The following is a 72,089-nucleotide window of genomic DNA, read 5'->3' on the forward strand; positions in this document are numbered from 1 at the left end:
AATTGAGTGATTTTAGAATGAGTTTTAGAGTGATCAGAACTGACTTAAGAGGTTACATTTTTCTCCCCTGCTGCATTTTATTTGGGGATAAGCATTATATGCTTATCTAACAGAATGACTCTCTTCTCCACAGGATCTAGAGAAACACAAATCTACCACATACATTTGCCTAAGACTTCTGAGAGCTCCTCTGCCAGCTCTCAAAACTCACAGACAAGCTAGCCGTTGCCTGGAAGCTATACATCCATTTTAACATGGCCCTGGGCATAAACTGAAACTTCTTGCCTCAGTAGAGCTGTGCTAATATCTAGATGGCTTCTGGACTGCAGTTAGTAAACATGGCCAGTTGCAGTATGGACAGCACAAGACCACTTGCCTGTGTGTTTTCTTGAGACCTACCTCTGTTTGCAAGCCCCTCAGCTACTTAGGCTAATAGAGTTCACCAGTTCTGCCAAGACTCCAACAGTGCTATGCACGCCTGGCATGGACAGGCATCCTTAGGAAGTATCTGCTGAAAAACTCTAGTACCTAGAGAAATTTAGTCTTCCACAGGCAAAGGAATGGGTTTGGGTGCCAGGTAAGTGCTTAGAACAATCTTTGCCTCCTTGGTGCACCTACTCCACAGTTTTGTTAAGCAGATGAATAACCTTAGATTAAAGGCACATTAATGCATTATAACGTTGAATAGCATTTAAACTAAATATTCTGTTTATAAACAGTGTATAAACTAGTGTAATCCGATCAGCATAATTAGGATATTAATGACACCAATTTAAAGAAAATACCAAATTTTTAGCATTATTGCTTTCTTTTTTCTTCATACATGGAAGTGCATGAATATTTTGTTGCCCTTAACTATCTGCATGAAAACACACTTTGATAAGGAAATTTTAGATCACTTTAACTTCAGCTTTGCCAGTGCTTGGGTTTGAGTCTCTGTCACAATCTCAAATAAAGCATTAATATTTATTTTCTTTTAATAATCCTTAACTATAGATGTTAAGGATTATTGTATTGTTTGTATTGCAAGTAATACAAGCACATTATTCTGTGACTTTATCTGCTACCAGCCTTCTAACTAACTGGTGTCCTTCTATCAACGTATACCCGTACATTTTAATAAACCTTAATTTCCACTGACATTTTACCACTGCTACTCTACTCATATTTCTCTCATACTAGTGGTCAAGTGTCTGGAGTACAGATTGTTTTATTCTAGCCAAATAAGCTTAATACAATATAAACACCCTTGGATACAAGTAGAGTTCCAACATTTTATCAAGCTGGCCAAAAGCGATTCATTTACTTGGTCCCAAGGGTTTGACTACTGGAGTTTAAAATACTCAAATGATTGAGTTGATCTGCATAAGGTAAAATATGACAATGTTTTTGCAGGAGATCAGTAGCAGTGAGATACAACTGAAAATAAACTGCTACTAAGATTCAGGAACATAACCCTCCATGAGGCATCTTAGAGAATGAAAAAGATTATTGAGCAATGAGCATCTTAACAGATTCCTACTGGATTACAGAAGGCATTGCTCCCCTACTGTTTCTTATGTTCCTATGCTATTATAAGCTTTAAAGCATACAGTTTGAAAGATAAAAACATAGACATATTTTAAGTGTTTGCTCTACTATTGAGCACTGTAGAGATGATGACTCTGAGCCTAGAACTAAAGCAGTAATTACAACACTGGACAAAGCACAGGCCAAATTACTGACCAGAAACCAAAGTGCTCTAGGGAGTGAAATAAGATCCTAGAGCAGCCAACAGCAGTTTCTCCTTCCTGCCATTACTCTCCCAATTGCTTCTGTGGGTTTGCATTCTGGACAGGGAAGAAAGATGGCCAGAAAATCTTGGGAGAGTCCTGTAATCCCTTCAGCCTGCTCTTAAGCAAGGGAATGCAAGTGCAATCACTCCTTAGGTCCATTTTCTGTTGCAGATTGGGAAAAGGGACCGGAGGGGATTGGGGAAAGAATTGGGAAGAGGTCTTAGGCCACGGAAGAGATCAGGGCATCTATCTCCAGGCCTCTGTGAAGACAGATGAAGAATGAGTCCAGTGTATGCAGAAGCTTAACTTTATCTGTCTTCTACGTTTCTTATGTAATCAAACTGAGCTTTGCAATAGCATGTGCAATCTTGAATGTCTTGTTAACCAAAATAGAGACATTACTTGCCAACTGTATTTTTCCAGTCTCCCTCGGCTCAACTCCGCACCATCTGTCTTTAAATCATAAATATACTAATAACACTTATCCTTTCAAGTTCTAGTCACCTAGGCTCATTGATGTGTTTGTTATCTTCGATTATTTTTTGACATTGCATGCCACCCACACATCAGCTGCTGTTGTTGGACTATCACACAGAAAATAAAGACATTTAAATGAAATTAATGCAAAATTCATTGGACCCCTTATAAACATACACATACAGAGCTTTTTGTATATAACACATTCTATTGATACTCCACTATTTTGAATAACACTTAAATCATAGACTCATACCCAGATCAAGTCCATTGCACAAAACAGGTGAAGCAAATAGAGATAGGTTCTGCAAGATTTTGTTGGTGATACGAGCTTCTGAGAGCAGAATCTAATTCAGAAGCAATGACTTTTCGATTATGGTACCCATTTTTTTGAAAACAGGAGTATGTCTTACAATATATTTTCCAGGGTGTTTATTCAATCAAGATTAAACTATTCAAGCAGTAAGTCTTTCACTATGTTTCTTGGAAAATTATTCAACAGAAATCTCTACAAAATGAAAAACTGAATTACCTCAGTTCATGATTTTCCTTTAGTTTTTATATTTTTCCTTATTCCCCAATTTAAAACAAAAGATGCTCATACAATTGCTAAAAAATTAGGGGGCAGTTGTATCACTGTCCTGGGTTCAGCAGCAGCAGTCAGTTTTTCTCCTTCTTAGTAGCTGGTGCAGCGCTGTGGTTTTGACTTTCGGCCTGGGAATAATACTGATAAAACCGATGTTTTCAGTTACTGGTCAGAATGTTTAGTCTAACCAAGGACTTTGTGAGTCTCATGGTCTGCCAGGGAGGAGGAGAAGCCGGGAGGAAGCAGGGGCAGGACACCTGACCCAAACTAGCCAAAGAGGTATTCCATACCACAGCACGTCATGCCCAGGATGTAGAACTGAGAGTCGCCCGGAAAGGCTGGATCACGGCGAGGTGGGGATGAGGTACTGGTCGGTGAGCAGTTGTATTCTCTTCCCTTGTTATTTCCTTTATTATTATTGGTGGTAGCAGTAGTGATTTGTGTTATACCTTAGTTACTGGACTGTTCTTATCTCAACCTGTGGGAGTTACATTCTTTCGATTCTCCTCCCCATCCCTCTGGGGGGGTGAGGGGGGAAGTAGACTGTGTGGTTCTAATTTACGGCCTGGGCTTAAACCATGACAATCACTCAATGGTTTTAATATTATGTTGTTTTTAAAACACTTCACTGTATCTCCAAGCCAGCTTCTGAAGAGAGAAGCAAAGGAGGAAAAATAAGAAGCTGAAGAATGCCAAACAGAGAAAAACCTCTTGGCCTCTTTATACCTTCCTGTCAATATTTCTAGGGCCAGATTTAGCACAGAACTCTTTCCTAGAAAGTCAAATTCTGACATAGTAATATTTCCTGTGCAGATACGTTATACAAATCTGCATAAGACAGGAGAAGCAAAGTATATATCCTGAAGTATAAAGGATACAGAACAAGCACAGAAGCTGGGAAGTAGTAAAAAGATTGAAATAAAAAGCCAGATTCAAAGGTTGACCTTAGCAGAATGTACCCAAATATTGGTATTCAATCCCAATAGAAAAGCACACGTTGCATCCTCCTGTGAATACAGTCAAACAAGCATCTTTTGCAGCATATGGACTCACTTACCATGTCCATGATAGTGTAAGCAAAAAGCTGAAAAAGAAGAGCAAACTCAGCGTAATTCTCTCCCTAATTTTCAAGCAATAATCTTTTCACTTAGTAAGGTTGCAACTTCAACTGTCTTCCCCAGTCCCTAAGCTTGTTTTTGGTGGCAAACATAGCTTATTTTGCAAAGAGCCCTACCAAAGTTGCTGGCATGTATCCAACTGTTCTTCATAGTTGGTATCTTCAAATTGTTTTATAAGTTTTCATAAGCAAAATCCCATATCAGCTGCATACAAAAAGCCTATTTATAAGATCCTGTTATACAAACTGGTGATACAAAATTAAAGAAAACAAATGAGGAAAATCACTGATGGGTAAACATCCATAGAAGAGATAGAAAACGAAAGATAGACCATTGCCCCATATGTGTGATGGTTTGTCCAGATTTACTGTATTTGTTTTGAATGCTATTTTATGCCTGTTGAATGTTCTAGAAAGAGTACTTTTTTCCCTGAAAGAAAATTTAAAAGCTTAGGTTTATTATATTAAAAAATATTACTGTTATCCTATTTTCATCTTATGAATTTATTCCATACTCAAGTGTTTATTGTGGTAGAATTACTTTCCTGAGAAAATACATAAAGCTACAGCACTTAGGCAGATTTCAAATTTATATCCTTGCCAAAGTAATTATAACAATATTAATTCAAACACTGGTTTTCACATCTGAATTTGAAGAGAAGACTAGTGACTTGTGGTTCAAATGAGTCTTAAGATATACACACTATATTTTGCATCAAAGTCTATATTGTTTTCCTCTGTACAAAATTTGAAATTGCGTTTCTATATATTATTTTCTTATGCTTCAGCTTCATTCTGAAAGTTATAGAATTAGGTTCAAAAACATTTATACGCAAAGTTAAAAAAAAAACACCAAGAACGAAACAAAAAAAAACCACCAACTTTCAAACATCTCTTCAGTACTGAAATTTTAATTGTCGTTTGACACGCCTAAACTTCTTTTCAGTTTCAGTTTTTCCTGTTCTCAACAGCTAATTAGGGCCTGGCTGACCCCTAACCTGGCCAGACCAGACCTTCAGATGGCTTTCAAGGAAAGTCTCATTTGACAAGTCCTGGGGAAGTGCCTACTCAACACAAAAATTTTTCCTTCACCAAAGACTATTCCAAATTTGATATCTGAGATTCAGGTCTAAACTTTTAGAAATTTGACAGAGATAATGATCCTTCCACCAAACAAATTATAATCCTTTTTAAAAACTTCACAGAAGACAAGAGGCTTTACCAACAAATCTGGCTTTATCAGTTCTGCAAATCACATAAAATGGTTAAGACAATACCACAAAAGTTTTTCTTTCTATCAAATCCATGTTGAATAGTCTGTACTGTCATGCATGTCAAAAAACCAAAGCAGAGATATGTTGTCAAGGGCAGTGTTTACCAATGACAGCTATGTTCTTTCTCCTTCCCTCTTCTCCCTTTTGCAGTGGGTCATGGAGGTTGGTTCAGGTGTATGAGAGGAGAAAATTCATCACTCTATGGCCACTCATCCATACAGCAGCACCCAGTTCAGCAGAAAATGGGGAGTTTCAGGCAGTCTCCAACCCGGGAGCTGCAATTCAAATGTTTCATTTCTCTATAAGAGCTGGGTTCAATCTTCATTTCCTGGAAAGCATCATGGTTTTCTTCCTCATTGACCTACAGAATTTCATCATAGAAAGTCATATGAGCAAAGTTTAAATAAATATGTTGAGTTTAGCCCTGAACTATTTAACTTACTTGTTTTAAAAGAGTGTTTTTACAATAGGGTTTCTAAACTATTTTTTCAAAATATGTTTTTCAAAATGTTAGCTGAGTAAAAATTCAAGTAGTATGAGTCAACTGTAGTGAACTTCCTGACGCCTCTCAAGTCATTGAGACACACAATTACTTCATAATTTTATTTCATAACTTTAAGCAGAGAATGTAATAAGCCAGTCTCCTCACACTTACTTTGTAGCAAATGGAGACAAACTGTGCTCTACAACAACACTCAGTGGAACTTACTTGCTCCCCTTATTACTAAGAGAATCTAAGTTACGTATCAAAGGTTAGGAAGTAGAAAACCTCCCCACAGACTTCCTACTAAGGGCACTATCTGCAACCGCGACTCAAACTCACAAGCCTTTTCCTGGAAGATTTTGCCACCAGCCTATTCCTTTCCATTACAAAGCACAAGGTGGTAAGAAAGAGATGCAATTTTATCAAGCTCCAGTAGACAAAAATGTTTTATCTTACATATATCCCTCCCCCCGAAAAAAAAATCTGAATTACTGCTTCACTTTTTCTTACTAGATTTGAATACATACCTATTACTCACAAGGATCTTTCAGCATGGGTAGGTTTCTCTCTCTGTTTGAAGTTATTTCGTTGCACAATAAACTGAGTATAGTGATGTACATATGAAAATGTAAAAATCACAGAAATCCTAGATGGAAGGAACTTCTGTAGGTCAATCCAATCTCTCAGAGCTGGGTTATTGACAGTACTAAATGAGGTCTGTAAATACAGAAGTCAGATCTAGACCATAAAGATGTGTATATGTATGCATATACATTTGTATGTATATGTGCAAAATTACTGATGCATAAGTATGCAGAAAACAAGTAGAGGAGGAGTAGGATATGAAGGGTGCTAAGGATACAAAGTGAACCTTGTGGGATGCATTCAGCCTTAAACACAAGCAAATCCCAGGAGTAAACTCAACAACCCCAGCAATGCTGATAATTAGAGAATGTATTTCAATCTACATAATTTGAAGTACTTCTTGTGAGGATAGACACAGACAAAAGAAGGAATGCTCAAATTATTTTTCCACCCTTGCTAATAGATTCTGGGTAAAGCAGCCAGTGACAAAAGTAACTAAGTGCTGTCTGACTTTACAGCTTTCTCAAGATGGGCAACAAGTTAGGTGACACTACTGAAAGTTTAACCTAAACAGTCCAGGGACTTTGGAAACGTAATTTTCCTGTCATATAAATCATCATGAATTATTCAACAAGTAACACATAAGAGAAAAAGAAAAAGCATTCAAATTGCATGAGCTTTTTATTTCTGTAGCTCAAAGCACAGAAAAAAATTGTGCTTTCAAAGATTGCTAAAAGAACTAGAGTAATATAAATACAAGAAACAAATGCTACTACTTCTTTTTCACAAAAGTACAAAAGGTTTTCCAAAAAATCAATGACAAAAGAATTCACTTCCTTTTGAGCACCCACAGCATGGACTACACTGGCAATAATTTCTAGGTACACTGGCAGGTTAAAGAAATTTTTGGACCATGTTCAGGTACCTTTCTGATACTGAACAATAGCTCTCCTACACAGATATAGGACTCAGCTCTCCTCTACTTCATTAAAGATATCTGGAGACAAAGTCTCAGTGTGTTAAATTCTGTCTACTGTGTAAGTTAATTTCCTAAACTTCCTTATCATTTTCAAAGTAGACACTAATCTTTCCACTTCTGCTATGATATAGCAGGAAAGTACTCTGAGCTGACCAGATAAATTCAGACAACTTTAAAATACAAGTGATGCCTGACAACAGACTTTTATTTGGAAATAGCAGCTAGAACATTTGGCATTGGTCACACAGAAGAAGAAAATCCCTCCTATAAAAATAGGGGGAAGTAGCTAAACAAAAACAGGACTTCAATTTATGTAGCATATATTCTTTCTAGCAGCTCACTAGCATTTAATTGATCTATTCTGAAGAAGTAAACTATTTACATCACATGAACTATCAGTAGCAAAAGGCCAGTTATACTCAAACAGTTCTGGCTGACAATAGCACACAACAAGACTCATCTACAACAGAAAAACACAAATTCTGTGCAAGTTACCAAAACAAGTTATGGAACTACTCATATATTACATGCATTGCTGTTGTTTAATGATATGCTCAAACCCACACTATGCTATAATTTTCAGATTATCTACCTGTTTTTGCAGTTTTCTGAAATATCAAAATATCCTTCATAAGGCAATGCAGTCAATCCTGATGATCTAGACCGCTGGATTAATCTGTTTTCAAATCACATCTGTGCTACAGAATAAAACATTTTCTGAAGTGATAATCTATATAATTATCCATAAGATCAAAGGGTAAAGATATATGTTACCATTGCAAAATAGGTCTAGCATAGCAAACATTGTGGACAAATGCTGCTGAGTGCCAGAAGGCATGAACATAACACTAATGTGATATTCTTCTGCACATAACCGTAGCTTCACATTCTTTGAAGGCACACACCACTGATGTGAATTAGTGCAAATCTGCCCCCTGCAGTCACAAGACTCCTGTGAACATGGCCTTTATATCTGTCCTCATGTTTTATATCGGCTGATCCTTGTCATGATTCAGCTATACAAAGGATAGATAGCACAGATCTCTGGCATGCAGGGACACAGATCTGGCCAAATGGGCAGCAGGCCATGAAGGACACAGAGAGGTTACTTTTATCACAAGCCAAGACTGTGGCAACTGTTCTAGACATTAGCAGACCTTTATGTAAAAGTTCAGCATGTAAGAAGATGCATAACCTATTCCATGACAGCCAAAGTAAATAGTGCTAGCAGGACTCCCTTTTTTCTCTATTTTTATATTAGACATCAGAAATATTTGCCCATGTGATGGCGACATATATAAATTCAGTGCATAAAATGCCACATTGCTATTCATTGGCAATACTTTGATATTTCCTCTCCTGTAGTGACTAGGTATGTAATATTAGAGAAGACGGGTAGAAAAAAAGAGGGAAGGAAAAAAAAAAAAAAAGGAAAACTGTCAAAATACCAGAAAATTTACAAAACTTTTGGGTTCATTTTTAATCATAGCCTGGTTTTCATCCTCAGGCAATTTAATGTCACAGTACAGCAAGAATTCCTTGGTGTTTTGTAGCTTGGGTCACTGCAGAGAGACATTGTCTTTTCCATTTCTCTCTCCATTGCAACTGTACAAGGCTCACGCAGCTGTTCATAGTTAGCCACAAAAGACACACAGCAAGTATAGCATTAGAATAATGGTGGGAAAGCATGAAAGTGTTTTAAATATTTTTAAATTAAAAAAAGAAACCTTCACTGTGTTCTGTCAACTTCAGAATAAGTTACACAGAACAGTTGTTTCTTCTACCTTATCTCCTGTCCCATACACAGACACAAAAAGGGAAAACCAAAACATTATGATGTGATATAACAGGGATATTTGGCTTGTTCAATTCTGTTCTGTAGCTAGAACAAATTTGTCAAGAAAGAACCTTAATTTTAATAGTTTAGTTAACAGGGGAGAAGTGTCACTCAAACTAGTTTATTTCTTATCCTGCAACAACAAAGTAGTTTTTGATAGAAGTGCATCTTAAATTTCAGATGCATCAAGGTTATTTGTATTCTATAAGTACAGCATCAATAAAACTGCATTTTCTTGTGGAAAAAGGCAGGCCTATCATGTTTTTCAAGACTACCTAATTATAGAGTATAGCTGTTGCCAGTCACCTCCTGAAGTTCTATTTAGAAAGAAACAGGCAGAATGAAAAGCATAGGGTTTAAGGCCAGAAAGGATCATTAGACTAACCAACTTATGGGTTGTAGGCCAAGATGTCTTAATATATTTAGCTACTTACTATGCCTAATAATTTATGAATTAGCCTAGTACATTTTTTAGAAAAGCTTCCATCTTTAATTCTTTCCTGATGTTTCCAGAGAATCCAACATATCTTTTGAAAAGATCATTAGTGATTTAGGGCCATTTCAAATCTCAATCTGCATAACACCAGCTTCCAGCTTTTCGGTCTTTATTGTGCCTCTCCATACAAATTTATGAAGTCTCTTTGTGCCCTTCCCTTGGGAAAGTAATTAAACATGGAAATCCATTCATTACTTGGTAGCCTTTAAAAATCAACTAGGCAGACTGAGCCCTTTAATTCTGCCATTCTAACATATACTTTCCAGCTCCCAGACATTTGTATTCCTTCCCTGCTTTCTCTTCACTTATGCAACAAATCTACATACCTTGGAGCTGTGCAGATAGGCTACAAATATGGGGCTATGAAGATAAGATAAACACTGCGATGCAGCAGGTTACAAAGGTAGAGCCTCTTTTGTCTCTCAGTATAAGGCTTCTTAACACATCTAATAAGAACCTAGAACTCTTCCCAGAGTGTGCAGGATAATACTTCACTCTGTATTTAGGGTCTGTATTCCATATTTCAAGTCTTACAGCTTTAGTTTTGCTATCATTAAAGCAGGCCAGTTTTATAAATCAGTCTGGTAATCAAATAATCCATATGATGATTACCACATTTTTATGATTAATTTATATGACTGTTACCAGCAATAACTTTATACTCCCAAATCATAAATCAAAAAGACTTATTAGGTTTTAAAAGCATTGATTGCTACATAGTCCTTTTTCAACAACTCTCACAATTAATAGCAAGTTGCCATTGACAGTTCCTTTAAGATCAGTCTGTTAGCCATTTGTAATCTGTCTAAATGTGCCTTCAGATTCTACACAGACAAAATACAGAATATAGAGAGCATAGAAGACAAAATATGTGAGATCATGGAAAAGATAAAGTTTATTAAAATTAGTAAGGAGCACATGCTGCCTTCAAGAACAGCTGCTTGAATTCACTCAGTCTAGCACATGAAACTTGTATGGGTAAATGTGTCTAGAATTTGAGAAAAAAAATCACAAAACATTAATAGTCCTTACTTCATATTGTGCCTCTAATATTGTCAGTTAGTATCTCATAGACTGTGAGCCAATGAAGTGAATAGACATGCTCTCCTCCCACTTCAAATCTTGTTTTTCCAGACAGGTAGCCTAATCAAACTGCACTTCTCTCTTTATTCACATGCCCCAGTTTGCATGGGGAGTTGGTAAAAAGGTGGAGAGCACATATTTTTTAGCAAAGACTACAGCCAGAGAAACACAGTGAATCCTGATACCAGAAGGCAGTATCCAAGGTGTGGTAGGATTGGAATAGCTTGGTTGAAAGCTGTGAAGTTACCGATTTTGTTGTGCCTAGGCAAGTCTCATAATTTTCTCCCCATCTTTGTGTCCCTTCTTTTGTAGGATTAGATGCCAGAAGGTAAAATAAATTTACATTTTTCAGTGAGGAAGAGTGCTAAATCTTGTTGAGAGTAAGTCAACTCTCAAGGTCACCTCCAACTCTGCTTGTTACCATTGCATTTTCTTTAGTTAACAAGTGACAGGAATTCTATTTAGGAATGACAGATTTAGCATACAGACAGCTTCTTCTAGTGGAAGTTTTGACTAGATCTCATCTTCCTTGAGATCTTTTGCAAATATCATGTTGCAAGTTATTATTAGACCTTATGTTGATTTAAAAATAAACATTTCTCCTGACAAAAATATTATCCTACATGTGCCTCCTCTGGCTCAAAGCTAGCAATCATCATGGTGGAGTAGACATAAGTTATGAGATTTCCATGGAGGAAAGAATACTGGACCAGTGAGAGAATGTTATAACCCAGCTGTAGCAATAATTCCAAGTAGCTTTCAAGCAGTGAAGTCTTAGTAAACTTAAACACTTGTATAAGCCAGATTTATTGAACCAGCTTCACATACTGTGGTTCTGGTTTAGGGTTTTCTATTCTGGGCAGAGCACCAACTGGAAAGATGCCTTGGAATATGTACTCCCTAGTTCACCAGAGAGTCTACTGAAAACGTCACATACCTTTTCCTCTGCTCTTCCCTGTACCTCTCCCCCATCCCCATGTCTGCCCTCCCTTTCCTCCCCCAGTTATCAATGTTAAATAATAACATAGTTCACTATTTTATCCTGGAAAAGTTAAAAATAACAAAAACAAAAAGGACTGTATTTTATTCACTAAAAAAGGATTAATGTTTCTGAGCTTACACCTGAAGCAGCAGGTTTTTGCCAGGTCCCAGGTGGGCTTGCCTTGAATATCTGGAAATAGTCCCATTTATTTCTCCTTTTTATTTTTATTTTTATTTTTTTAAATTGGGAAAGAAATTAATATGCTCTGAATTTTGTATCTGTATGCTTCATGGTACATTTTATCACTCATTCATACCATCTTGGACTCACCCATATTTTCTTTTTTAATTTAATTTAATTTGCCTTACATTTCTCCCTCCAGAACTCTAGGATAGCTTCTGTTTAGATTCTACATTTTAGTCATATCCAGGAGCTTTTGTCATTTCCATGATCACTAGTTCTGTTAAGAATATAGGTTTCTTTCCTCATCCCTGACTTACTCAGAGAAGTTTTTCCATTGGCATCTGCTTTTCATTCCTGTTTGCAAATTTAAAGGCATATAATCTAATTTTGGGAGTTCTAAGCATTGTTCCCTGCTTTCAAACATAAACCAGTCTGGTATTCATCTCTATTCTTTCCAATAATAATTTACACATATATGAAAACAAAGTTCACTTCTCTGTCAAAGCACATTAGTCTTCACCATACTGTGAGGTCTCCAGGACCTCTTGAGTACAGGGAGATTGTAGCTTAGTTCTAGCCTAATAAACTAGAAGCCATGCTTGAAATACACTGTTTGGTCTCATGATAATAAGACTCCGAGTTCTTTGCTTCTTCTCCAAAAGTCAGTAAAGTGGTGAAATCATAAACAGCGTGACTCAATCATTGACTCTTGTTATTATTCAAAGTGGATGATAATGAACATTGAAAAGAAAATGCTTTCAGATTATTACTATTAGTAATGCCTTCAAGTCTTAATGAAAAATGACTAGAAAAATATTTCAGTCCGAAACCTTCTTTGAGCAAAGCAGTGACATTGACTCTGCCACTCTCTAGAATTTGCATGGGGCTTAAGAAAGTGCTATCTATACTGGCCCAAGGTATCAGACAGTGAAGAATAAGCTATTTCCCTCAGAAGTCTGGCACTCAGTTTGGTGTCCCTTCAGCCACGAGCCTGCAGATTAATTGCAGAATTCAAGCAATGTCATGTTTACATGTATTTCATTTGGAAGAATATAATGTAATTCCAAAACCTGACAAAATCCAGTCTCACCAAGAACAGTTCAGCGCTATTTGAACTTAAAAACGTATTCCTATCATTCAGGTGGCAATTAAATATAAGCTGATGACTTATGTGCAGTGTCAGTCTGCTACGTAGCCTGGGTCTGTGTGTAATTTGGCATGTTCAAACCATCATCAAAAGGTTCAGATCTAACGTTCAGAACCAGTGTTTTTATTCTTTGTGCCTGGTCATCACCAAAAAATATACCATATGCCTGCTTAATGTTCTCTGGCAGCCGCACAATTCATGTAAGAGAAATACAAGTTAATCTCAGGATCTGAAAAGATGAAGGAACTCTTCAAGAGTAGATGGAATTTAAAGCACTTTTCACCCTATCTTGCAAACCTCAGTCTCTGATGTCAGTACTTTCATTTATTGCCTTTCTTTGTGGCATAGGGATGGAAGACAACTCCTGAGACACAGAATTTAGCTACTATAAAAGGCATCTTACGATCTTTTCATCCATACACGTATTAAGTCTCATTATAAAAACCTTAAAACCTGCCACTAGAAGGCTGTTTCAGACAAAAAAAGTATGCTCAAAGTGCTTTCATGACACCACTGTAACATAAACATATTGTGTCCAATGAAAGATAAGGGGATCATTAAATATAAAGCAGTATTGGCTGCTGGTTGGAAAGCAATATCTAACAAAACCTTAAAATGAACTTACAAAGTAAGGGACAATGATTACATCAGTCCACTAACAAAAAGATAAAGGTAAAAGCTATAGATTTAATAGATGAACAGAGTAAGATATAAGGTACACATACATAAACCAGTAGGTTGTTTGGTAAATGTTTATATATGTAGCAGATGGGAGGAAGGATGAAGACACTTTGATTTGAAAATATTCTTAAGTATACATTACCGTCAAGACTGAGTCAGCTTATACAACCTTATTTGCTCAGTGGGGATTTTACTTTGAAGTGCAGAGAAATTCTCCCCCCAGGAAAGCTCTCCTATATACTTCTGAAAGTATTTCCTGTTGGTATTTGGAAACAAGGTATTTAGCTGTACTTAGCTAAGCTATCAGGGAAAAGCAGATAATTAGCAGATTAAAGAAAAAAAAATCCCTGAAATAAACTCTCTTTTTTTAAATTAAAGTGCTATAAAAAAGATATTGTTAATTTTGCCACCAAAACACAGTTTAGATGGAAATGATAAAAATATAGAAATGGCAACAGCTTTTGCTTTACTATGTCAAGTAATGCTGATGGATGCAGACAGGGAGATGGATGTGTCTATCTCTGTATATTAGACATACAGAAGCTGTGAGAAAGGGTTAACTTCAAAAATTTTTTTGCAGCTTTGTGTTTGTGATGATTGTATAAAACTAACAATCACAAAATGGCAGTCAGCCTAGCCTTATGAGGTGCAGTAAAAGTTTTACCCCTACATTTGTCTGCTTGAATCTTTGTTTCTTTTAAATCATAAGTTTCAATAAAATGTTTCAATCCTCTGATTAAAAAAAAAAAACAACCCACAAAAACAAAAAACAGGAGTAAATTAAATTTCAGTATTTGCTATTAGGCACTAGCATGGTAGAAAGTTCCAATGGACACATGTATCAGCTTGTTTATGAGTCTCCAGGGCTAGCTCTTGAGAACTTGTAGCATTAAATATTTAAACGCATAGGAACACAAACTCTTAATTGTGCAAACAGCAGTTGATAATTTCAATGAAGAAAATTAGGCAGGAAACAGGATTGTAGTAGAAACGCAGTAAAATGTAATGAATATGTACATTCTTCTGCCGAAGCGATTATTCTCTTTACCGTATGCATTGCAATGGACAGATGTGAGAGCCTACTGTGATATGGCAGTGATATGGCAGAATTATTCCTGAGGGGTATTTCAGTTTTATCCTTACCCCAATATGTTATTTAAGTCAGTTCAGATATCCTTTATTTGGTAAGTGCCAAGCTCGCCTCTTTAGTGACTTAAATTACTGCATCTTTGTATAATAGAGTATGACAGATTGTTTCGAAATCATTCACTTATGGACTGAAATAAATTAAGCCAAGTGAAAATATATATTGTTCAGAAAAATGCAGCTATTCTATACTTTGTCTGGATTCCTGCATTGCAACCTTCAGCATAAAAATCCAGGCATCACAAAGCAATGATTCTCTATCTTCTTTTTTACCTTTTAAATAAGAATGGGGTACAAAGATTATTATTTTTTTTTTTTAATCCTCTATCATAGAATCATAGAATAGTTAGGGTTGGAAAGGACCTTAAGACCATCTAGTTCCAACCCCCCCGCCATGGGCAGGGACACCTCACACTGAACCATGTCACCCAAGAATCTGTCCAACTTGGCCTTGAACACCGCCAGGGATGGAGCATTCACAACCTCCCTGGGCAACCCATTCCAGTGCCTCACCACTCTAACAGTAAAGAATTTGTTCCTTATAGCCAATCTAAACTTCCCTTGTTTAGGTTTTAACCCGTTACCCCTTGTCCTCTCACTACAGTCCCTAATGAAGGGTACCTCCCCAGCATCATTATAGGCCCCCTTCAGATACTGGAAGGCTGCTATGAGGCCTCCATGCAGCCTTCTCTTCTCCAGGCTGAACAGCCCCAACTTTCTCAGCCTATTTTCATATGGGAGGTGCTCCAGTCCCCTGATCATCCTCGTGGCCCTCCTCTGGACTTGTTCCAACAGTTCCATGTCCTTTTTATGTTGAGGACACCAGAACTGCACACAATACTCCAAGTGAGGTCTCAGGAGAGCAGAGTAGAGGGGCAGGATCACCTCCTTCGACCTGCTGGTCACGCTCCTTTGGATGCAGCCCAGGATATGGTTGGCTTTCTGTCATTACCATCTGCTGAGATTCTCAGTCTGAGCCCTCCCATTTCTAGCCAAAAACTGGCAGAACACCTACAGCTTTATGGGTATCTTCATCTCCAAAAGGAAAGATAGAAGGAAAAAAGACTGAAGAAAACTGAATTGCATGCTGCTCCCTGCAGAGTATAAAGAGAGTCCTCTGCTTGGTTCCCAGCGTGGTCAGGGAAAGACCACCTGTGGCTCTACTTCTACCCAAACCAGTGCTTCTAAATGAGATGCAAATTTCCTGTCTCTTTACAGCTCAGAATAGTATGACTGCCTAAACTGGGATGCTGTAGCTCTCAGGAATCCAAATGCTCAGTGCCTGTGTCTCCTTTAGTACCTTATTTCTCATCCTGTGCTCTATCGCCATCCCGCTGTACATGCTATACATGAGAGTCATGCCATTTTCAGCAGCAGCTTTGATCTTCCCATAGGAACTTCCATGCAAGCTATTTTCTCCAAACTAGTACTCCCATTAAACCGCACCAGTTCCCTATTTCCATAGGTCCTAAAGGATCAGAGAGACAATTTCCATGATGATGCATTGCTAACTTTAGTCTAGCACCATCTCACCCCACATACTTCCAGGTATTAGACATATTACCAAAAAAGTGCAGAGTTCTACCAGTTCTACAACATTCCCAGGGAATTAAACCTACAGTAAGAAACACTGAGGTTCAAACCCCCTGACAGAGGGAATGACATAGCACTGACGCAGATGGCACAAAGGAGCTCTATCAGCAGTGTAGGCAGAGCTGGTATGTGTCTTGTTGAGTTCCCTGTGCAGTCAGCTGCAAGCAGTTGGCACAGCTTATCTTCACACTCCAGTTTTTAGACATTGGTACAAGCTTATCTGCATTAAAATTAAGGTGAATGGCAAATATGGCAGCTTGGGTGTCAGACCTATTAAGTTTTGAAAATTTGGATGGGCAAGCATCAGCTTGCTTTATGAAACCAAAATCGTGCTTTAGAAGAAATCAATATTTATGTCTCTATCCCTTCATTTGAGCAATCTGCAAAGGAACTGTGGAGTAGGTTCACCCATACTGTTGCCTAAGCATTCAAGGTGTCGTGCAGAATACGCATGAATTATATGGCTCTTCAGAGAGTACTCTAACTCTTGTAGTTAGAGCAGGGAGAACTCTGTGAGCCAGAGGCATGTTTTCTGAGAGAAGTAGGCTTGAAAAGGCAGTTCATCATTTCTCTATTCAATAGGAAGAGGATGTATTTACTTTTACAAAGGTGACTTTCTTGATATAGCACATTAGATTTGAGACCCAAAATTATATTAAATAACCCAAATTAGTTTTTCTAACTGGAATTCAGATATCATAAAAAGTCCTTGTCAGAAAAAAATACTTTTTCTGCTTCTCCTTTCATTGTTTTCAGCCCCTTGAGGAGGGAAAGGAGAGCGTTTTAAAAAATTGAGAAGAAAACAAACCAGAGCAAAGACACAAAAGCAGAACTAAAGACAGACACTTCTCTGAGTTTCCGAGCCATAGTCTGGGCCTCATCCTTTCTCCTCTGGCTGAAGTGTTTGGCTGATAATCCTTCTACGAAGTATGTCACTCACAGAGAAACAAGGTTATCTATCTCACCATTAAGTCACTGGGATTTCCCAAATGCTACTTTATCTTCAACATAAATACTGCCTCCAATGTGAATTAGAGTAAGGCTTGAAAACTTTGCTCTTACTGAAAGAAAATGGTGACAAAAAGTTTGGAAAACAACCATGTTAAGCATAACTAAAACTTTTTAGCCAGGACTACAGAAGAAGTAACTACTTTAACAGTTGTGTCTAAGGAGCTGGTTAGAAATAGCTGCTGTATTATACTACTGCCCAGACAGAACATGATAGTACCTGCAGTTGTTTTGGGTTCGACTGCCTGGTGCATCACAGGGACACAGAAGAACTTTGGTGCTGAAACACACTGAACCATGTAGAGAAAAAAAAGAAAATCCCTTTGGAAAATAACTCAGCTGTTTGCTATTTGACAAGGAATCCCAGGGCAGAGCTTCCCTGCTGTTCTTCAGAGGGAAATGTGCTGGCCATTGAAGTTAAAGGTGCTCATGAAGCCCATACTGAGAGAAAGGATGGAGACAATGTCTAATCTGAGGGGGCTGGTTTGAATGGTCAGTTAACTACAAGAACTGTGATTTGGGCATGGTAATGAACGTGTGTTGTCAGTTACTCTGGGCCTGACCATAAACCCCTCACTTAATACCAGGTTCTTTGTAAAGCAATCATATAAGCTTGCAATAAAAGACCTGAGAGAAATGGGTAGCAAATGTTAGCATCACAGCTTGATTTTAAGTAAGAAAGATGCAGCAATTGTGTTTTGGATTCTTCCCAAATAGTTAAGCTTGAAATGTCACCAGTCGAATTCATTCATTATACCTCTTGGTTTCATGATATTTAAGTATTTTCTCTTCTACTAAGCAATTTTATTACCCTCTTTTCATCCTCACAGTTTCTGTTATTCACAGTGGGTGCATGATGTGGGGTTTTTTTGCATCTTATTCAGTTGAAGAATAAGTATATGAAAAAAATTTATCACTTGAAAATAAAATGTTTTAAAAACCTAAACCCACAGGTTAGCAGTTCTTAATGGAAAATTATTTCAAGTTCTCTAGATAAATTCAATTTTTATATTAAATAATTAGCCTTTTAATAAATTTAAATAACCCCTCCTGGAAAAGAGTTTACTTTTATGTCCTTTATTCCATCAAACTGCATTGCAGTTTTCCAGTCTTTATATTTACATTATTTGCAACTCTTTCCATAAGTGCCAGTACAAATGTAACTGATGACAATCCAGAATAGTCATACAAATATTCCTGAAAGCAAGGTGCATTTCTGAGCAAATTTTTTTCTGATGTGCAATAATATATGTATATATTAACAAAGCTTCATAATATAAAATATCTTCCATGGCAAGTAAAACTTCTCCACTTACAGCTTATTCAGATTTCAGTTACATAGACTTCTGCATTTCAAGTTAGTGCAAATAATGAAAGTAAGAGCCTGAGCAGAATGATGTAAATACAATGGAACAAGAGAAACAGCAAAATTTTACCAACTCCCTGCATATGGTTGAAACATTTAATCAGTATATCATTAGTATTCTTTATATACAATGTATTTAAATAATTGCCTTGTCTGAACTATAGGCAACAAATTTACAAATTAAAATAAAATAATATTTCACACAAATATGGAATGTCCGACAAATATATGAAAATAAAAAGCATCTAGTAACAAAACGTTGTAAATCAAAAAGGTAAAAGATGTCTTCTCTGTCTTGGAAGATTTCAAGGCACTTTCTTGGCAAATCGGAATTCTTTCCTTGGTAGAAAGTCTGCAAAAGAAAAGGACATGCCATTTTAGAACTAGTTTCAAAATACAGAGGCAGACTGCTTAGTATAACTCTGTTTATAAATCAGTCTCCTGTGGATTTCATAAATCTTAACTCCAGAATGCCAGTGGGTCTTGCCCTTCTGCAAACACTAATGAGTTTTGCTGTGTCAAATCCTCAGCATTGATGCTAAGAGATTTAACACATAGCAGCGCACACTGCTGCATCTTACATGGAAGTTTCCCATAGTTGTGCCTATTTCTACATTCTGGCCTTCATCAAATGCTTTACTTCCATTTGCAAGGATCAGAATTGAAAAAATACAACCCAACAAAGGTCTGAAGGCCGTAAAAGAGTGAGCAACCGCTAGGAAGTACGTCTCCTGCACACCAGTCCCGGAGCCGCCGCGGCTCTGAGCAGCCCGCGCCCCGGCCTCGGCAGCCTTATCCATGGTCCTGAAACGTCCCGCGGACGCGCCCCCGCAGCTCCCGCTCCAGCTACTCCCGCGGGAAATCTGACTTTCCCAGGCAATTTAATTTCTAACAGGAAAAGACCACGTCTCCTTTTCTTACCCGAGCACTTCAAAGACAGGGAGGAAAATATTCGCATAATAGCACTGCAGTTCTTTTTTCTTTATGAGGGAAACACAGAATATTTTAGTACATGCAGGAGAAATACTTACAAATTGGTGTCAATTAGAGTGGGAGAGCCTCATTCTTCAAGGCAACTGAGAGTCTCCAAGACTCTCTCAAATGTTAAAGCAAGGACAAATTTACTTACAGTAAAGAGTAGCTATTACCCTATCCTCTCTAAACTAGTGTGAGTGTGGTGAGGAATATATCCTCTGTGCCAGAAGATGGAGTAGAAGCAATCACAGAATCCTGCTAGGAATGCAGTGGTTTTGAAGGATGAACATATATAACTCCTATGCTGCCCTGTCTGTTCAGAGGGAAGAGAGAGTGACTCCTGCCATGCATTCTTCTCAGGGAAAGTTGCCATTACAGAAAGATGCTGGATATAAGTAAACATGAAGACCTGTGCCTGTCTTATTTCTAGTGGAAACCAGACGCTCCATCCATTTGGTGAAGGAACAGGGTGAGTGAGCACAAAGGCAGCTCGGATGCAGCTAGTTGATCACAGCTCTACTTCTTCCTACAATGTTTCCTCTATTTTTAACGAAGTAGAGAGAAGTGAACAACTTTAACTGAACACAGTACACATGAACTGCGAACATTGCTTACCATCTAAGCCCTCCCTTCCCCACCTGTCATCTTTGAGTGTATTTTTGACAGGCAAATTAGAACACCTGGATTTGCAAATCATAGCAACTTTTGATCCTTTTGTATTTTAAAGATGGAAGAATGAGATAGATGCTTCTGTACTGTGGATATGGAGGCAGATCTTTGACTCACCTTCTTGAAAGAAAAGGAAAAAAAGTATTGGAACACCCAGAAATCTTTCTGGAAACTCTGAGCCATGAACCCAGAGGTGTGAAGGGATACAGATGAGGGACAAACGCAGACTAAATAGGTGAAAACGCAGAAAATGAGAAAGCTGAGATTTGAAAGAGAACACTGACAAACAAACAGGAATTTAGGAACCTCAAAAAAACATTTTAAAAAAGTGGACTGAGAAAAGGATTTCTTTCCTCAGCAAGGAAAGGTAAAGAAGATCCTGACAAATAATGGTAGCCCTATTCAGTCTCTGGTTCAGCATCCCTGATATATTCAAAACCATCTGCAAGACGTGGAAGTCAAGAGGCCGAACAGGCTGAAAATAGTTAAGAAAAGGAGAAAGAAATTGTGTCATTTCTTCTTAGCACTGAAATATTGCCATATTCTTCAAAGCATTTTCTAACAGCCACCAAAATGAATCCCACCTCCACTTGGAAATCAAATCAGCTAACACTGACTCATATCCTACTCTTCCTTTCTTATTCTTGATTAGTATGAATTGAAGTCTTGATGCAGGAAGAAATGACATACACAACTCCCCCAAACTCCAAGCTTGCAGTATTTGTCAGGAGGAGGTGGTGAAAGGAAACCATCTTTGAAGAAATTTAAATAAATTAAGTCACTGATTTTATATATTTCATTGGTCAATAATACCCAGTGAGGTTTTTCAAATCACTGTCGGGAGTGTAACTGTCCTATTGATATTTAAAAAACTCAAGAAAATAGCTCACTTGAAGATGTTCCTTCAGTGACAATGCTGTTTAATTAACATATTTAACATGCTATTCATAAACAAGAGTAGTCTGGTTCTTTCCACAGCCTGTTACTTGAAGCCTTTAGCTTTGTCACATCTTCAGGTTCAGTTTACTTTCATCACCATGAAGTGGTATTAACTTTAGAGAAGTTCTCAGGAGAATGATTTGGGAATGAAAAGTGATCTAAAAGATGACCAGGCTATCAAAGAAGACTGCATTGGCAGACCTGAGATCAAGACATTTTTCTTCCTCCATAGATAACAGAGCCCTCTTCTGAAAGGCCTGAAAGAAAAGTGTTGACAAAGTCCTCACACATTTTTCTTTCACCAACCAAACTCCTTCTTGAAATTCTAAACAGCAAGAAGCCACCCAGTACATAATTATGGACTACGGTGCCACAAGTGTGTAACTATAGGAAATTACAGTGGGGCCTACAGAGGTATCTGTGCTTCTTTGTAGTTCCACGAGGAACCAGTCAGTCCTTACAGCAATGCCAGAACTGCATGTTGATGCACTCTGTTAATACCACATTTATGTATGCAAGCCTGATAAAAAGTGTGGAGTGACTCACTAGACCATTCAACAAATAAGAAAATGAGTGGGAAAAATTATACTTACACAGCAAACATCCTAGGACTGTGTACACAAAGGGCTCATTGCTAATCTTGTTAGCAACCTTGCACACCTTTTGTAATCTATAAAACAAAATCACCCACAGCAATAATGAATCTCAGTTGCCAGATACCCTCAAAAACCTGCATAAAATTAACTGTAGATTTCGTACTAGAATTTCAGGCAGTCTACACAGTGAAACCATTCTCTGATGGATATTCATGAAACGATGTGCGTAAGATGGAAAATTATATTCTACCTTATCCTAGCCAGAGCTCTAGAGGAAGTGTGAGCGATGCAATTAATTTTCTACCAGGTAGTTTCCTCCTAAGATGTAGAAGACCAGATTCAACTTCCAACTTTAGTTGAAGGAATTTAACTCATTAACTGGGAGGCTATTCTAAGCAGCAGATTATAAGATAGTTTGAGGTCAGACTCTTTCAAACTTATTTGAATTTTATTTTCCAATTAGAATTAACATAGATGGAAATCCGTATTTACCATGTTTAACTATATCTTCTACTCATCAGACTAGATATAATAGTGTCCCACTTGCTGTCTCTCTGGTGTCCTTGGTTCAAATGACCACTTGGTTCAAATGGGCCTTGGAGCCATTACTGTGCTTTCTGATGGAAAGATCTATTTGGTAACAAAAAATACTTAGGTGCAATTTTCTTCTCTTGCTTGATAAGTATTTTAATAAAACTTAATAGAAATGGTGCCAACCAGCAAGAGATTGAATGATAACCTGTGTTCAGGTCTTCAGGGAATGTTTGTACAGAATATAACCATGTCAGCAGGAGAGGAAATAATTCATCCTCAGACATCCTATGGTGACTAAGATGTCCCTGCAAGGAAACGCCAAACCCCTCTAAAGAGAAAAGAAGAAAAGATCCTGGCTATGATAAGCCTTGATAGCTCTTCTAAGCCTGAGTGCTGGGTAAGGTGGAGACAGTTCTGAGGATTTAGCTCTCCTTTTTAGATAAGCAGAACATTTCATGTTGAATGAAACTCATATTATCTGCTTTGTGTTTGGTTAATATGAAGTATTAAATTATTACTTACAGGCTGGGGTTGAGCAGTCCCTTGTGTTGTGATACAGTCGATGAAAGTGCTTGCTACACTCTGATGAAAACGTGACTGGCCCTGTCCAAAAGTAAGCATGAGTTAATCATAAACCTTCCATGTCAGTGCTTTGCAGCTTCAATTAATGTTCAATCTCTTTTTGGCTAAAATTATATTTAGACTTTTGCTACACCTTAAATCATTATGCTGCAACTCAAGTATAACAATGCTACTGAAATAACAGAAAGAAATATTATTGCTATGCTATTATGCTTATGATCTGAACAACAGAAAAGTGGCCCTTGAAAATGATGGACTGACTGAGCCTTGAAATTCCAAACTTAACAGTAAAAGTCCTTACATCATTAAAAAATAGAACAGTAAAACTACAAAAGAGTTTAGTTTGCTCAGTAGACATCAGTGGTCTAATTCAGAAGGAATAATGTAGATGGAATGTGAGTATTATTTCTAAAGATAAATAAAGGCAACATTTTAAGCAAATAGGAGTTTCCATGACCTGGAAAGATGAAATAGTTTCATGTATTAATGCTTCTAATTTGCACATAGATGGTTTATGAAGTTCTTAATATACAATATGGGTGTTTAGAAAAAAAAAAAAAAGATAGCTGAGTAACATCTAGGAACCTGATCTCCTGTTAGAACAGTCCTAAAAAGAAAGGGTTCAGGCATGCAGAGGGCAGGATGTCAATGTCTGGGTCAAGCAAACTCCTGTGTGCCCAGGATGTGCTGTGTTCTGTGCTTCCTTCTCTGGACATACAGTCTGTGTTATTATTTGATAAGACTATATAGCTACTGGTCTCTAAAACATGGCTCAAAGGTAACAAACTGCCAAAGAGCCCTTCCTTAATTGCTGATGGTCCTGGGAAGGTATTATTGATGGCATCCAAGTTAAAAAGGGGAGGAAAAAAAAGTAGTAATTGCACCATGCAACCTGCTTAGCAATACTACCACTGTTACGATGAGTTTCCTGTGATCTGGACAGAAAACACTGACATAAATTGACAATAACGGAACAAGACTAAATTTATTTGCATCCTCTAAATTCAGCGCAAATAGAAACCCTGAATAAGAAGAGCTTGTTTAAAGCAAAGCTACCAAAGGATCCATACGAAACACTCTGTGTTAACTAACTTTGCTGTCAGAAGAAGACTCAAGCTTTTCTGGGCAAAAATTATTTATTTCACAACTTGTAAGGTGGGTTATCAGCCTGGTAAAACGTACCAAGCCACTTGTCTCTGGATAGTGGAGCCAAATGACCACAAGCTTGAGAGAAGATTCCTCTCTATGACAGTGAACACACTTGAACGTGAGACAGATTTTACAGTAGGATGTGGATTTCATGAGATTTTTCACCCACAAAATAAGCTTTTCAGCAAACTCACAAAGCAGCCTTTGCAACTTTGAACTAGAAGATTGTTGCCATTTTTTATCTGAGGGAGCAGTTAGTCTCAAGAAAAAGTATGCAACTTGAAATTTTCCAGGATATATGGAGATAACATCAGCTTTTGTCACTAAGTAAATTCTGTGTCCCTTCAGATAATATATGGTTTTCTACTCTCTTCCCTGCCATCAAAAATAGGCTGTTAATTTTATTTGTGCTTTATAGAGCACTCCGTGTCAGCTGGCTTTTCAAGCTGAATTGATAGATAGCTTTATGACTCACAAGATTATTTATGATTTTTCCTATAGTTGAGGCCTGTTACATATGGTTCTTATTTGGCTTTAAAATGTGCCTAATATTCTTGGCATACTGAAAGTGTACAATAATTTTCTTAACCCTGAAACTGTAAAGATAATGGACTGTAAAGATAATGTTGACTTCCCCTTCTCTGCTCTTTCACAACTTCATTAGTTTAGAATGTTCTAACTCTTGAACTAGTAAGGACTATAACTGAACAGTTTACTTAACTAAGGTTGATAGAAAAAGGATTACAGGATTACAGTTTGAACAGAATAAAGAAAACCAAAGTTAGGCTGTATTTTAAGAAAACGCCTACAGATTACAGGATCCAATAAAGCTGTGAAAAAGAGGCAGAAAACCCCATCACTGAAGATTTTAAGAGCATATTAAGAAAAAAAAAAAGGCAAAAAGATGTAGGCACAAATTCTGAGCCAACAAAGAAATAACTTGTAAGAATTTTGAAATTAATCTGCTTTACTTATTCATTTCAGCTAATGTTAGTCAAATAATTTCAGCAATTTTGAAGGCAACTATTCATGCAGAGAAGGAATATTAATTTAAAGAATGGCTCCAGGCCTTCAAGTATTTTTTGCTCTTTTTTTTTTTCTATGATTTAGTATTCTCAAATACCTTTTGTAAAACTCATGGTTGTTTTTCACTGCTGCTTTTGAGTAATGAAACTTGTTCTGTATTCATTATTTAGCTTCCCCAGATTCTTATGTTGAGCTTTTTATGGTAGCTAAGCAGTTTTGCAAAGTTACAGATGAAAAGGAAATGGATTAAGTACTAATATAAGCAAATCTTTCTGTCTGTCCTTCCCAGGAGAGGAATTTCCAGTATTTCTGTGCTACACAGGATAGCATAGTTGGAATCTCTACGTTTTTCTCATTTCTTTCTCATATGGACTGGAAATAGTAAACTTCATGAGTACTTTTGTTTACTGTAAGAGTGAACGGCCAGCTGAGTCTGGCATGTTTCCTGTAAATGCTGTTAGGCTGCGGCTGGCAGAAAGATCCTTTAAGTTGTGCTTATCCTACAGGTTTGAGGACACCTTCCCCATGCAAAAGAGACAAAAAGTTCATTTCTTTCTTGACAAGGATTGTCTGAAATTTCCAGCAAAGAGGAAATGCATAATTATTTCCAATTCTCTTTTTCATGCTCCTACTGCCACCCAGTTCTCTAGCTTATAGTTTCAGTAACTCCACTAACATTGAAAATCACCAACAGATTTGCAGTGTCATACACTGAAACCTTCACTTTTACAAATTACAGAATATTTTGAAGTGGAGAGTAAAGAATCAGTGCAGGCATCTTGTTTTTGATAACTCTCTTTACATGTATTCAAAGGGTACAATATTTTTCCCAGTAGTTACAGAGTCCCAAACATAAGTGCACTATACAACTCTAACTCAGTTTTTAAGTGCTTGACTGTAATTATAATAAACTTCCACATTTGAAAGAGCAAATTATTTTTCTGTTAATTTAGTTGACACTGATTTAATCCTTCCCTTAGTAAAATAAGTGTCCACGTGTTTAAATCATAAGAAAGAAGACAAAAAGTGTTTCCTTGATATAGTGAAAATTTAAATGGCCACATAGGTCTGTTTCTAAAAGATACATGCGGTCCAATGAGAAGTTTTAAAATTAATGAACATGAAAATAAATACGTGAAGCAACAATAAGACGATAAAAATGAAACAGCAAGTTTTACCTTACCATGTTTTGAAAGTTATTTTAACCTAGATTATTCAAAGAGACACTCAAACCTCAATGTAATTAGGGTTGTTTAAAGAATTCTAGTCCTAAAATATACAATTTAACTTCACAAATGTTAAACCTGGTGCAGAACCTCAGAAAAGTTAATGTGACTCTTGTGGCTACTTGGAACATGCATATATACGAAAATGAAGAGCAAGCAGCTGCCTTACCTGTAAAATGTTTTATGAACTTGTCTTTTAGAGTGGAATCTCTTGGAAAACTTTCTGAGGAGAGAAGAAAAAAAATGTAACTGTGTAGTACAGAAATTACAGTAAAAGCCATGAAAGCATAATATGCTGACATGCCTGCTGAAAAGAGGCCAAAGAGCTTCCCAAATTAACAATGAAATTAACCGGGGGAGGGAGAGGGCTGGTAGTGTTAACCAGTGAAATGTTTCAGGCAGCTCACAGATCAATACCAAATGGTCAACCTACAACACACTACCTGATATCATTTCTGCACATCTTAGGTTCTGAGTTGGACTATGATTTTAGAAAGACCACAAACAATATAAATACATCATCATGTTATGACAAGTATTTGAGTACCTGAACAAATTATGTCAAATACCTTGATAAATGCAAACCAAATACTGTATTTTGGGTTTTGAAATAACAAGTACTTATCGAATCATAGAATAGTTAGGGTTGGAAAGGACCTTAAGATGAACAGAAATGTCTCCTACAGAGCAGCTTAGACAAAGGCCATGCATATTTTTCATTGCACTAATAGTCAAAAAGCAGTACTCCTCTTCTGTGAAAACTGCTGTGAATTTTAAACTATTCCTTTTCCATATAGTTTTTTTTTTTCCAAAAAGTACAAGAGAAAGTACAAGTCTTGTAACAGCTGAAGGAATCCGGTGGAACAGAACTGGAGCTAACAAAAAAAAAAAACCCTATACTTTTTTTTTTTTTTTTTGCAATGAGATGCTGCCTTTGGCTTACAGCAGAAACTTTTGATGCAAGTAGATATTCCCAGAAGTAGTTCAGTTCCCCTCAATATCATAAATTTTCCACTGGAAAAGTGGAAATATTTAAAAAATTATTGGGTAACTGCAGTTATTACTTCAGACAGTAACTGTACATAACAGCTGCATGTTATGTTAAATTCAAAAGAAATACCTTTCTTAACACTAATACAAGGAACATGATTAACTTGTATTATTAGGAATTGCAGCTAAATACATTTATTCACTGAAAATATTTCCTTACCACTAAGGTAATTTTGAATAGTTTTATTCCCCTACTTTTTTTTTTTTCAGTTAATTCCCCATCTGAATTAACATTTAGATCAGAGGAAAGCAAGCTCCCATTCTTATTATAGGAAGATGTTGGTTATCTGCCAAAATAAATTCATACCACAGGCTTTAGGCAGTTTCTCAGAGGTCACATAAGTATGTTTTAAGGCTGGGATCTTAATCTAAAATGCTGTTAAGCTGAAAGTCTTACTGCAACTCAGCCAGGTTAGGCTGAGTTACTTAAGATTCCTTGAAAATCTGTTTTAACTAACTTGTTTCCTTACTGCAAATGAAATACCATCCCTTCTCCACCAAGCTTAGAATTTTACTGACATGAAATGTCAGGTAGTTTAAAATTATACAAAATGAAACATATGAAAAGCCAAAAATCATGAAACAATCTGAGTGAGTTTTGATGAGATGCCTCAAGTGGACCAGTACTGATGAATAACTGAAGTCTAGTGAAGGTTGGGCTAGGAATAGGCCATTGTTGCTCTGACAAAGAACATTTAGACCCTTTTAGAACATTTAGTCCTTTCAAAGTCTATAGAATTTGCTATGGGAACAGTAGCTGCCTTTTGCCCCATAAAATGATTTAGGAAAAGTCTGTAATAAAGTATACAGCCAAAACACCAGCCCTAAATGCACAGAAGGTAAAACAGGATAATGGATTTGATGCTCAGGCAAGGAACTAGGCATTGCAAGCATAAAATTGCAGCTGCAGCTGTATCAGTAAGCCTGAGAAGGAATGCTGGAGGGTCTGCTTCCCACGAGTAGTCTACATCAGCCCAAGGTTCACACCAGCCTGGCTACGCCTGTCCCAGTAGGGAAAACTAGGTCAGTCGTGTGTTAGAAAGTGGCTGAATGATATTGACTGCGTGCCTGCTCCTCCCCTGCTGTGGCTGCCATTCCGCCAGGCAGCAATCAGCTTTTCAACATGTGCCCACGTTTCAGCTTTCTTCAAGCATTCATTTTCTTCATAATACAGTGCATTTGCTTGGTCAAACACAATCAGTGAGCCTCTAGCCCTCCACAAAGACAACCTAAGCTCATTTGTATAAAAATCACGGGCAGAACAGGTTACTGGAACACTTCAGTCCACTGGCTCTAACAGCAGGGGCAACTCCAACTGAACTATGAATTGCCAACACAAGGCACAGTAATTTTCTTCCGTTTTCCGGCAGCATAGCCAAGCCCTCCTATCTGTATACTCCAACTGTGAGGCTGAGGTCTCAAAGGACTTAGTATTTCTATCAAACTAATGAACATCTTTTTTGCACAGAATATGTATCACTGACTTCTGACCAGATCACACTGCATCCAACAGCAGGATCTCAAATCCATATAGGATGCTTTTATAAACTGAAAGATCATTATGATAAAACCTCTATGCTAGCTTTCCCTGGCATCTAACAAGCTCATAGTTACTGCAGTCATGTTTCATGTGCTACCTATCACTTATTAAGACAGATATTAATTAATATCCATTCTCACAATGTACGCTCACATCCCCACAATGCAAGTTAAATACTTTTGACATATTAATTTCACAAAGGAAAAGCAGAAACAATATAATAAGACAGATAGGCAAAGCATTACTAAAATTAAAACACTTGAAAGTCACACTGGGCAAAACCACAAAAGAGTTTATTCAATCCATTCTTGCCTCAGGACTGTATTACAAAAACTAGTAAAATGCAGAAAGTATAGAACCCATGAGATACAGTAACTCACTGGTTTTAATCAGAGGGGAGAATATTTGGACGGTAACAGGCTTACAAAACCTGCATTGCTCCAGAGAAAGTATATCGGAGATTAAAGGCACTTGTGCTATCCATCCTGGGTTCAATCCTCAGTATATCTAAGTTTATAATAATAAATAATATTAGTTTCTTAATTTTCCTTCTTACGGTTTCTTTCTCATTTACATTAAGATCTTTATGTCTGTTCTTAGGTAACTACTCATCTGAGGTAAAATGTTGCTCATCTTACACCCCTTCCACAGACAGCAACAGCCATAGACGACCATTAAACGGTGCTAGGACCGATTTGCTACTGGATCTTCTATCTAAAATGCTAAGAATATTTATAGCAAAATCATAGAATCATAGAATCAGAGAATAGTTAGAGTTTGAAAGGACCTTAAAATCATCAAGTTCCAACCCCTGCCGTGTGCATGGACACTTCCCACTAGACCAATGTCACCCGAGGTTCTTGTCCAACCTAGGGACAAGACAAATTTAGAGAGTTTTCCAGCTCTGCTTGTCAGGCAGAATGGTTAAGTTTATACTGCAAAGTTAGTTCTAAACCACTCATACTGTTAATTTTCTCAGATGTGTCTGAGTTTTATCCCATGCTGAGATAAGTGAGATGATGAGGAGAGACAGCAAGGTCTGAGCTAAGAAGCAGTGAGCCACAGGTGCTCTGGTTCCCCACTCTTGCATTTTGTTGTGAGCATTCCAAAGTTGTTAAGCTAATTCCCTAAAAAATTATTCTTTACAGTTTTCAGTTATTCAGCACCTGCTAGCTGACATAAATGTTTAATTTTTCACTAATATGGACACAATTGTTGCAGAGAGGTAGAAGAATAAATAAAGCACAGCCTGGAGCTCAGGCATGGGCTCAACCTGCAATGTAAGACACAGTTGCTTCACCTTGGATGAGGCTTTTCACCTTTCATGCTTTCAGTTTTTCTGTGTTTTGTCTGTTCTGACTGTAAAGCTGTGACAGCAGGTGCTGATTTTTACCCTGTATTTGCACTGTCTCCAGCACCATGTCGTCATTATTGTGCCAGGAAAATTCATGTCCTGCTGGATTATAAATAACAAGAGCTGTATTCACAGCACTGAAATAAGCCAAATCCACACAACAGTTTGTTGGCTTAGCCATGAAAACTCCACATCCTCAGGTGATATCACCTTGGCATTAAAAATGAAGATCTCAATTTGTTTATGCTCCCAAAAGGCAGCCTTTGCTTATTTTTAGCTTATTCAGAGAAGCAGTGTACATCAGCCAGCAAAAATTCCTCCTGCTCTTGGTCTAGTGCACGTCTACACCAGGGGGATCTACAGCATTTCACTGCAGGCTGTACTGTAGGCAAGCACAGGAAATGCGAAGCAGCACTGTGTTGGCTGGGTCACAGAATGACAGAATCCCAAGGGTTGGAAGGGACCTCAAAAGATCATCTAGTCCAACCCCCCTGCAAGAGCAGGGTAACCTAGAGTACATCACACAGGAACTTGTCCAGCCGGGCCTTGAATATCTCCAACGTAGAAGACTCCACAACCCCCCTGGGCAACCTGTTCCAGTGCTCTGTTACTCTCACAGTAAAGAAGTTTTTCCTGATGTTCACATGGAACCTCTTATGCTCCAGTTTACACCCATTACCCCTTGTCCTGTCACTGGACATCACTGAGAAAAGCGTAGCTCCATCATCCTGACACTCACCCTTTACATATTTGTAAACATTGATGAGGTCACCCCTCAGTCTCCTCTTCTCCAAGCTAGAGACCCAGCTCCTTCAGCCTCTCCTCATAAGGGAGATATTCCACTCCCTTAATCATCTTTGTAGCTCTGCGCTGGACTCTTTCGAGCAATTCCCTGTCCTTCTTGAACTGAGGGGCACAGAACTGGACACAATATTCCTTTAATCTTTGTATGTAAGAAAAATACAAATCTTCATCAATAGTCTCTTTTAGTAAGAATATTCATGCACCTGAGAAAAAACTAACAATGACAAAATGCAAAGCAATTTTTAATCAATTACTTAAAACACAAACCCCAAACTTGTAAAGCATTTGTGGAAAACTCCTCCATGGCAGGTAAATGTTTCAGGGAAACATAAGTGTATCTGAAAAAGCCATAAAACCAGAAATTACACCAGTTACCACTATACACTGTCTGCCACCTAAATTGTATTTGCCGGATTTACTTGCAGGTGTTAATGTGCCTCCTGCAACACACTTCTACTGCAGTATTTAAAGCTTAGCATTTTTATACCGGTTTAATAATTATCCATTTTTCTGAATATCTAGTGTTATTTACAATATCCACTGTATATTGTACAACATTTCTTGAAATGAATGTCTCAGGATGGATTAACAGGCATTTCTTGGTTTCATCCAGTTCAAGAAGTTACCCAACAGAGTCAGGCAGTTCAAATTATTATAATTGGGCAGGAATTTGTTTACAATATAATGTTTAGTCCAAGATGTAGCCAATAGCAATGATAATATATCTTACTATATCTTACAATACGTATATGATCTGATTTGGTTTTTATTCACTTCTCCTAAAGCTATTTTGAATTAATGGAATTGTCTGTTCTTCAGAAGGAACAATGCTTTAGAAATAGTCTTCTTTCTTTGCTTTTTATTCTTCTTTCTTGGTCATATTTTCTCTTATTTTACAATCTTTTCCAAGTCAAATAGTTTTAATACAAAGCAATACATTTCAGCGAGTCTTGCATTACCAAACTTGTGATAAATTTTAACTAAGCTAATAGCCTAAATTTTGCACAACTGTGACACGTACATCATTAAGATGAAAATCTTAATTCCCATGTATTTTGTTTAAAGTTATTTTATAACTATGGCATTTAGAAAACAAATGTCTTGTGCAATTTCTTTCTATCTGTAAAAAGAAGAAAACTGTCAGCAGTAAGATGCAGCTGACTCTTCTATTACAAACACAGATGCAGGCTTCTAAAAATATTGGTTTAGCATGAAATTAGCATGTGATTTTTTTCTTTTTTTTTTCTTTAAGTCATTTCATGCCATGAAACCGTTTACAGCACAGTATGTGTTAATAAAGTTTTAAATAAAAGTGACATTTCAAACGACAAGATTCTCCAAAGCTTCAACTTAAACAAAGGCTACATTTGTTCATAGTAAAGGAATAAATCTTGCAGTGGTTGAAATACCATGCTTCTACAAATATTGGAACATTGTCAGCAAAACTATTTGAGTACTTATATAGACAAGTCCCATTTATTTGGACGGAGCTTTTCTTTGGTAGAAACTCTCCACAGTACCTGAAGATGGCAACCCTTTTCTAACTGTGACAATACCACAAGGTGAAGCAGCAGTATGTCTGCAATATCCAGATGGACTTAGTTTACACACACACACACACACAAAAATGCATGGTGATAAAAGTGACAGCAAAACCTTTCAAATCTAAATTCATAAAGAAATTGATAAGGTGTCAGAAGAATTTAAGCAACAAACTAGACCTGAACAAGAGAAAACTAGCCAAGTAAAGCAATGTAATATAAAGATGAGTGAATGGAAGGATACTGCAATGCCAAGATGAAAGTATCCTCAGCGTAACTGAATCAAAAATATATGAAATATTTACAAAAGCAGTGCTAAAAAAAAAAACCACCACAAACCATAACACAAAATATATTCAGAAATTTTAATGACCCAAACCATCCTTCTTCTGTATGACTTAATTTACATCTGTAATAATTCCTATAAATGTTGAGAAAGGGTGTACTGCCTCAGTTAAAAAACCCAAACAGGTTTTGCTAAAAATCAACAATTAAAATAGAAAACTGCAATGATAAGGCATCGTAGTGGAGAAAAATGTTAACATTCATTGATAAGAGTACATTATGGTGTTGAGCAAAACGTAGGTGTTTGACTACAGTGTCATACATGGGAACCCCATGGTAAAATACGCTGTGAATAAATGGAGCATCAAGCATGCAGCTAGAGATCTGACCCAGGCATTCCTGCTAAAGGTAGATAGAAATATGTGGTTACAACTGTGGGCAATTGTCACAGGAATTCAATCCCACTCCCTGGCTATGGCATTTGCCACACAGTGGTTTCACAGTGCTCAGGAGAAGAGCTCCTAACAGCACCCTCAGCAAGAAGAGTTGAATCAATTAACATATACTTCTTTCTTCAGTACTCTGACCAATTTAAAGGGCTTAATCTCCTATTTTCATTATTCTACTTTGACTGTGACCAGGTTGCACAAAACCGCTATTTCAGGGCATATGGCTTGTCAAAGTTCTTACATGCAAAACTGATGATTTCCAGCAGCTTTGGTCAGAATGGTATTACTTTCTGTTCTGCAAACAATAGCCATTTTAATAGAGATTGAAATGTTTCTCTAGATCCTCATGTAGTGTCTCATACAGCACAGAAAGAGCGTATACATTGTTGAAAATGTGTGACATTTGTATTCCCTACTCAGGCACCATCAATTGATGCTGGGGTCCATCCAAGAGTTCTTGAAATCCTTAGTACAATTTCTGGTTGTGCTAAAACAGTTCACAGACTTATATATTTAATGCATTTTCTATTGCAGTTTCCCATAGGGAGGCAAGAAAAAACATTGCTTTTGTATAACAGAGAGAAACTCCTTCCATCATTAACATCATAAATCATTAAACATTTTCTATTATTTGTGTTAGAAATAACTGCCATATGAGAAAATATGTACTTAAATGATGCCATTTAATTCTCTAAGCCTCCTCATCTGTGGTTTCTACCAGATAAACTGTATTTCTGCTTTTGATTTGGTCTTTTTCCTCCTGTTTTACATAATTAAAAGATTTATAATGATTTCTAATTGTCTTAGTAATTTGTTTGCTTATACACACACACACATGCACACACTGCTTTCCCCCAACAGATCTGCAATTCATTCCTTTAGACAAGGGAAAATATCTATTTCTGCCCGCAGCATTCCGAGACGTCAGTGTGTTACTACTCCTGTTAAGTAACACACACAGTTCCCACTTACTGAATACTTTTATTTTGAGACTGTGATGTGTACATACTAAGTTCCACAGCGCATAGATGGAAAATGAGTCAATGCCTCAGACAGACACATTCCTTTCTGTATGCAATACCGCTGTTTGAAATTCAAACCTTACCGGATTCTTTCAAGTGCTTTCTATCCTGTCTGCTCTAGCAGGTGAAAAATTATCTGGTATCTTAGTATTTTCTGAAAAAAAAAAAAGACTTAAATAAACCCCCCCCAAAGCCTCAAATAAACCCCCAAATCCACACTGCTTAGCTTCAGAGATGAGAGCTTCTGCTCAACAGAAAATCCTGAATTAATCTACAACTGCATACCACTGCCATCTACTGAATGTAGAATATGCTGAATGTACTCATGCATACCTTTGTGCTCTGAGAGTAGAGTTTACTAGGCTTCCATTTACTCCATCTAACAGGACCCTTTCAGTTCTCACAACGCATTGTTCTCTAGAGCTTAAGGGTTACAAATAGGGTGCAATTAAGAAATCATAATAAATTACTTGGCCAATTTATCTTCTGCTTATCTAAGAGCAGACATAAACAGTATTCTGATTTCTTTGGATTTATTTGCCATCCCTAAAATCTTTGTTCAGTATTTCAACTTTATTTATAGAGACTATTTGGAATGCACATTGTGGTATATGCTTGTACCTTATTAGTCAAGTCCTAAAATGCTAGTTCTGCTACCACATCAAATAAATGCTTCCATGCTTATTTACTTGTCCAGGTTTGAAATGGTGCTTCTAAGGATACTTAAACTAGTGACTGAATGTTTACTTTCCCTGGTCTTCATTCCAGCAATATTTTTCTAATGTAAGCATGGCAAATACTACTCCTTTTAAATGCTGAGTAATTGATACATCCTCAAATTCTCCTAACTTTAGTTATGAATACAATAACTGGCATTATATATATAAAATTAAATGTCTTTATTCTTCAACATTCATCAGAAACTTGAGCAATAAAGTGGGCTATGACATCAGGTCAATTTAGAAGTACAACAGTATGACCCCAAAAAGAAAGCCTAAAAGGTCTGCTTTCGTTATGCCTGGTAAAGTTTACATTGTTAGTCACCACTGGTGAGATCACTACATTAAAGAAATCAGTGTAATTCTTAAATGTACTAAAAGATGGGCATAAAAGGAAGCATCAGCTTCAAAAATTGAAGTCTGCCATTTAGTCACAATTACTATTTTTACCTCTCTTTACTCTGCCAATTCATCACATATACTGCCAACCACTCAGTCTTATCCCAGAGTCTCTACTCACCTATGTCATATCTCCCTTACTCATCCTTGTAAGCCTTATCTACATCAGTTGCTCTCTTAAACCCGGGAGCGGAATCATATTCACAGGACATTCATAGGATAGTAATCACAATCTATTTAGTTCTACCAAAACTGCAGTATTGCAAATACTGAACATTTAAAAAAATGCACAAAATATTGTACAAAGGGATTCCTGACAGTAAAAAACAGAAGAGGACACCTTTTACAAACCATAGTAAATTGAGAAAATGAAGAAATTAAAAACATATAAAAAGCAAAGGCATACTGCTTTCCTAATTCATCATGCCTTGTTTTTGTGTGTAGCACTATATGTTTATATGTCCTCACAATATTTGTTTTCTGGATTGACATTTGTGCACCACAGTTTGGAGTATTTCAAATTTTTAGTTCTTCATCCTTTGTTTGGAATGGAATTTTGTTTTAATTTTTTTTTAGATTTCTATAAATAGTCTTGAAGTAGTCTGAAGTGTTGCCTTTTTATAGTGAAGAGGATCAAATTCCACTCTTACTGACTGCTGTGTAGTCCTCCTCACCCATCAATACTCATTGCAAGGAAAGGGGCTTTGGACCCACATATTTTGCTGTATTATTATTACAGAGACTTTCAGGTAGGTACCAAAAAACCAGATTGCTAACGTTAGACACTTGATTTCAGTTGGATTTATAGCCTTTATTTAAGTCATGGGGCAGTAAGCAACACTTTTATAAATAATATGGAAGATTCTGTGTATACTATAATATAAATAGTAACACAAAAAAGCAAGGCTAATGTGACTTGGACCTTTCTTCAAGAAGAAAAGACTATTTATTTATCTCTGCTATCTAATAAACAGGCAAGACAAGTCTTACATTAGCTAGGCACATTTCAGTTCTTTGAAAAGGTTATGAACAAGATTCTAGGATGTGTTGGCTGAAATAGCACATGGCTGGATTTAATAAATCAAGTAAGTTCAAGCTATATGATTCTAAGTATGAAATACTAGCTTTAATCAGAAAAACCTATTTTAGTTATGTTCTATGTGCTATTATGCCCACTGGGATATGGCCCATGAACACTTAGGAGGGAGGAATTTCTCTTGGAATCCCCACTACTCCTGTCTCCATGGAGTCCGTTTGATTAAATGTGAAGTCTTACCTAAAAAACTATGGAAGCTTGTAAATATATGATGATGAGCCACGTAAAATACACTCTTTTACCCCGAGAAGAAATACATTTGTACGCTGTAGTATTTCATTGCCAACTCCCTCATTCTTTGTTTACTGCAAATCATTAAATGCAGTTAGTTTCTGAATTAATTCAATTAAATCCATTCAAATTACAAAGAAGTACATGGGATTAAAAGTTTAATGTCTCAAGCTTCTTGCCACATTTCTAGCACAGGGTAAATCCATATGTAACAACCTCCTGATTCAGCTAGCTTTTATGAAAAGAATGTCCATTATCTGGCTGCTTTGTGGATGTGTCAGATTGTAAAACACTGCTGTTTTCAGGAAAAGTCATTAAACTCTGGTGTACATCGCAAGACAAGATAACTTTTAAAATAGTCCTCTTTTTTTCAAGTTTCTTTTTCAAAAAGACCAGAACCACAATTGTGATGCTGCCTCAAAAGGAGTTACATGCTCCTTCGTATTCTACATTTTTTCTTCACTGCTTCAGTTTTCTCTTCATTCACTTGTGGATGAATGAATGAAAGTGAAATTTGTTCTCTTTTTTTAAGAAAGTGAGACCATTAGTCCCATAAACCTTGTACCTCTCTACTGGATCTCACAGGACATAATGAAAGCAGAGTGCCCAGTCAGAAGCTCCTATTAAACATGCATTGCTATTAAAAAGGATTTTACTTCCCTTTTCTATTAAAGCTAGTATCACAGCACTCAGGCCAACACAGTCCCTTCCAGGCACAATCTACGGTAGACCTGTCTTCTTTCATGCAAGTGAATGCAGCTGAAGTGACACAAAGTCCTCTGAGACAAACTTTTGTCTCTAGGCTTTTTTATGCTTCAGATGAAATCAGTCCTTTAACAGAAACTTTCACAAAATCAAAACAGTAAGAGCAAACAAAGCAAATACACGCACTAATTTTACTTGAGTTTGATTTTTTTCATTATGCTGCTACTTGGGGAAGGATATAGAAGTTCTTTCCTTCATAACTCAGCTTTCCAATTTGAACTTATAGGACCCTATTTGAGACAGCACAACTGCTCACATTGCCTCAGTTTCCCACTCCCTGTGATCTGCATTACTGTATCACACAAAAGCGAAGGCACCTGTGGGAGGAGGCTGGAAAACACATCTAGAAGAGAACAAAAGTAGGAGAAACAGGCATGGAAGCATATGGTGTTCATTTTGTATCACCTGGAGCACCGACATATGGTACACGGCACAGGACACCTACTTATCATTCCTACTTTTCACCCAGGTCAATACTTCAGAAGCTATGGACGAAAACTAATTTTAGCTATTTTGAACTATGTCACTCCAGTAGCTTTAGCAGCACAAAACTTGACTTGTAGTCATGGGAGAGTGATAAAGACCTGTTCACATCCATGGGGACTCAGGCAGTCACTGCCCCTTCTCTTCCCAGACCAGGCCTTACTGTTGCCCAGCCACTGCATTTTGCTTTCTCCCCTCCCCTGAAACTCCACTGAGCCTCCTTGCCTTGGCTGGTGTCTGCTGAGCTGTGAGTGGGAACAGAGATTGACAGGAATAGTTAGCATTGATCGTTGCTATGAAGACAACATCATGAACAGCAATTACAGGGAGGCCTTCCTACTACCTCAGCAGAGCAATGATTATTTACGGCCTGAGAGGGGGTGCCATCCTCCATATAGTTTAACATCCTCCTCAAGGGCAACAGATTATCCCTAGCACTGGCTGCTCCAAGCCTGTGCACTGAACTATGGGAACGACATAACTTGATACTGGAGGGATCTAACTCATTTGAGCTACAGAAGAAGCATTTAATCATGTCTGAAGGATCAGGATAGGTGGACAGGAGATGGGGAAGATAGTTTTTCCCTGATGTGAACTACTCAGGTTTTTTAATACTGAGTATAATATATAATATTATACTCCTTCTCTCCCCCTCAATCTTTGATTTTTCTTTGCTTAATTCACCATTTGTCAAGAGAAAGCAATTGCTTGAAAAGTGCTCAGACATTGTACTTTCATTTCTCAGAAAAAGAAATCACACCTTGCTGCTGGTTAAAAGACTGAAGTAAAGGTATTATCGTCATGAGCTTGAAGAGGTTGAACCCTGGCTGGCCAGGGGACAGAGGTGCTTGCCACCCTCTGAATGCAGAAACCAGAACCTAAAAACTGTCCTATCTAAATTAGAATATTCCCCACAGTATCTTCTGAGTATGTGCAGAAATATGATAAGTAATTTTGGTATGCTCCATTCATTTATAATGTCATCAGTTACAGCAGTCATTCATCATACAGCCAGAATTTGTAGAAATACATATCAGTCTGTAAATCTGTAAATTGGTCTTGTAGGTCTTTCCAAAGATTTTTTTTTCTGTCACCTGCCTACCAGTATTTCACCCTGTCAGCAGAACTATGTGAAGGCTCTTACCCAGGTAAGGAAAATGTACTTCCAACTGCGCATGTGAAGCCTTCTCCCAGAATCTTTCTTCCTGAATGTAAGATTGTCAGTCATTGTGATTTAAGTGATTTAATTTCAGTTGTAACTAAACAACCTTTTCAAGTTTTCAGTCTTTCTTCTGATAGTCTCCTCACTCCTGCAAAGCCTTCATGATTAAATGGAGAGGTATGGGAGGTATTTTATAAAGATTTTTAAAATGCTAAAGGAAACATGCAATAGCGTAGTGGTAAGAGAAAAAAATGCTTTATTTACTTCTATTCATAAAGGTAACAAAATTCTCTTATATGTTCATTAAGGAAGAATATCACTATAAAGTTACAAGGCTTTCAAAACTAGTTTTTCAAGGGGATATTTATAAGCTAATGTCTTTGTGTTGGGGCACAGGTCTAATTCTGAGACTGTCAGAGCTGTAGTCTGAGACTACATTAAAAGGAGGAAAACACATGTATATCTCAATATATCTCTTTAAAATTGGCTACTGTCAGAAACCAATGTCTGAACTTGCAGTTCCATTTCCATGTTTAGAGTCACAGAAGCCACTCTCTGAATGTCAAATTTTGAATAAAAAACAACAGCCACTAAGCCATCCTCGTTAGAGTTTTAGCTTATGCCTACAGTAAGAAAACACAAAGAAGTCCTATATTAGTACCTCTGGGGTTTCAAGGCTGGTACAGAAATGATTCTCTGCAATGTTGTACTCTCAAATAACACAGTTTTGTGGGCTGAAAGCCACTGAAACGAGAGTATGCCCTGGTTCTGTTCTCCTTGATTTCAACAGAAGCAAAAACAGGTCCTCAATCTGTGTGTAATTCACATGATCTACTTAGCTAAACAATTAAGTCACAGCTCTGACATCTGATATTTATTTTAAGTTCTTTGAGCCAGATTCTCTTCTCTGAGCCAAGTGCTTTTTTCTATACTGGTGGCACAAAGGCTATAACAACCATGGATTTTCCCAGCTGGAGATTCTGCCAACATTAGTAAGTCTTCACCTGTCTGGCAAAACCAGCTTTCATGTTATTTCCCCTTCCTTTGCATCCTCTGAACCTTCACTATCTTCTTATGTGAAAGATTAAGAGGCATGGCTATAGCCCTCATTACTATTATTCAAATATTCTTAGCCTGCATACTTGCCTCTTCAAATTAGAGCTATTTGGTTAATTTTCAGTAATCCAGAGGCTATTGTAACTAATGTGAAAACATACTCTGCTCTGATGCTCCTTCTGTGGTATTTCATGCTGCATTAAGAGGTACTCTGAAGACAGGTTTACCTGACAAAAAAACACACAGTTTGATTAAAGTATTTGTTGACTGTTGCCTGAGTAGGGAACTGTGGTTAATGGCTGCTCCTTTTACATCATTTTAGGTGATGTACTTAGTGAAAAGATATTTAAATATGACTAGTTTAATGGAGATTAAAAATGATCAGGATGTAGTTTATTGCTGCTCTTATTTGTTTATTTTAGGCAAAGAACCAGTGTTGAACTGATCTGTTGGGAAATGAGAATCTTCATTGAAGGAATGCCCCATTATGCATGCTGTGGGAAGCCATGGAAAAATGCTAAGCCACTGTGAAGACAAGATCAATTACTCAAACTTCATCCACCTCTTTGAGTATCTCTGCATTATCAAGGAATCAGTCAAGGATCTGACTCCAGTCTCAAGATAAGATGCACTCATATTCTAATCCCTTATGCCTGTGTCCCTGTATCATTACCTAAAATCTGTAGCTCTCCAGAAGAGAAAGCTCAAGTATATGCTGATACATAGCACAGGCCCCAGCTCTTACCCAGCAACATGAAGTGGCCTTAGTATCACAAACATATTTTCACATTACAGTGTAGACCCCACCTTGGACAGCTGAAGAGGCATTCAGTTCAGAAACAACTAGAAGCAGGAAGCAAGCAGATCCACCAAATGGAGAAAAGTACGGGAGTTAAGTATGGAAAATGTGTTTAGTCTCGGGAAGGACTAAACTTCTGCTTGACCATCCCACTTCTTTTGTTGTATTCCCTTTAGCTACACTATAGTTGTGCTCCACTTCTGGTCAGAATCCTATTCTAAGGTGTTAGCTTCGATGAATACTTCCTAACTACCATATTTGACTTTCAGACATGCTCTGGGATATAATGGCCCAGCAAAATGGGCTCACAGCTTCATGTACCAAGATTTTTGGCCAAGTCAACTTGGGAGGTAAACAACATTAAAGAGAGTAACACTCAGAATGCAGCGGCCCCTGTGATTCAATGCTTTCTAATAGGCCATTTTCCAATAATTCATTAAGACTCGAACAAAAAGGTTGAAACACTGGCTTCAGCCAACACTAATGAAATTATAAGAAGGATATATTTACAAGGTTGAATAGCTTGAACTCAGCTATAATGATGTTTATTAGTAATTCGTCAATAGCTGCTAAGAAAGCATATTTGTATTTGTTAATCCTTGCCTGTGGAGACCTTTATATTTTTTGGCAAAAGTACATTAAGAAGAATGGATTTCCTTTTTTTTTTTGCCTTTCTGTAAATCCCTGTTTCTACCAGAAAATGCTGTGGGATCAAGAAATAAGCCAAATGTAGTGTGTATGATTACTTTTTTGCTATTACTACTACTACAGATCACTCTAGAAAACAGAACTGGGACAGTTGTAGATCTAGATTAACAGATTTGGACAAGTTTTACATTTGAAAAAGAAACTTAAAAAGGAATTTAGCAACTATACTTTGCGTTGTGAGCCTCTTGAACAGCATCACACACATACAGACAAGCACTATGTGCCTAATTCAACAGCACCCTTATTCTTCTTTTCTCCTGTGAGAGATGTGAACATGGAACACACTGAAATATGTATATATTTTGAAAAGTAAAAGAAAAAGATCTGAAAACAATTACAGACCTGATGAATAATTTTATGCAAAAAAGCTCTCTTTTTTTCCTAAGAGACTCTAGTAAACAGGTTAAACTATCCCTAGAGCAATTCAAATGAGAAAATGTATGGCATTATGAAACCCTCAGTATTTTGCATACTAAGCTGTGAATATGTACTTCACTCTTTCCAGAAGGAAAGAGGTATTACAATACTAACTGTTCATTAAACTATAAAAGAATAATTCACTGAAAATGATGAGACATACAGGTAAGACTGGTCAAATTATTCAAAACACTAATATACTGAAGCTATTTTTTCCTCTTTTTTTTTTTTTTCTGTAACATAATTTTCATTCATTCATTCATCTATCAGCTATTTGAAATCACTGAACTATGAAGGCAGATATTTCATCTGAATCCAGAGACTCCAAATTACGCCTGGAAAGTTATTGGAGAGCTCTTGACTGAAGGCAAAACCATTCTTCGAATGAGACAGAGAGACTTCACATTGATAAATATTAAGAGGAAATTCACTTCTTGCAGTTCTGTAGAACTCTATGCAAGTATTCTGTTTTAGCTATCATGGCTGCTAATAAATGTAGATTCTAGAATATCTGCATAAATTAAACACAAGAACAGCTGCAATACATCAAAAGCATGAACTAGTTGAATCATCTGAATGAAAGCTGATGACACGTCCTTAACTGCATACAAACCAAACTCAGTACTGACAAACACAGGCAAACTCTATCAGAGTGAAAGGAAATAGAACTGAGTTTGCCAGAGCTTAATTAGACCCTGCTCTTTTTGAAATATGAATAGGCTCCAGGTTGACTGCTGTACAAATGGTAATGGCTAACTGTATATCACATTTCCTGTGCTTATTTTAGAAATGTTTCTATTTCCTTCTGAATTAGAACAGATTCAGAACTATCATAATAGATTAATAATCCATGGTTTCTTCCTTATAAGCACATTATTCTAAATTGCTGTCTTAAAGGCATTCCTATTGAACATACGCCATGTTCATACTCAGGCTAAGGTCATTTTACCCTATCACATAATGAAATATCTTATAAATGATAACTGGGACCAAACTATTTTATTTGAGTGTTACATATAAATGCCTCAAACCTAGTGAGGTATTTAGACATACTAATACTGCAAGTCTTATCTTTGAGGTTTAAAATACATGCAAACCATACATTTCAGTAGGCTAGAAAGTGCTGAGCAGAAAACGCTAGCCTTGAACGAAAAACAGAGAACGCTTGCCATATCCTGGGACTCAGCAAGTTGATGTTTCTCTTGTTTTTTAATAGTGCTCTCAGTCTTATAATATTCTGGTAGTCTGAGATGGAGATTGTAACTGCAAAGAAAAGCAATTGTTACCTTTAATATTCAAGAGGTTTTCTATCTATTCTAAAGCAAGGATTATCATGTTAATATTATTTAATCTCCAGATTTAACCCTTGTTTCATCCCTTCCTCTGACAGGAAAGGAACAGCTATTCCAGACAAAAGTAAAGGAGAAGCAAGGTTTTTCTGGAGGTGCTGCTCAGTTCTGGGTCAGTATAAACATGCAGTCTGGATCTGGTTGAAGGGGTTTTGAAAGCCCTGACTGCAGCTTAGATAAGAGATCTTCTCTAGTCCTGTGCAGCTGAATCACATTTGTACACATGGAGTGATTCCACCATGCAGGTGATGTACAGTTACCCTACATATGAGCAGTACATCTGGGTGTTAAATTTGCTGAACCCATGCAGGGCTTATCCACACAAACTGTTCTGAAGTAATCCCTTTTCTGAAAGTTTGAAAATTGTATGACAATTTTCTGTAAAATTGTCATCTGACAATCTGTAAAAACAGCTTGTCACTTAATAAAGGGGGGAAATCTGTATGCATTACATGCACACTTGGGGTTTGATCATATAATAATGGGAAGCACAGATTTTATGGAGTATCTTGCTAAGTTGGTACTAACAGGCCAATTCAATTCAATTTAATTTTACACTGACCTTTAGGCCCACAGCATAAAATTAAAGTGATTAGCCTGCTCTACACTGTCTTCTGGCCCAGAGGATTTCCAGAGGATTTCTCTGGAGACCATAAGAAATCCTCATACTGGTGTGTTTTGGCTGTAATTCTTTGTCCTACATGTAGAAGATGGGTTCTAAAAATATTTTTCCTGACCTTCCTAAATTAAAATTTCAGTGACACAACAGAAATCTCCCATGTGTTAGGCATGCTATGTCATTAACAGACAGGGAAGAAGTAATTACTCTGTCATGATGAATGAACAGAGTAATTACTCTGTTATGATGTCATGGCACATGAAAACCAACAAGGTGCTTGGAGACAGCCAGCATGGCTTCACTAAGGGGAAATCCTGCCTGACCAATTTGGCGGCCTTCTATGATGGGGCTATGGAACTGATGGACAGGGGCAGAGCAGTTGACATCATCTACCTGTACTTGTGCAAAGCGTTCGACACTGTCCGACACAACATCCTTGTCTCTAAATTGGAGAGACATCAATTTGATAGGTGGACCACTCAGTGGATAAAGAACTGGCTGGATGGCCGCAAGCAAAGAGTTGTGGTCAATGGCTCGATATCCAGCTGGAAACCAGTAACAAGTGGTGTCCCTCACGGATCAATGTTGGGACCGGTCTTTTCCAACATCTTGTCAGTGACATGGACAGTGGGATTGAGTGCGCCCTCAGCAAGTTTGCCGATGACACCAAGCTGTGTGGTTCGGTTGATACGCCGGAGGGAAGGGATGCCATCCAGAGGGACCCTGACACGCTTGTGAGGTGGGCTGATGCCAACTTGATGAAGTTTAACCATGACAAGTGCAAGGTCCCACACCTGGATAGGAGCAATCCGAGGCACAGCTACAGGTTGGGCAGAGAAGAGATTCAGAGCAGCCCTGCAGAGAAGGACTTGGGGGTGTTGGTCGATGAGAAAATGAACATGAGCCAGCTTCAGTGTGCGCTCGCAGCCCAGAAAGCCAACCGTATCCTGGGCTGCATCAAAAGGAGTGTGACCTGAATGTGACCTCATTGAAGGAGGTGATCCTGCCCCTCTACTGCTCTCCTGAGATCTCACTTGGAGTATTGTGTGCAGTTCTGGTGTCCTCAACATAAAAAGGACATGGAACTGTTGGAACAAGTCCAGAGGAGGGCCATGAGGATGATCAGGGGACTGGAGCACCTCCTGTATGAAGATAGGCTGAGAAAGTTGGGGCTGTTCATCCTGGAGAAGAGAAGGCTGCGTGGAGACCTCATAGCAGCCTTCCAGTATCTGAAGGGGGCCTACAAGGGTGCTGAGGATGGACTCTTCATCAAGGACTGTAGTGATAGAACAAAGGGTAACGGGCTAAAACTTAAACAGGGGAAGTTTAAATTGGATATAAGGAAGAAATTCTTTACTGAGAGGGTGGTGAGGCACTGGAATGGTTGCCCAGGGAAGCTGTGAATGCTCCATCTCTGGCAGTGTTCAAGGCCAGGTTGGACAGAGCCTTGGGTGGCATGGTTTAGTGTGAGGTGTCCCTGCCCATGGCAGGGGGGTTGGAACTAAATGATCTTAAGGTCCTTTCCAACCCTAACTATTCTATGATTCTATGATTATAGTAATAACATCACAGCTATCTCCTCAGTTATTTTAATCCAATGGGATTTAAGGGTTTTACTAATCTAGTACACATATCCACTACTGCCACATATACTGATGAAGATGCATTTCCTAACATTTCATTTCAAAAGTTCCTTCTACTGAAACACATCACATACAGTTTGAGATCATCAATGGTAAAGGTTAAGAAAAAAAGGTGCCTGACTGTTTTACAGTAGGGTTTTATTTTGCTTATCACCTTTATTTTACAGTCTCAAATGAAAAGGTGAACATAAGTTAAGTAGCAAAGCCTTTATTAGATTTGTGCCATATCACTTCTGAAGCTGTCCAAAATCTGCAAGGAAAATGACAATAGTGGCTTTATTGATGAAACTTTCAATGTTTTTCTTCAAGCTAAAGACACAGATTTAAAATCATATAGTAAGAGAACATGTATGAAAATGCAATCTAACCAATTTACTTGAATTGACAAACAGAGAGCTGATAGACTTTTAAAAAAGACTTACCAAAAAAGTTGAAATGTTCTTTCTATGCAAAGTTATGCCTTTACCATGAGGAGGTTTTGATTACATAATCATGTTAATAGTATGTTTAATAACAAAATATTAGGGTTAAAAAGTAGCCACAAGTAAGCCACAAGCCAAACAGTGTTTTGCATCGGTGTTCAAGCCTGTTATAAACAAACATATTTTTATGTGCTTTTTTAGTAAAATCAGTGGAGCATTGCACATCAATAATTCTTTGCCCAACAGACGTAATAATACAAAAAATAGCCACTAACCAATCGAGTGCTTGGATCCACCATGTGTTAAATATTGTTTATACCCTAGAGATAAAGAATTGGACCCTCAGTATGTAATCAATAGTCAATCAATTTCCTCACTGGAGCAGCTGTTTTCCAACTGACCCACATTAAAAACGCCAGAACTCAAATGAATAGCCTGTAGGACTTCCACTAAAGTAGTAACCTCTAATTCACAAATGATAAAATGAAGCACTCATCCTTAAACTGAACAGAAAAGCCTAACCATCAACTGAAGCTAACACAGGAGATTAGCTGCATTTTTTCCAGCAAAATGCATCATGTATTTTCTCCCGATTTCTAGTAATTTTGCAAGTTTCAATTTGACATATTTTCTTCACCAGAGCTAATTTCTGGTTCAGGTCTCATGGGCAGGGAGCATACGCAATTGCTTAAGTGTCAAAACAAAAAAAGTCCTAGAAAGCACATTTTTTTCCAACTAAAAAAATACATCTCATCCAGTGTAACACTGCTCATGGGTGCATACATTCAGAAAACACTCTTTTTTAACAGTCTGCTTTAATGTCCTCTCTCATCATCGAGACCAAATGTGAGCAACAAATTCTAGAAAAAAAATTTCTGTACATCAGCTGAATGCTTTCACTGAAAAAGAAGACACGATGGCTATTACAGTGCAGTTATTTGGTATGTTTTAAAACAGGCCTTACAAAATACTAATATAAGATTTGCTCACATTTAGGTATTATTTATTTTTTTTTTACTTTAGTGAACAGTACAAGATAGACATCACTGAAATTTTTAGTTCTCTAGAAAAGAAGTCTTAATAAAGGGGATAATTTCCCCCTCCTACAAACTACTTTCAGGTCAGTTGGAGAGATCTCTAAGAACAAAATGATCGCAATGTAGACAGTGGCACTACACATACTTTAGACATGGAACCAACCTCCCTTCTCTCTCTGCACCTTTCTGGTGGTTATTTTCCCAGATGGTGCATCTTTCTTTTGTCTCTCATTGACTATGAGGTTTTCTTTATAGCTTTGTGCAGTGACTACTACCATGAAATGATTTTCATGCTGTTCCAAGCACTTTGGAAAATACGGTTTATATTTATAAGGCAACTTTGTAACTTTAGAATCATGTGTCAGTCTGAAACACTGCATCATTCTCCTTCAAACTGTCCTCAAAACTCATTAATTAAAACGTGTGTGTGCCTATATGTATGTATGTATGTATAGATACACATCTCAACTTTAAATACTACTTCCTGTATACATACATATTTAAAAACCAATATCATCTCCAGACATGAAGCAGTGTATTTTCAAGGCTAAAGCCTGTCTACCAAACAATAAACGTATCGCAAAGTCTTACACCTGTGCACTACCATTCTCCCACTTCTCAGAGGCTTTCCCTAGCAGATTAACACCTGAAATAACAAACCAGTAAGACATAGATATCTGTCATACTTTCTTGATTGAAAAATCAAATTGTGTCCATAATAAATAAATAAATAAATAAATAAAAACCCCCAAAAACCCCAAGCTGTATCAACTCTTCACTTTGCTCACAGGCTCAGGGCCAAGCGAGACTCATTCAAAATGCATGCTATAGTTCCCAAGTTATAGATAGGTATGCACTCGGCTCCACTTTGAATTGAAACTTCTGTTTTATTTGGTATTCACTTTCTTCTGCATTGGAGGAGTCCTGGTGTACTTCAGGCACCAAAAGCAATAATACATAAATAAACGAATTCTTTCTCCTCACTCAAATGAAACACCAAGTACGAAATATCTATCCTGCCTACTTGTATTTTGGGGGCAGAATTAACACCTGATCTTGATACAAGCAGAGATAATAGCTATATCCACTGAATTCATTGGGACTGTTCATATGTCTGCATCATGCTGTGGTGAGATCCTCACAGCCTCTCTGATCCTGTCTCAGTAACCATTGGCCTGGGCAGCACATTGTCCTGTGGCATCTTTGCTGCTTCCACTGCCCAAGTCAGTTGCACTCTCCCATAGAGACTACCATAGAGATGCTCTTTCCCACTGACAGTACCACATAGATGTTCTCCTGAGAAGTATAATACCTGATAATTCATTCAGTTTTTTAATTTATGAGGATATATTTTCTTCTAACTGCTAGATCTTGTATACGCAGCTATAATTCATTTGCCTATCATGTCTATCTCAATGAAGAAAAATACGTCCCTTAATCATTTGGAATCTGGAGTACATTAAGCCTCTGAAAGCAGAGTATATTTGCCTAGCTCTATTCCAAAAAGTCCTACCCACCAGCTTCACTGTGAAAATAATTTACTCAGAATCTTCAGATGTGGAAACAAGAATAAGCCAATAACATTTATTTTTATTTTTAATGCAGTAGTTATACTTCCTTTAAATCAATTTCATATACTATTTTGCTAATTTCTGAGGCAATTTCTGGTTTGGTAAACATATGATTTTGAAGAACGACAGTTTTATTAACTCTCATCTTCTTTTAAGTCTCCTGAATCGCCAGCAATTCCTATTAACAAAATATATGACAGAAAAAAAAAAGCCACAAAAAAACCCCAAAAACCAAAGCCAAAACAAAACAAAAAACCTCCCACACACAGAGCAAGCTAACAAACAAACAAAAAACAACCCCAAAAGCTGTTTTATTAATAGGGATAATAATGGGAAATTGGACAAGGCATAAAAGATATAAGTATTGCTAAGAACTATGTGTTATGCCTTGACATACATTTTAATTTCCTCGAGACAAGGTTTACACTCCTCAATAGTCTCCCGTTTTTATTCCAGATCTGTAATTACGTTCACTGAAGTAGCTTAGCATTAGACACAGCGGGTCTTAGAGAATTAGGGACTTCCAGCTGTAACTAATACTATGCTCACAGGAGATTTTTTTAAGTGAGCGAAAAGAATAAAACTTTTCTTACGCCTTTCATAAGGTTACATAGTTTTGATTCAACTGTAAACTAAAATAAACCACAAACCTCTCTATCTTTCAAATCCAGCTTATTATGAATAATGGTTAAATTAGCACCATGTCATGGGACAACTTACAGTTTTCTTCTGTTGATGTGTAAGAAATTTTGGCATAAAACTGAACTCTTAAGCTTAACCTCGAAGTTTAAATAGTTTGAGGGCCAAATTCTCTTCTCCGACATGTTACTCTAAATCTGCAGTAGATAAGCTCAGGAGGCCAATTTGAACATAGTGGTAAATTGAGAGGAATATTTATCTTCATTCCTTCATGCCTGAAAAATAACTAATCAAAATGTTTTAAAATGTCTTGCTGGTCTCCCAGCACAAGGACAAATTTCAGCCCCCTACCCCTTGTAAGTTCAGATAGCTCATTTATCCAGTGTTGTGAGGAATATATAAGGAATGAACAGTTAATGCAGACTTTTTTATTTCCCAAGACTTCTTTAAATCTAATTATATGGAAGCTATTTCAGTTCCGTGGTTTGGATAAATGTAACAAAGAAAATCTGAGATGAATGACAAACTATTCTACTTCCCCCTATGTGACGTTCAAAAATAACCTGATGCTGAATCCTCTCTTTGTGAAAACACGTATTTGGGTTCTTCATAAAAAAACCTGACCACATTTAACACATCAGAAATGGGGTATAATTATGAAAAAGATTATCCATTGAGGAGCTTTCATCACTAAGCTTAAAATGAGACACTTTTTAGTGCAAAAAACTCACAGTCAAGCATAGAAACTTCATGGAAATCAGGCAAGTAAAGGATGTTGTGACAGAAAATTTAATCCCACTGGATATAATAATTCAAAGGAACAACTTCTATTTTTAGTGACATCCTAACAGAAATCCTAGCAAAAGATAAAGATTGCTTTTTGGTTAGTTGGAATACATTATTTCTTCTGAATATACTCTTCAGAGTAAGTGATCAGTCTCATTAATCAGGTCACCAGGAAAAACAGGGACAGATTTGTGTGAGATAAGACTTTTGAACATGTAGGGATAAAAGAGATAAGAAGTTAAGACAGGTAGTCATGGTGAAACTAGTGTCTCTAGTGCATATGTGTGTGTCCTCCTGGGCCCCACAAGATACACAATGCAATTTTCATGTGACCAAGAAGGACACAACATGGAATACATTCCTGATTATCAAGGAGGGAAAAAAACACCTAAAGAGTTATTTCCAAGAAGGACACAGCAGCTCACTGCCCCAGCGTGGCAGGGCTGTCATGCCCCTTTGCTCCACAGTGAACCCACATGAAGCAGAGAACAGCTGTTATTCCCTCAACATAGCTCTAGCCCAGGACCTGCCCTCAAATCAGCTGCAAGACACATCCAGATTGGGCATCACAGACCAATCACTCTTGCTTTTACATCTTATTTATGTATCTGTAAATGAGTGGTACATGTAGGATGTCTGACAGTTACTGTCTCACCCTTCTTTTTCTAGCCTCACTGAAGATACCCTATGATGCTGTACTCTGCTGTTATGGCCTCAGCTAAATGAGCAGGACCCTATTGCAGTAAAGGAGGAAGACCCATCCTCTCCCAAACCTTGCCTCTGGTCATGCACTCCAGCCACTTGCCTTGTGCTGCTCCTGAAGTTCACTCAGTGGCACTCCAGGCCAGCTCTCCTCACTACGCAAATATCTAACCAAGGCCCCAGAAGAAATAAAATAAAATAAAGGGCTGTGAGGAGGTGCAGCTCAGTGAGTTGGATAAGTTCATCATATGGTTAGACTAAAGCTGGAACCAGTCCTAAGAGTGAGGGAAACAGAGAAGAAAAGGAGGGGAAGCGCATTTCAGCCCTCCTGCCATTTGGCTCATTGATAATATGAAGTAGCACCTTCAGAAAAGTGAAAAGAGAAAACACGCAGAAATTATTCTTCTTGCATGCTCTGTTCTTTATCCAGCACTGTTCTGCATGCTTTTTGTTTCAAACAAACAAAAAAACCCAATAAAGTTGCTCAATTTTCTTTTAAATCAGAAACTTGGATTTGATTTTTAGCAATAACAGATAATCCAAATATATAATTCTGGTTTAAAATGCTTGGCTGAGTACTCAGCTGAATGTAAGACCTTTCCTGACTAAGGAGAAGATGATCCATTCTCTTCAGCTGACAGTCAGCTACTGCCAGCTGGAGTAAAAAGCTGCTGTTAATGTGTTGGTGACAGGAGTTGTAACGGTTGATGACTTGTAAGAAAAGCCTCATTAAAGTTCTCTACCCCAAAAAGCAAACATACACCATCACAACAAGTACTGTTTGTTATAAAAATTGAATGAATACTAAAACATGACTGTTATTTAAGCTCTGGATCTGCCCTTTCCAGGCTGGAGAGAGAGCTACCATTGTGACTGCCCATAGGAACGGCACTCGCTCCAGGGACAACTGGATAACTTCTCTAAGAATGTTCAGCAGTCCTACTCCTTTTGTATACAATATAGTTACAAAAATTAACACAACACAAAGCAAAGCTTTATTATATCTAATATTAATGAATTTTAAAAAATCCCATTTAAAGTTATATAGATATTATGAAATAATATTCCACCTGGTCTAGCGGGAGGCATTCCTGCCCATGGCAGGGGGGCTGGAACTGGATGATCTTTAAGGTCCCTTCCAACCCAAACCATGCTATGATTCTATGTTACTATACATATTTACACTTTCTATTTTATAGCTCAATACAATTATTTAGTTTGTAGTAAACATCCCAAATGTTGTTCATAATAGACCTTTTCCTCAAAACAACTGACACTAGTAACTGTTGCTCTCAGGCTTATCTCTTTCATTCTCTTGAAAAGAAGACACACATAAGTCTTCACATATTCTGCCTTGAAAATAACTTTTTATATTTTTTTCCTAGAGAAAGGTACATGTTGATAACCAGCAGCATCTTTTCCAGGCAGTAAAGAAATCTGTGGCAATCTAGTTTTCCGTTAACCATCTGAGCCTTAATGCTCTGTAAAAGCGAGAATATCTGGAAGTTCACTGAGACACTACAACCCCTTACTGATGGACTGCCCAGTACCCAGGTCAGATCGTACTCAGCAGAAGCTTCCAAGGCCAGAACATTAATTACTTTTTACATTATTTGTCTTTTTTTAGTTCAGTTTCCCTAAACTGTGCAGTGATCTCACTGTCAAGTGCCTGCCTTTCCAGTTATTCACCTACTAATTTCTGAACTTATCACCCAACTTTTAGTTTTTTTCCAAAATGGGGTTTAATTTCCTTTAAAATAGACCACTGGACAGACAATAGCAAGTCTACCAGTGTCACTGGGGCGGGCTGTGACTCGACTTCACCTATTATCAGCCATTAGTCACAAGGGCATTCTCCAGGGATACAAATCCCTAAAAAGCCAAACTTCTCTAGTTCCCCTCACCTTGGTTTCTTTCCAGTAGAGTCTCTAACAGGCAACAGGAGAAAAATGTTAGTGGTCTACACCAAAAGACAGTCACTATAATTTCCTTCTTGCTGAACGGCACCATCCTAACCCACACAAACTGCTTAGGCAGCTCCACTCCAGTAGGAAATGTTTTGTCTGGCTCTGCACCAAACCTAGCTGTGGCAGAGGTGACCCACTGCCCGGTCTCCTGGCGAAGCACAGTCTCTGAGTATCACTAGCCAGCTGTGCTTGGCCCTGAATTGCCCTTGCTTTTCACGGCCAGGCCTGGTCTGTGCCAGACCTACAGATGGCTCCCTGCACCAGCCCGAGCATCCTCTGGAAGGTGAAACAAGTCCCTGTGCCCCAGCACAGCCCAGATCTCCCACACCTGCCCCAGCAAAACTAGAAAAATGCATCACATGGGAACCAGTCAAGTTGAAGAGGAAGTTTAAAGGAGTAAGTCCAGACATCAGTCTCTCAGATTAGTCATTTTTCCTCTGTGCAAATCAGAGGAGCAGTCCCGAGTCTGGGGAGAAACTGGGCTTCCTCATGGCTGGCTGTGTCAGAACCTCGGGAAGTTGCGAGGCTTGCTCAGAGCGTAGACCTACTGTGGCCGCAAATGACCTCCCAGCAGAAGCCCGAGTGACCGTTTCCTCCCTCATGCTTCCGATACCCCCACAGCTGAACTCCTGCCGGGGAGTGCGGCTGAGCTGCGCTGCCCTCGGCGGGACTCAACCCCTTTGGCGGCACAGGCCAAACCTCCCCGGGAGGCTGCCGCCTCAGGGACAGGGAGCGTACTCCTGGTCCCACTTTCAGCTCTCCCGCTCCCGCCTGAAGCGGGCTGCCCCGGCAGAGGAGCCATTGGGCTTAGCCGCTGGAGGAGGCAGCAGGGACGGGACGCGGTGGGGGGCTGCAACCCCAGCAGGGTAGCGCGGTGGCTCTTACCTCCGTGTCGGGCGGTGGCGAAGAGCCGTGGAGGCGGCGGTGCGACGGCCGGTTGCGGCCGGGGGGCGGCGGCGGCGGAGACGGCAACAGAGCGGGGGTCCGGCGACGGGGCGCCGCCGATGTACCGCCGGGAGATCACCCGGTCCCGCCGCGGCGGGCGGGGCGGCAGCGGGCGTTCGCCGTCGCCCAGGGCTTGGAGAAGGAAATCGAGCAGCGCCCCCCGCTCGGCTCCGGCGGAGGGCACGTCCCTGCCCTCGGCGCCGGGTGGCGGCGGGGCCGAGGCCAGCAGCAGTAGCACGATGGCGGGCAGCGCCTGGCGCTTCTTCGCCCCTCGCATCTCTGCGGCGCTGGGAGGAGGCAGAGAGCGAAGGCGGTCAGCGCCGGGCCCGGCCCGCAGCGCGCCCGCCCGCCCCCCATGCCGCGCCCCAGGGCACCCCTGCGGAGGAGGTGCGCACCCGCACACCCGGCCCGGGCGCAGCCCCGCGGAGACCCGACGGGCCGCCACCGACTGGCCCCGCCGAGCCTCCCCGCCAGCCCCCGAGCAGCCCTGCCGCGCTCGCCCGGCTCTCCGGAAGGCGCATGTATAGACACGGCTTAGGGGAAGGGTATTAAGCCCGCCACACATATTTGCGGTCCAGGGCTTTGCGGGGGATTTGCTCGACTCCCTTTGCCCCCGGCGTTCCCGCGCCTCCCGTTGCCTGCTTCCTCCGCCGGCAGACCCCCGCGGGCCGTCCCGCCATCCGCCCGCTCCACAGCGGCTCTCGGGCGAGAGTGTAGGGAAGGGCATCCGGACAGAGTTCAGTCAGGGGCGAGTTCCATCGGGAACTGCTGCAAACCAGGATGTAAAGGGCAAAAACAACTACAACAAGCTGAGGCTTCGAGAGCGGTGCTTAATGCCCCTAAGTAAGCTATTCTAATTATAGCAAACGGTTGGGATTAATGGGGAGGGAGGAAAATTCTGTTATTTACAAACTGTTTTATACTTGGCCTCCCTTGCAAATCCTCTTGGGTGAAAGAGTTAATCGGAGCCGCGAGGGAGCCGGCTGTCCCCGACGGCTCCAGGCTCTCCATCCCTCCCTCCTACCGGCGCTGCGTTGCAGCGCACGGCAAACCCGGGGAGTAACCGAGGAACGACCCGGGGATTCGCTGCACGCTGAAGGCCCCTCGAAGAGCCGGCTGCTTACCTTCAAGCGGAGGCAAGCCTCGCTGAGGGCAGGCGAGCAGGCGGGAAAGAGAAGTCCTTTGCCGCCTCCGGAGAGCCCGTGTCCTCGCGGAGGCTCTGCCGGGCGCGAAGCGGAGCGGGGCGGTCGATGCTGCGCCCGGAGAGGGGGGATGCGCCCTCCAGGGCCATGCGCTTCTCTTATATAGTCCGCATCGGTGTACTCATTTGAGTACTATCGACCTGAGGTGGGTGGCTGTCGATGGAGACACCTCTGGTAATCACTCTTGGGCTCAGAGATGGTCTTTTCTGACAAACTTCCTCCTCCTCGTTTGTCCCCCCGGTGGATGGCAACTGAAAGCTGCGTTTGAAGTGGCTCTGATCTATTTGTGAAATTAGATTTCACTGAAGATTGGGAAACGCTTACTAATAAAGCTGCCGGCTCAAGAGATTAAAATGTGTTTTAATTTAGCAGGATTCCCTCGGGAACACAGCAACAGAACTATTTCCCCCCACCTGTGCTTATTGAACAAAGAAGTCGTGAGTGAAGTCTGAAGTGTGTATAAATTTGGTTCTGTTTGGATGACAAGGAAAGTAGACTGCCTTTGGCGGATGAATATACAAACGAGAGACCTTGTAAAAGTTTGTTTCTCCAAAACAGCTTTTTTATTTTTTTGACAATGACACTTAACAAAAAGCTAGCAAAAGAAGTACTGACCTAATGAAACCATTAAACCCACAGGTTAAAAACTTGCTTCATACAGCCCTAAATATAAAATTATATCAGTGAATAAGATCTCAGCTTTCAGAGAGCAATGCATACAGCTGCTCTGGGTTGATTGAAAAGCAACACAAGTTCTTCAAATTATACCAGACAATGTTTCACGTTACAACAGAATTTTTAAGTACAACTCTTGGTCGGAAGGTACCACTGAGATATTTACTTAATAAGAGTGGGAGAAAACAGAAACATCCTTGAAGATGTGAAAATGGGGAATTTAGATTTGAAAGAGATTTAAACTGTTCTGACATATGTAATACCCCTACAAACACTGTCTCTTTCCCCAAACTCTCATTTGTACTCTTCTCTGGTTATCACAGGCAGAGTACCCTCAGGGCTGTATCTCACAGGGGCTTCATCATTGCTGGTGATGGGAGCCAACTTCTTCCCCACATCCTCCTACTCTTGTGCCATCCACATTCACCTTTGCAGGGTGATGCCACAGAGATCAGGGATCAAACCAAATTTAACTAATGAAGAGTTACAAAGGGGTTTATCACACAATTTTTTTTATAGATCAGTGTTCTGTGCTAGATACCCTGGTTCTGACCTATGGATTCCCAGGGTAACAGAAGGGAAGTGTCAATCTCTTCCTCACTACATGATTTCCTACTTTTACCTCTTTATTTGGGGCATATAAGCAGTTTTCTTTGGTCAAGCTGATGGTTAGGTTGAGTGAAGAGGGAAAGGGAGAGCGGCAATAAGCTGAGAAACAAAGCAGCATATTAATTTAGCAGTTCCAAAAGAAATCCCAGAGTTTCTCTTCTTTTGCTTTTTATTTCTTTGCTTTTATTTTGCTCTCAGAGACACGTGGCTACCACTGAATGGGGCTGAATTCTCCCCTAGAAATGACCCAAGTATTACCTTAACTCAATCTCCTCTGCCCATCTTCATAACTAGTCATGGATTAGGTTTACATCTTCTTCTGGCCCTGGGAGCAAGTCACACAGGGGGGAAATCCATATGGCCCTGTTAAGAATAATTTTTCTGCTCATTAGAAAAACCAAAGTCTTTCTTGAGTGTCTGGGGCAGATAGCAGAATACTCAGAAGAATTAAATGCCATATTGCAAAAGGCAGGCAAGTGGTCTCTCTTGTCTCCCTCACATCCCCCAGAAAGATGTAACAGGTCTGCAAGCTGCTATAGCTGACTATGCAGTCTTGATGGACAACATTCTAGAGCCACTATTTTGGGAAAGTCGGTGGCTCCTTGAGCAAAGATTTTCAAATATGTTACCCACATTCAGTGGGTTTCTGAAGATATAAATACTGTTACAAATACTAGAGCCACTATTTAAAGCTTTGTATTGGAACCCAACTAGGCCCTTTACCATTATGAGCTACTAAGTTTTACCTTGTCCTCTGCCTCTGCTGTTGCTTGTTTTCATCCTTTGGAAAAACTGCATCACTCTTTCCTTGGATTGACATTATACCCATCCAGAGGACAATAAACTGTTTTTAAATTACTGTTTGAAATTAAACCAAGCAGACAAGGTTGATTGCTTCATTTGTTAGAAGGATTTCTTCTTTTTTTCTTTTTATTATATACGTATTACCTTTTGTGTATTTTTGAATTAATAAACAAGAAGTCAAAGAAACAAAAGTGGGTGTCCCTGAAGAGCAGCTTGAGGGGCAGACCTGTCAGGCCCTGAAGTTACTGCAATGATTCCCATTCGCTGCTGTGGGAGTTGGGGCAAGCCTTAAAATTAAAAGAACCGATTAGTGCCGCAGCACATCTAAATCACAAGCTTTAAGTAGCTTTTTCAGATTTTTTCTGTGCCCAAGAACTTTAAAGACTTATAGAAAGGTAGAAAAGATTTGTTTTCTATTACTGCACAAAGCCTTTTCTCTTTTTAAATTGATTTGTAATTTGAATTCTTCAGAAAGCACTTGAAAGAAGGACAACCAGACTGCAAGCAGAGGAAGATGACTGTTTTACTAATCCCAAGCAATTCCAGCAGGTTGAAAACGCATTCTCAGGTCACAACTACTTTTGCCCTTTTGTTAGTAGCCCTTATGTGCTTCCTTATCATTATGTGGAGAAAGAACCTCAGCACGAGGTTTACATCAAAGAGAGCATCTTAAGATTGTTCTCAGTATCTTATTTAGGAACTGAAAACCTGTTCATGATGAACCTAAGTAGGTCTGGTTATTTGCTTCTTGTAGCCAATGGATTTAAACAAGTATATCACATCTTTTTCCTGTGGCGTGTTCTTTTTATTTTCTGATCTTTCTTAGCCACCAATCTGTCTGATTGAAGTTAAAAGCAAACTAGTTAAATCAAAGTATCATAGGGCTGACAGGGACTTGGAGAGATGATCTAGTGCTTTCCATTGCCCAGATGTACCTATGTCATCAGGGCTCACAAAGAAACCTAGCTTTTAGTTTTTCCTGTCAAGCTCAACACTTCAACCCAAATCCGTTAAATGAAAAATTGGTAAATGTTTGTTTAGTAGTGACATTTTACCTCGGGATTTATACTGAAATATAGAAATCATCTAAATGAATTCCCAAAGCACACACTCAAATAAAAGGCTGAAGCAAAGATTTAAAATTCAGGTGTCTCACTGTTTCTACATAAATCTGTCAGCCAAAGAATTCCATAGCCACTCAGCTAAATCAAGAAGAAAAACAGAGAGAAAACCTGGTTTTGTTGAAGTCCATGGGAATTCTCCTGTTGACTTTCTTGAGCCGGGGTTTAACACAGGCTTGTTACTAAAGGAGAGGTGAGGAAGTGAAAAATTACCTTAAAAGTATGAATGTATTAGCCAAGGCAGTAATTTGTAGATGACTGCTCTAATTTCTGATAAGTAACAGAGGATTCCAGATGTTGTTCAGATCACACTCTTTTCTTAAAATCAGAGGATTTAAACAGCTGTATATATATGAATCTACAGATATTTTTTTGCAAGCAGCTTTTAAGGCACAGGACATGCTAATGAACTGGTTGACACTGGAAGGCTGGACTCTTGAAGTAAAACAATTTTAATGATGATTGATGTGAAGATCGGTGTGTCACATATATATCATAACTTAAATTTTAGTGCCTTGTCATTTGATATTTTTTCAGTATTTTTTGGTAGGAATAGCACAGCAGAGAATTGTAGCATGTTCTTAACTGAATTTTAGGTAACAGCTCCAAATGTTTATTCAATAAAATAAGGATCATTATACCAATTAAAAAAATAGCAGATTAGTTTTATTATTACAAACATATCTAAATCTTCTTTTACTACAGGGCTACAATGATCTTTACTGGCTTTATCGTTAAGAAATTCAGCCCTAACGTCACCACCATTTGTGTTTGGGGACATTTCGCACCTGCAATTGAGACATAATGAGTCATTTTTGGAGAACTTGCTCTGAAAGGAGCAGCTGGAAACATGAAGCAGCTTTTGACTGAGATAGTTCAAGCAAAACCCTGAAAACTATCCTTCAAGTTGTTCAGCAGGAAACAAGAGGGGACAGGAGAGAAAGCCGGGAGGAGCAGAGTCAGGTAGGACTGAGAAATAAGCTCCTCTTCCTCCTTTTATGTTTGGTTGTTTTTTTTTTTTTAAGTAATTTCAGGAATCCCCATTTCTCCTATCTTATCTCTTGCTTTCCCTCCTCCACAATTCTCATTTCGTTAGCGTCACAGGAATTTGAATATGTTGCTGAGTAAACTGCACGGTTTTGGTAGTGGAGGTTTTGTTCCTGCGCCAGCTGACTGGCTGTCTGAAGCTGGGACTATTCAGCTGAAGGTGACATACAGGAGAAAGTAGAATCATAGAATCATAGAATAGTTAAGGTTGGAAAGGACCTTAAGATCATCTAGTTCCAACCCCCTGCCATGGCCAGGGACACCTCACACTAAACCATGCCACCCAAGGCTCTGTCCAACCTGGCCTTGAACACCGCCAGGGATGGAGCATTCACAGCTTCCCTGGGCAACCCATTCCAGTGCCTCACCACTCTCTCAGTAAAGAATTTCTTCCTTATAGCCAATCTAAACTTCCCCTGTTTAAGTTTTAACCCGTTACCCCTTGTCCTCTCACTACAGTGCCTAATGAATAGTCCCTCCCCAGCATCCTTATAGGCCCCCTTCAGATACTGGAAGGCTGCTATGAGGTCTCCACGCAGCCTTCTCTTCTCCAGGCTGAGCAGCACCAGCTTGCTCAGCCTATCTTCATATGGGAGGTGCTCCAGTCCCCTGATCATCCTCGTGGCCCTCCTCTGGACTTGTTCCAACAGTTCCATGTCCTTTTTATGTTGAGGACACCAGAACTGCACACAATACTCCAAGTGAGGTCTCCCGAGAGCAGAGTAGAGGGGCAGGATCACCTCCTTCGACCTGCTGGTCACGCTCCTTTTGATGCAGCCCAGGATACGGTTGGCTTTCTGGGCTGCGAGCGCACACTGAAGCCGGCTCATGTTCATTTTCTCATCGACCAACACCCCCAAGTCCTTCTCACCTCCAAACACCACATCCTAAAGCAAAGTCTGGGTCTGTAGATGTTATTTCACAAGAATCTGAACCAGATAGTTTCTCTCTTACGCCAACTGGTGTTGGGAACTTAATAGCAAGAAATGAACATTGCTTGCAGTTTATATTGTTCATGGGACAAGATCTACTGCAAACTTGCCAGAAGGAAAATTGAAAGCTTGTAAAACCGTGTCAGATTTTGAAGGATCCAAGAGTGGTGTAATGAGAACATGTCTCAAGGGCTGAGCCATAACCAGTCTGACCAAAGGACCCTTTTGAACTGCTTTCAGTCCCTCACAAATGTTGTGGCATGGATTCAAAAGTAATTATTTGCATTACCATGACTCTGAAGACTGACAGTTTAACTTAGAAAGTCTCCTATAGTTTCTTGGTTTACTGTCAGCTTCTGATTTTGACTAGAATTACATTTAAGAAGGAAGTAGCAGATATACACCCCTCCCAAGAGCCCTGCAGCAGGCACCTGCTGTTATCTTACACCATCATCAAATCAAAAATAGGTACCAGATAGTCCTAGTGGTTTGAGCTTTTTAAACACAGTCCTGGGTTCTCAGCTGTGTCAGATGCTCCTCAGAAGACAATGTCCTGTTTCTAAGGTAATGACAGTTTATTACACCTGTCATTATAGCTATTATAATAATTAATTTAAAGATGCAGTGGGTCAAAAATAAATCTCTTGCCACAGAAGAGATCTTCACCATCTGCCCTTTGTGATTCATGACAGCAGACAGGAACTTACTGACACCACCAAAAAGCTGCCTGGTGACCAGAATAACTGTGCATGTGGCATGGGTTCATTAAAGAGCTCTCTCTGTCCAGCATGATAACCATCATCTAAACAGACAGATGTTTCCTTTCAACAAAACCGAAAACTGAGTGGCATTTTCAGGGCTTGGCAGCTGGGGCAATATCAAGTATAAGGCCTTACATTCAAATCCTGGAGTCTCTGAGTCAGAAAAAATGTTCAATTTCCTCTCACAATGAGAGCCCTCAATCAGGGGAACACAGACCTAGGGATTTTTGGAAGGAAAGTTTCAATGGCAGCCTTCACTGCAGATGGAGAGTCACTGCAGGTGTGCTGCATCAGAGTGGCCTGAGTCTAGAGCTCACTGACCCCCTCTGCTGAACTAACCATCTTTAAAAGAGAGAAAAAAATTGTTGGAAAAGTTCTGTGCATGACAAAAGAGGAGGCTTGAGAAGTTTTAGCAAAAATGAACTGTAGGGACCACCCCAAATGAGAGAGTCAGCCAGCTCAGGTTCATGCCATCTCCAATGCAGAAGTGCAGACATTCAATATCATTCCCTACATCAAAGACATTTTCTGGTGATGTATTACATCAAGGACAGATTTCCATAGTGGTCTTTTGTGGATAACCTCTGATTTCTTGTGTGATTTCTCAGAAGGTTCGCAAAGTTTCCAGACCTGCTGCAAACTAATGGTGTCAATGCAAGAGATTTCTAAGAAGCATTTGACTTTGTGCCACATGACAACTTAGTCAAAAACTGAGTAAGTTAACATGGCCTGCGTTCAGTGGATTAACAACTGGTTCACTGAGAAGCTTCATAATAAAAATGTTAGTGAGGTAACCTCATTTAGTTGAATAACACACACATTAGTGTTGATCTGGGAAGAGCTTTTCAGCAGGAATCAATTTTTAGACTGGCAACTGATAAAGAAAACTGGTCTCTGTTGCAGGCCAGTAGGGGTGCTGGGACCAAAAGAGTACAATCCATCAGAATGCAGCCAGGGAGTGAAGCTATCTGACGGTGGATTCCTAGCTAAGAAACAGGTGCTCTGAAAAAAAAAAAATAGAATTGGCCAAAGCAAGGCTATTGATGTCCAGAAAAACAAATCTCAATACTATTTCTCACTGATGACACTGTTGCTCAAATCTTGTGCTTAAATCACCAATTCACACCTTAGGAAGAATAATGAAAAATGGAAACAGGTAAGGAATATTTATTTTTTTTTTAAGTTTGGAAAAAACATGTTAAAACAAAAGACTCAAGCTTATCAAAGAGCTTGGCCTAAAAATATCTGCTCAGGAAACAGAAATTTGATGATCACAAACTCTTTAATTTAGGAACATAGATTTGAGAAAGACCATCTATAAAACTGAAATTACCACTAAGAGCGCAAAGGAGACCTACTTTAAACAGAGCGCAAGACATGCCTTTATGGACTTCAGGTGACACAGTATTTTTAAGTAGTCTAGAGCAAATTTCAAGTACTTGTAACTGGCCAAAAGACAAATTTGTAATGTCTGAAGGAACATCAGGGGAAAAAATCAAGAACAATGCCAGAGCCTGAAGACCTTGCAGGAGTAGGGAGTTTTTTAAATAAACTGATCCAGGGAAGCACGTTATCCCCTTGTTATGAATGTCAGAATGCTTCTGCTTACCTGACCTAGAGGAAAACTTGTGTGACGCCTCCAGCCCTGGAGATTTCTATAGAGCTTGTGATTATGATATACTGGCCAAGCAGCTGAGAATTTAATGAATTACTAATGGATCTTTTTGACATACTGTCTCCAGCTGTGAGAGTCTCCGGTGACTCAAAGGAAGGAAAAATACCAACCTTTTTCTTCTCTCCCCCTCCTGAGGCAAAGGAGGCATCAAAGGGATGCCTAAGAAGTGGTCTCTATCTTCATCCGGTGGCTAGTGGGGTTAAAGCCATGGAAATGGAATAGGTGAGCAGTGACCCTACAACTTCTACATTCACTCGAATACAGTCGCTGGTTATTTTTAATAGACTACAGTTAATTTGTAAAAGTCTGTAGGCAGCGACAGAGAAAATCACTTTATAACAAATTATCTCAATGCCTTTGGGCCTTATAAACAAAAGAAATAAACTGTTAATTTGCTAACATTAGGTTTGAAATCCTTTTAAATATCTTGCCATAAGTTTGGTCCCCACTGAAGCTTTTGACAATCATAAGTGGCAATAATAAATTACACATTATGTAAACATGGGGTTTTTTTTCTGATAAATTTGAAAAGAACAAGCATTTCACTTTTCTTTCCCTCTCCTCTACTGAAAGATTGGGTTGTTGAGGAGCTCAGTTCTGAAATCATAGGAAAAAAGAGAACTAGTGTCACTTCTGATTCTTTTTATCCTCTTTTACCTCTTTTATTATTTCCTTTCTCCCATGCTACTTCTAAATCTGAAATAATTCCTTGCCTATTCCTTCAACTGCCTCAGTTTCTCCTTGGCATTTATTCATTGATCCTGCCTTCCTCTTTTCAGCCATTTATCCCACACACGGTTCTTTTTCTTTTCTTTTAAAATGACACATGACACTACAGCTGAAGTATCAAATGTTCACTCACGCAGTGTTTTACACATCCCTTGTATATTCAACAAACAGAAAGCCATTTAAGTTCTTTGTTACCAAGGTAAAGAAGAAGAAACCATACTTAACATACACAAAAAATTTTTGCTAAACCTTTATTTCTTGGTATCTGAACTGTGGCAATTTAATGAACAAGCTAAGTAACACTTTTAATATGCTTTACTTTGATTTTTTTTATTGTTGTTGGCAATGTTTTTCTTTTTTCTGTGGGGTTCTTTTTGCAAATTGACTTGTACATTTTTGAGGGAATAAAGACTGACTAACACAAAATCAAGCTGTGTTAATTACATAGTATATTGTTGTTGGAGATTATTTTCAGTTTAGTTGAAACCAATATTAAAACTGGAAGTTGTGCTGAGGTTGTACATTCCTTGTTCTGAATTATTGTATCTTTTGCCACAATCTGCATTACAGATTAAGACAGAGCTAAAGGTGCTTGCTCGGCTGCTCAGAAGCAGCCTTGCCTGTATATGGGCCCTTCCCAGACTCGGGGAAGCTGCTGACCCTGCTCTGACAAATGGCAGAATGTGGGCCCTGGCATGTAGCCAGGGAACCTGATTCCCAGATGGTGAATCAAAGGCTCAGAGATAGGGGAGGCTTGGCTTGTCTAAGGGAACATCCCAAGGCCCTGAGCAAGGGTATTTATTGGCTTTGTTGGTGACTGCTTTTTGTATGATAAATGCTCGTTTGGAAAGGCTTTTTTACCAGAATGGCCATGTCAGGTATGTGCCTGACCTGAGGGACAGAGAAGAGAGCCTGCAAAGTCCACCTGCAATGATTTACCCACTTCTCAGTTTTGACTCTCAACACTACCCCACTATTCAAAGGCAGGCATTGGAAAAGGCTTCCCAGGGATGTGGTAGAGTCACTGTCCATGGAAGTGTTCAAAAAACATGTAGATGAGGACCTTAGTGGCATGGTTTAGTGGGGGACTTGGCAGTCCTGGGGTAACAGTTGGACTCACTGATCTTAAAGGTCTTTTCAAACCTAATTGATTCTATGATTCATAACTAGAAAATTACATGAATATTTATTATACCTTATTAAAAACTTTGTTTCACCTGTTTTTCTGAGGCAGTGAATTCTCAACCAATTACATTATTTGTCTGTAGCTTCATGCACAATTTAAACTAATGCAATTTGAAATGGCTGCCAGAAAGATCAATGCCATACACTACTTGCCTCTGGCCACCAAATTTCTGCCCTTGAGCTGCCACCTCAGTTATGCTGGCAAAGGAGTTCGGGTAGTTAGTTGCTGAACTGGGTCAAAATTTCAAGTTGAAATTAGTTCTTAGTGGCTAGTTTCCCCATGAAGTCCACTATAATTCACAACTCCTCACGTAAATATGAAGTAGATATCATGGAGAACTCAGTGAAAAGCTGGTAGCAAGGGAGAAACAGGGATGCACCTACCAGAAGCAATGCTGACTTACAGTGTTCACAAATATATGTCTGCAGATGAGACTGTGATGCTCTCTGCCCATCCTAACAGCATTTGAATGCACTGGCCATTTCAACTACTTTGACAGATGTGTAACAATAAATGAATACATCCTCATATTTCTCTAACCATAAAAGCCAATGGCAGAGGGAGAAATATGTTAGTGCGTGGAGAGTGAAAGGAACTAAAAATCTTTATAAGGAATGTCCTGCTCTTCTGCCCTCCTTCCTAGAAAGTCAAGAGAGAATTAATTCAGCAGGAGGTGGCCCCAGTACTGTGTTCACTACTTCTCCATCTCTCCTATCTCATTTGCTATTTTCCCTCCTCCACAATTCTCATTTCATTAGCATCACAGGAATTTGAATATGTTGCTGAGTAAACTGCACAAGGTTCCTGCAGCTGCTGTGCTAGCACTCACCTGCTAGGCAGCACCAAGACATGCAAAACCTGACTGAAGGCTGGGCAGAGGCTATATTTCCCAAGCCCTTTCTTCCTCCCCTTCTAAATAAAAAGCTACAAAATAGATCTCATGTTCCAGACATGATGCTTTAAAGACTTAATAAAACTGTGAAATAAGTGTGTTACTAAAGCTAGTGGATCTAAGATAAGCAGATTTTCCTGGCCCATACAAAGACCCTTAGCTGTTTGAGGGGGAAGACTGAGTAGGGAATAGCCTCTCACACTGTCTGCCTGTAACATATGGACCTTTACTAAATCAGACTTGAGCAGGTTTAACTTATTTGGATGTAAGCCCTACTAAATATTTGGAGAGTAATGCAGATGAAAAGAAAAAAAAAAAGGACCAACTCCGTTTTTTCTTCTACAGTGTCAGCTCTGTAAGGCAGAAGAATAAATACTGCCTTCATGCTGGAAAAGAAAGAATATAGATGTCTCTGACAAATCATTCCAGTGACACAGTCAAGGTACTCCCACTCAGTTATCTGAAGCAGCTACCTATCTAAAATGAGCTTCACAAGTACTTTAATCCCTAGCTCAATTTTCTCCTAGTAGAAGATTACTTGAACAACAAAATGATGGAGAGCTAAATAGCAAGGACTCCATTGTCCCATTAGGTGCCATTGCTTTTTTCAGTCCTATTCACTTCACCTTTGTCTCTATAATCTCTTTTTATATTGTTGAGTTCATATTTTGCTTTCTGTGGAAAGATTCATTTCTACCATTATTATTAACAGTAATAACACTAAATGAGTCAAGGAGAGAATTTAAGAAGGAAAGATAACAAGCTGAGTGGAGGAGGTAGAAAAACTTCTGAAAGGACTGTTGAGTGAGTGCAGAAGGAGTGATGCAGGAAAGAGGAAAGATGAAAGGCACAGAAGGGTTAAGAGAGGAGGAAAAGAAAGTCTGAGTCAATGCAGAGTAGGAGGAGGTGATTAAGAGGGAATCAAAAAGTTGAATGTTAAAAGGAAAGAAGAATTTTGTTACAGTGAAATCAAAAGGGCAGAGAAAGAAATGGAAAGACAAAGAAAATCCTGAATAGGCTGAAGAAAGGAAGTTGTACTCCACACCTTTTCTATAATGTGAATAAACTGAAGCAAATGAAGAAGAAATGGTGGAATTGGAATAGACTGGGCAGAGAAGAAGAAAAGGATAGTGAGCTGGGATAGGAGAGGAAATCAGAAAAAGTAAAAAATAAGTGTTTGATATATGAAGGGGAAGAAGCTGAGGGATATAGGTATTGGTCTAAATTCACCTTATTTTCTTAGAAAATGAAGAGGTCTTTCCACCAGAAGAGTTAAGTTGGAGTTGAACAACAGAAAAGGAAGTAAGGAAAAACCCAATAAACTTTTATAAAATGTGGGAGGGGCATTTAAAAGAGAAATACTACTTTAAACACAATAATATATGGAGAAAGATCATTGTCAAAATGTCACCAAATACATACCTGCAACACATACAGATAGGTCAGATATATTTCATACACTGTTCTTGAATATAAATTGTCTCAAAATAGATTTTATTTGGTATGTTAGTTGGATTTTATGCTATTTACTAGGTGAAAAAGTCCCAAAGCAAAATATTTTCTCTGGCGTAGGGCACTACATTGCATTTGCCTTGCTACTGAGGTAAGTGAAAGACGATGGCTTTGCTGTTTCATAACCACAGATGATGTTCTTTAGCTATTATCTACTTGTGCAACAACCCTGAACTTTTATAAATTGACTCTGAGAATTGCTGAAGCATGACACATTCATAGCTTTCTAATGTCTAAAAGCTAAAGGCATTGGCTCGTCAGGAATTCCCAAAAAATTTCTCTCTATTCTCTTAGATCATTCCTATCCTTCTGAAATGCCCTGCTTCCTCCTTTTTTAGTGTCTTTCATTGTCATCAGCTTTCAGTACCTCTGTGATTCTCTTTTCATTTTTCTTGAGCCCTGTTTGAATACTCTTCTGAACATCTGCACTTCTTGAAAGTGTGTTGAACATGCTTGAGTGCAGTTGTAGCTAAAGAACACATTTGAGAAGAGTGCTTCTACATACCACAGAAACACCGAAGCTCTTTAGGTTTGGTCACTGAGGGAAACCTGCTCCATCAGAGTATTGATTAATCAGGACATATGGATCCTGCAGGAGCCCATCAAAAAAATTCAACAGAAATGATGCAGGCAGCCTGCCTTGACAAGGCACTACTCAGTTGGCTGGCAGTGGGGTGGGCAGGTTGCCGATGCCCTGGGATCCTTCTCCTCCCTGTCAAAGCAGCTGGCTCCTCAGGCAGCCAACAAGCCAGCACGGCAGCTGGGCAGCTGAGCATCCAGGAAAGCAATCAGAGGGATGGGAAGCAAAGGAGTTTGGCAGCTGTCAAATCAAGAGAGACATTAGAGGGAATCCCATTCCCATGAAAACTGTCAAGTTTCTGACTTTCCATCCTGATCCAGGAGAAAATATATACACAGGTATGTGTGTCCATATGTATGTTAAAAAAGGTAACATATACACATGCCTATGTGTACATATACATCTATTTCAAAATGCTGTTTCTGATGAGAAACAAATTCCACCTGGCTGTAATGAATTGTTGCTGTCCTCTGCCATCGAGTTTCTAACTAGGCAACCAGAGGCCAAAATTAGGAAAGCTAATTTCAGGGACCCCAGCTGATTAAAGGAAATGTCATTACATTGTCACTGCACATTATTACAATGAAATATGATCCAGAGGATAGGGTTAAACTGACAGAATGTAGCTTTTTTAGTCCTGCATTAAAAAATCATCATTAAAAAAAAAGGGGGGGTTTAAAGCTTTATTAAGTATGAGGAAAAGAGGAAGGCAAGAGGAAATAAATATAGGTAATATACTCATATTTAAAAATATATATGTATGTGAAGTAGGGCTTCTGTGTTAGCATTATATGTTCTTACGTTTCTCCTGCTCTTATTCTTTGTAAGAAAAATATAGCTCAGTTTGGCAGTCTTCAGAAGAAAGATAAAACATGATCTGAAAGGATCTTGAGCTCTTTCTGATGGCTTTCTGATCCTGGTTCTTTAAAGCAAAGGGCAAATTAAGGCAAAGGTTAGTGAAAAGTATAGCAAAGGCAAGAAACACTATGGTCTGTCTCTAGTATGGACATCACTGCTTCAGAGAGAGGAGTAACTCCTCCATCTCAGCAGCTGCTGAAGGAGGTGCCCAGCAGAGCCACATGAATACACTGAGAATGTTGCTTTCAGCTGGTTTAAAGTTCAAGCAGGGATGTAGTCCTGACTGGCTGGACCAACCTTCTTGGGTTTGTGTTGTCAATGTGTGGAGTAGGGGAGACTGAGGCAGGGACACACAGGTGTCTTGAAGGCTCAGGTGACTGATCAAAGGAACAAACAATACAAATCTACAGTTAACACTTGTTAAAAACTGGTTACCTGCCCTTGTATGTATGAGAAGCAGAAATTGTAATGAGAAAGAAGTGAAGTATTAAAGAAGGAGGAAGCCTCCTCATTTCATGATTCAGTTGTCTTGAATGTGGAAACCTCTCCTTTCCCTAAGCCTTAAACAAGTGCAGAAAAACAAAACATTTGTTTTCTTTTAAATAAGTTTTCAAATCTTATTTATTAGATAATGGCAAGTTAAAGACACTCTCCTGAATAAAAAGAAGTAGGTTTAAACTGAAGTTAGCAATATTTTTTTTTTTGTATTGGTGGTGAAATATTTCTTCTTTTCTAAAGTACTTAAGTAATTTAATACCTGCACCATAAATATAGGTATCAGTGCTAGGACGCTGTGATCTTCTTAACGCTGGCAGGCCTCTGTTGCCTCCCACTCCTGATTTTGTTAACCATAATTTAAACAGCATCTTTTTGAGATAAAAAGATTACAACTTTATGAAAATACTCTCTTACAAAATTCAAAAAAGCATTCATGAAGCTTTTCAGGCAGCTTTGCTTGCCTTGTCATTCCACAGTGCATGATCCTGACATCTTTGGTCTGTACTGAATGGTTTCCTCACACTAGTGAATGCAGTGGCTGGGGACAGTTAGAGGCCGGTTGTGAGACAATGCCCAAACCTCTTGCTCTGGTAAATGGTGAGTGTGACAGCACCTTCTGTGCTTTGCACAAACACACATTGCAGCAAGTGCCACTGTGTATGCAGAAGCTTTGCTCAGCTCATAGCTCCAAGAAGCAGCCCTGGTGCCTCCATGGAGACAGTCCCCTCCTGGAGCTGACCATGGTTCCAAGGGTCAGGGTAGGAGCTTAGAGTACTACCTGGATGCAAAAGAGAAGCAAGCATGCCTGAAATACATTAAAATAGACTGCTAGTTATTTTAGAATAGATTTTCCTACATAAACAAATAATAAAATCAATATTCCCTAATAACTTTCCATATAGTATTATGACATATAGCTGCCTAACACTACCAGAAACATTTTTTTGTAATCTATTTAGTTTCTGTAAACTATGAATCAGCACATTTATAATTGGAACACGAATATCATGGATGAAATATGGGGCTTCTGGAGAAAAATACATCAGTTATTTTGTAAGAGGACTTCTCTCAATGTGTTTCAGAAGGTCTATAAACCGTTTGCTGAAAACTGAAAAAAAAAAATAAAATTCTTTCATCCACATTTTTTATGGCTAATTCCCTAATCTAGGGTCCAAATAATGTAACTGAAGTATAAAGCTGCATACAGAAAAAAACTGGTTTTGTGTTAGTTATAACACAGCTGCAATTGTGGCACCATTCATGGTAAAATTTATGCTATAATCTTTCTAGCATAAATAGCTACAGCTTCTAATAAAGTCAATGACACTGAGCCATTGAAGATGTGCTTAAAATTAGGTTTGAATAATTTGTTCAATTCGTACGTATACAAATCTATTGAATGATGAATAATAAAGACAAAGATGTTGAAGAAAATTTAAGTGCATATTATGTTTGCTAGTTCTGTACACTTAGTACCCCCATTAAAGGCTATTCAGACATTGAAGATAAATAGTTTAGATATTAATAAGAGTTTAGTAAATTATTTTGTTTTGCCTTTGATTAATGTCTTAGGTGCTGGTAAAGACAATTCTCCTTTACATGTTTAAATAGGTATAACTCCCATGCAGCAACTGTTTCCCTTGTTTTTTTTCTACCAAGGTCAATGTGATAATGATAAACAGAAATGTGGCAATCAGTGCTTTTCATGGAGAAGACTTCATGGTACTTCTCACAAGATTTGTGCCATGAGCAGGGAATTTCTCCTCCAGGCAACCAAATTATATCATACTTGGGAGCTCAAATTTGTTAAACCCCTGGAGCTGTCACAGACAGATGTTTTCTGTTAAAAACATGCATGCAGTGTCACATGAATGATACAAATGGGGGGCTGTGTTGTAACAGACAAAACCACCTAAATATTAGGAAAAAAAGCTAGTTTAAAGGGTGCACATTTCATGTGGTGTAAAACCCTCATTAAAAAAAAAAAAAAAAATCACAAGACCCAGTAGGCCGAGAATATACATCATCATCTTTAACAGTGTAGCATGTTCAATTTCAGGTCAATTTTGCGATTTCTAGTGCATTATCTCAGTGGGTCACTAATGTTAGCTTATTTGTTACCAATAGATGGCAGTGATCACTCAGTTTCCTGCAGGAGTGAAAATTGTGGAACACAACTCAGGTATCAGGAGATGGATAGGCATTCAGGCAGATCCTTCTGTGAATCCTAGAGTTATTGTTATTATTATTATTTTGCTTTTAACCAGAATATTACCATATTTTCCTATGTTCTGGTATGAGGTAATCCTTGGATTAAGGAAACCTCTTTTGGTGCCTAATTTGAAATAAATTTCATGTCCTGGTATCAGCCTTTTGGACTAAAGTCTCACCAGTTAGGCTATTCACCACAAGTGAACAGCTTTACTTTCTTTGCTACCATATATTACATAGTTTGTAGGCACCTCTTCTTTGCAGCCTTCTCTTTCTGCTTTTCGATGAGTCTCATGCTTCATGGGCAGCTAAGAAGGGTGACTCAGCAGGCATTAACTGCTCTCTTTGGGAATGCAGTCAAAAGCAAAGTGGATAGAAAATGAGTTTTGGATGGTGAAAATGGCAAATTGTTTGAATAAACAGGTTTGTGTCACTGGTGATGCAAAGAATGCTCCTCAGCTGGTATATGAGATAGATGCAAATTTTCTCCTTATAGTTCCTGTAATCAAAACAATAATCAGCTAGGACTGCTGTTCAGTCAGCATGAAAATAACAGAAAGGAAATGTGGATCTTCAGCAGATCACTGTTAGTCTTTTTTGGACCCAGATGCTCCTTACTGGACTGGAGTCCTCCATGCCTCTCAGCAGTGTGGATTTATTTTCTTGAGTGACTCAGAACATGCAGAAATTCCTGTTCACGTCTTACAAAGATCAGCCAGCTCCTTGAAAGGTCTGAGTATGC

At 38.8% G+C, this 72,089-nt stretch overlaps 1 protein-coding gene across 1 annotated transcript; it reads right to left on the reverse strand.

Annotated features, from left to right (window-relative positions):
• Positions 1-21,987: 21,987 nt before the first annotated feature.
• On the reverse strand, positions 21,988-54,332 carry ALKAL1 (ALK and LTK ligand 1; the record flags this gene model as incomplete). The annotated part of the gene is made up of 4 exons (XM_080610354.1): positions 21,988-22,052; positions 23,035-23,115; positions 26,665-26,718; positions 53,996-54,332. The coding sequence occupies 4 exons, from the start codon at positions 54,330-54,332 to the stop codon at positions 21,988-21,990; spliced, it is 537 nt and encodes a 178-aa protein (XP_080466480.1).
• Positions 54,333-72,089: the final 17,757 nt, after the last annotated feature.

The sequence above is a fragment of the Psittacula echo genome (assembly GCF_963264785.1).
Source record: "Psittacula echo genome assembly, chromosome: 2".
NCBI lineage: Eukaryota > Metazoa > Chordata > Aves > Psittaciformes > Psittacidae > Psittacula > Psittacula echo.